Source organism: Carica papaya, chromosome 8, assembly GCF_054855325.1.
Source record: "Carica papaya isolate Zhongbai chromosome 8, ASM5485532v1, whole genome shotgun sequence".
NCBI classification, from domain to species: domain Eukaryota; kingdom Viridiplantae; phylum Streptophyta; class Magnoliopsida; order Brassicales; family Caricaceae; genus Carica; species Carica papaya.
This window is the reverse complement of record NC_142316.1, coordinates 11,578,769-11,644,765: the sequence shown is the minus strand read 5'-3', so window position 1 is coordinate 11,644,765 and position 65,997 is coordinate 11,578,769. Positions and strand designations below refer to the sequence as shown.

The following is a 65,997-nucleotide window of genomic DNA, read 5'->3' as shown; positions in this document are numbered from 1 at the left end:
GCTTGTCCGGTTGTTTGCGGGTGGTAGGCAGTGGATATGCATTGGCAACATGATATTTTCTAAAAAGAGTTTCCACCACACGATTGCAGAAGTGGGTTCCCCAGTCACTGATCACAACTTGAGGGACTCCAAACCTCACGAAGATTCATGATTTAAGGAAGTTTATGATAGTTTTGGCATCATCAAAACTACCAACAGGATGTAAGAATTTTCAAAAGAAGATGGGAATGGCCCCATGAAGTCTATGTCCCACACATTAAAGATTTCACAAACTAGGATAACTGTTAGTGGCATTTGATCTTTACAGTTTATGTTCCCGGTGCATTGACAGTTCTCACATGCTTTATAGTAAATGTATGTGTTGTGGAATAAAAAGGGCCAGGACAGGTCGCACTCCAGTACCTTCTGAGCTATCTGCTTAAGTCCGAAATGTCCTCCACAAGCATGCGAGTGACAGAAGTTAAAGACGGATGGTACTTCGGTTTTGGGGATACATTACTGAATTATTTGGTCTGTATAATATTTCTAAGAGTACGGGTCATCCGACACGTACTGTGCTTCTTTTTTCTTGATTTTTTTCTTCTTTGCTTTGCACAACTTAGTTGGTAGTACATGGGTGACCAAATAGTTGACGATGTCGTATACCAAAGTGCTACTTTTTGAACCGAGAATAGATGCTCATCTGGGAATTTGTTATTTAATGGGGAAGGTTCCCCACTCAATGGCAACCAGCTAAGGTGATCTGCCACCAAGTTCTCCATTCCCTTTTTATCTTTTATTTGGATATCAAACTCTTGCAAAAGGAGTATCCTTTTTATTAATATTGGTTTTGCCTTTTTTTTCTTGAGTAAATACTTCAATGTCGCATGATCTGAGAACACAATCACTTTCGTTCCCAGCAAGTAGGAGCAAAATTTTTCTAAGACAAAAACAACCACCAATAACTCCTCCTTGGTGGTCGAATAATTTACTTGGGCATTATCAAGGGTCTTCGAAGCATAGTAAATTGTGTGCAGATCTCTCCCTGTCCTCTGTTCGAGAACGACTCCCACTACCTGGTTACTCGCATCGCACATAATTTTAAATGGTAGCTCCCAGTTTGGTGGCTACATGATGGGTGCTGATACTAGTTTTTCCTTAAGTAGGTCAAATGTTTCTCTACAAGATTCATCAAACGCGAACTCCATTTCCTTTTGCAGCAGTCAGCATAAAGGTTGGGTGATTTTAGAGAAATTTTTGATGAACCTTCTGTAAAAACTGGTGTGCCCAAGGAATGAGAGTATCTCCCATATGTTCTTGGGGTATGGCAAAGATTTGATGACATCCACTTTTACCTTGTCGACCTCTATACATGTCTTAAGATCAGCCCTCGATCCACCATAAAATGACACTTTTCGTAGTTTAGCACAAGGTTGGATTCAAGACATTGTTTCAGCCCCTTTGTGAGGTTGTCGAGACACTCATCAAAAGAATCACCATAAACTATTAAATGGTCCATGAAGACTTTTATACTTCGCTCCACAAAATTAGAAAAGATACTTATCATGCATCTTTGGAAGGTGACTTGGACATTGCAAAGCCCTAAAAGGGCCGGTGAATATGGTTTTTTTTGGATATTTGGGTTCAACTTGGATTTGGTAGAACCTTGAATATCCATCTAGACAATAGTAATGTATTCTTCTTACTAACCTTTCTAACATTTGATCAATGAATGGCAAGGGAAGTGATCATTTCTCGTGGAAACATTCAATTTGTGATAGTCAATGTAGATCTTCCACCCATTTTACACTATGTTGGAAACTTTTTCCCAATCCTAGATTTTCTATCACTATTATCTTAATTTTCTTCGGTACCACCTGAACTATGCTCACCTATTTATAGTTTGAAATTGGGTAAATGACTCCAGCATCCAGTAATTTTAGAACTTCTTTTTTACCACTTCCATCATAAGTGGATTTAAACACCTCTCTGTTTGTCTATTTGGTTTGCTATCCTTCTCCAGCAGGATACTGTGCATGCAAGTGGAGGATGAAATCCCTTTAATATCAACAATTATCCACTCGACTGCCTCTTTGTGTTCATAGAGCACCATGACCAATTTTTCTTCTTCAGTTTGATTTAGTTTATTGGAGGTTATCATTAGGATAGTCTCTCCTTTGCACAAAAAAACGTACTTTAAGTGTTTAGGCAACAACTTCAACTCTAATTTAGGGGTCTACAAAATATATGGTGGAAGTTTTATGTGAGAAATAGGAAGATCAAGATATGGGATCGTACTTTTTGTGTGTTTAAGTGATTCTAACTCAAACATGGCTTCTTACAAATATTGGTCAGCGACATAGTCTTCCTCCAGGGTCCTTAAGCTTTCAACATTCAAAGTATTGCAAAGTGCAATGTTCACCTCATCACCATAGCTTAGATCGAAGTATTTTTGGTTCAAAGAATTTATGATGGCTATGTTGTATGTGTAAGATAAATCAGTGTGGTACTTCGTGGTATCATAGATATTAAATTTTACCACATCGCTGTCAAACTCCATGGTGAGTGTCATCTTGTACATCTATTTTCATTTTAACAGTGTTGAGAAACGGTTTACCCTACAGGAGATCAGACGAGTTTGGGAATTTATCATCCTCCATATCTAGTACATAAAAGTTGGCTGAAAAAATGAGGTTGTCCATTTGTACCAATACATCTTATAAGACTCTTTCCAAGTAGACAATGGATATATCTGCCAGTTGGATGATGAATCCAATTTCTTTTAACTATCCAACACTTAGTTTATAGTAGATGGACATAGGTATCACATTTATGGAAGCTCTAAAATCGCATATGGCTTTTCTTATGTCCAAGGTACCTATTTTGCATGAAATGACAAATATACCTTGGTTTTTGCATTTGAGAGGTAATTTTTTTGTATGATGGTTGAAACATTTTCTCCCACATTCATTCTTTCATTGCAGCTCAGCTTTCTTTTGTTAGTGCATAGTTCTTTTAAGAACTTAGCGTACTTGGGTATTTGTTTGATGGCCTCGAGTAGGGGAAGATTCACCTCAACCTTGCAAAATGTCTCCAGAATCTCTGTCTTCTTATTTTTTGTCGTAGTAAATTGTTATGGGAAACATGATAAAATTACCAAGGGAGTGAGCTGTCAAAGTTTGTCTTTACTTGATGGGTACTGTCATCGGTTGTCATTTCGGGAACTTTTCCCAATTATGTTACCTATTATGAGCCTCAACCAAGGCTTATTAGACGAGGAGTTGCCTATAATTCTTTTCCATTCCGTAATATAATTGCACTGACATTGGGTCGTGGATTCACTTCTGTCTGTGAGGGTAGTTTACCCAAAGACTCTAGCTTGCTCATGGATGTCGCTAGTTAGCTTACTTGAGTTTCTAGATTCTGGATATTGGCTCTAGTTTTTCACTGGAACTGTTAAGTTTCCTATTGGAATTGTTGAGTGTTAGTAATTAAGAATTTAACTTTTTCTTCAAGGGAGGTACCTGGATTCGAGGATGTGACTTGCTGCTATGTTGATGGCCTCGTTGAGTATTACTGGTAGTTTTACTGTTGTGACAGATAGTTGAAATTCGAGTGGTCTCTCCACCTAGGATTATATGTGTTCAAGAAAGGGTCGTATCTCCTTTGCGACTTGTTTAGGAACCCACCTATAGTATTGACATGTTATTGGGCGTCTTCTTGAAGCATGGGGCACATGTATGTGGGGTGCCCTGAATGCACTTAGATCCCATAAACCCTTACTTGTTGGGTATTCCTAGTAGCCATAGCCATATTTTCCACCAAATGAGTTAATTCAGACATTTAAGACTGAAGAAAATAGATATTTACTTCATTCACCCTTCGTAGGGTGTCCCATATAGTACCAAATTGTTGGAAAATAATTGTCATAATTGATATCAGCTCCCTTACTTCCTGGGCATCTTATTCATAATAGCACCTTTGCTGGCAATATCTAGCATCCTTCTTTTAGAGATGAGTAATGCCTTATAAAAATAATGTATGAGAGATTGCTTTGATATGTCGTGCTGTGGACAACTTGCACATAAGCTTTTGAACCTCTTCCAAGTGGGAAAGAAATGGTTTAAGAAGCATTTCACTACCTCTGGTCAAGTCGTGATTGAACTGGGATGTAGGTAAAACAATCATTCTTTGGTCGCTTCATTTAAGGAGAATGAGAATGCTTGCAACTTGATTTATTCTTTAGACACCTCTTGCAGTTTCATACTTGAGTAAACCACATGGAATTCCTTCAAGTGTTTGTGTGGATTCTCGTTTCCCAAACCTCTGAACTTGGGTAACAAATAGTTAAACAGATTTCAACTCAAAAGGGACATCCAAATTTGGGTTAGTGATTTAGAAGGGATGCTGGTTGCTAGGTGGAGTTGCCAACTCCCTCAATGTGCATTTTTATTCCATTCATTTGGTTTCGGCTATAATAGATGTGGTGTGATTTTGATGCGAGTGCCTTCTTTGTTGAGTTTGTTTTCTCAAGCTTTTGGCAGTCTTTTCAATCTCATGATTATAAAGAAGTGGTTTTCCACTATTAGTTCTAGTCATAAAAAAAGAAAATAATCAGTTAATCTCAATCTCCCCAACAACAACATCAAAATTTGATGGTTACTGAATCCACCAAAAATAAAAGTCTCATTCTAACAATAATTTAACTTGTAGTAGCTGAGAATAGGGTCGAACCCACATGAAACTGAGGATTGATTCTTTTCCTTGACCGACAATTGAAAAGTAAATAAAGGAGTTTTTTGAGAATCCAACATTTAATGAAAAATAACGTAACATACAAAATAAGAACAGATTAAATAATTAAAGGCAAACACTTAGCACTAAGTTAAAATTATAATAAATGTGAGAGAGATTCCTAAGTAATAAAATAACTAAATTCTAGTTATGAAGTTGATCATGGATGCAATGATTAGCTTTATTAGAAACGCAGCAAACCAGTTATAGTTGTCAGAAACATTCCGAAAATCAATCCTCCCTTAATTCTGAACTAGTCAAGAAACATTCATCAGCTAATTCTTCATTGATCAAATAGTCCTGGGAACGTTCTTAGGATTTTATTTGTCAACAAACTTAAGAGCTAGAAGGACTTGACTCAGATTGCCAAATTCATATGCATTAACCAGTAAACCAGATTACTTATCTTCTCAGTGCAATACTGATCACCACTGGTTGCTAGAACCACTAAAATAATTACGGATTTGAGTAGCCTAGCTAGCTGTATGTTGTTTTGCCACGTGTCTAACGGGCCTTGTCCAAATTATTTCAACAGGAGCAATAATATATTTGCAGAAAGTAAATAAATACTGACATTCAAATAAAACTTAAATTAAAATAAATTAAATCTCACAACATCACATTAAAGATTGCTAAATATGTTAACCATGAAAGAGAAAGTAAATCAGCCACTCATGGTGGACTCAATACAAAATAAGTTTCTCAAATGTTGAAGAAAAGAAGAAGAAGAAGAAAAATGCAGAAACTGCAAGTGCTGCTGCTTGCAGCGTCGAGGGGGAGCGAGATGCCTTTCTACTTTTTTAGTTCACCTTTTATAATCCAAAACGAGTAAGGGTTTCCTCTTTTCTCCGATTGTGATATTTTCCAATGATTTGGCATTCTTTTTTGCTTTTCAAAATAATCTTCTCTTGATTTTTGGCTATCAATCTTGATTCGAACGGGATTTCCTTCATAATTTTAAAAAGTGTGCCTTCTTTGAATTGGCTACAACATGCGACACAAGCCTTGGCCAAGGCTTGGTTGGATGTTATTCTGGCTCCCTCCGTTCTGTCTAGGTGATAGTTGTGCGCAAGGGTTGATTGCACTCTTTAGTTGTCACTAATATATAAGCCTTGGTCGTGATTTACTTGATCATGCACTAGGTCTTATGAGTGTATATGCTTGCCTTAGCCGTGCTCTAGGCTTGAACGTTAGGGAACATGACCTACTGCTGTCTGTTGGACCCAAAACTTGCCCGAGACTTGTCTCTGGTTTGATGACTCGTCCACAAATTCTGCCTCTTTTCATGTTATTTTCCTTATCTTGTCTTTACCTTATGTTCTTCAATAAAATGTAGGAAAATAGTTTAAACTAAGTGGCAATTGGTCCAATTAATATATCAAAAGCAAACAATGAAGATGTTGTTTTTATGCACTGTAGGCAAGTTCAATAAATTTAATCTATTTTCAACTAGTCTATATTTTTAATAAACTTTGATCAGATCCAACTTGGTATTTGAAATTTAAGATTTAAAATTTTATTGATTCTAGTTAAAAATAAGTCTATTTTATATAGAATATGATGTGAGAGGGTATGAGACGATCGAATCAATTCCTATAACCCCCACAATGTATGCAATATTGAAACTTAACTGCCTGTAGAATCCCTCCATCTAATTGAATCTACAATCCTAAAAGTAATGTAAAAACAAAAACTATAGAATTAAAACAAGAAAACGAGAAACACCATGGACTTACCGATAAATTTATCTTCGTTCCTTGACCAAACAAGACTTCTGAAGACTCCTGCTTCTTGAAATACTTGAAGAAGCTAAAAAGAATTAGCAAAATGCTAATTCTTGAAGAAAAAACAAAGCTTTTAATATTATTTTTCTCAAATGAATTGTGTTTACAACCTATGGGTAAAAGCCTTTATATATACTTTTCTAGAATAATTTTAAATTGTTACAAACACTTGAGAAATTAATAAAATAATATTTTATCCTAATCTAGAATTCAAATTAAATAATTAAATAACCTAAGGGATAGAAATAATATTAAAAAATATTAAAATAAGGTCGAAATTATTCCATGTGTTTTTCATGTAAAACATATGAGGAAATTAATTAAAACATGTGGAAAAGGTGGAGGTGGAGTTCAAGATGATTTTTAAAAAAAGGTGGATGAGGGATGGACGGGTCGAATAACCAGTGCGGGTTGTGCCAGCCAGTCCATGCAGGTCATGTGAAACAGGCCCATAGGTTGGGCCAGCGCAATGGGCGCAGGCCTATTGAGCATGCGCTTAGCCCCACTACAGGCTTGGCATATATCTGGGGGGATGGGCCTGGTGGGCCATGCAAGTTCTCCTTCTAGGACATGGGTCGCGCATGCACAGGATATTGGGTGTGAGATTGTGGCCTACGCGCATGCACGGTGCCGTGCGTATGCTGCGTGTGTCATGTGTGCATGCCACGTGCATTAGGCGTGCAGGCTACACTTGTTGCACACTTCACATGCTGCCTCACGTGGGTGAGCTTCTTGCATGTGCGAGTGGACTCCTATGTCCATTGCACATAAGTCAAAGGTAATTCATGTGTGCCGCATGTGTCTTCAAAAGTTACATCGTGTCTTGGGCCCTTTTTTGAGCTTCATTGGTGATCTTGTCGCTCACCCACTCCTACACTAATAGGTTGAAAACACCTTGGAGTTTCTAAGCCTAGCTTCATGTGATTGGACCCATTGGTAACTGGCCTTGTTTCCCCATTAGTCTTAGTTTATCATGGGCATCGTCAGTTTTTCATGTATGAAATCTTTCATCAGAGTATTCTTTGGGACTAATTTTATGTTATCTTCCCCTCTTTCAGAAGGATTTATTCTTGAATCTTCACCTATATCAAAAGGTGAGAGATTAGATACATTAAAAATAGCGGACACTTCGTACTCACCTAGCATATCGATCTTATATGCCAATTCATTGACATGTTTCAAGACTTGGAATGGTCCATCTCCTCAAGGATCTAGCTTAGATTTTCATTGTTTTAGAAACCTTTCATTTCTCAGGTGAACCCATACCCAATCTCTTGGTTTGAAAATTATGTGTTTCCTTCCTTTATTAACATTGCGGACATAGGATTCATTCTGCTTCTATATGTGTTGACGAGTTCTTTCATGCATGACTTTAATGAGTTCGGCTCGCTGTTGTCCATCTGCACTCTTTGTTTCTGCACAGGAATAGGGGTTAAATAAAATGGAGTTAAAGGATTAAAAGCATATACTCCCTTAAAAGGTGATACCCAAGTAGAAGTATGAATACTTCGATTGTAGGCAAACTCGACCATAGGTAAACAATCTTCCCAGGTTCTGAAGTTACGACCAACCACGACCGTTACAAGGGATTTAGGATCCTATTTATCACCTTGGGTTGTCCATCAGTTTTGGGGGTGACATATAGTAGAGAACAATAACTTTGTCCCTATCTTTCCCACAACACCCTCAAAAAGTGGCTGAGGAACTTAACGTCTCTGTCACTAACAATTATCTTAGGTATACCGTGAAGTTTCATAAAGTTTTTAAAAAACAAGTTTATAATGTTTCTGGCATCATCTGTTTTGTGGCATGTAATGAAATGAGTCATTTTACTAAAGTGATGTACTACAATAAATATATTGTCATGACTCTTCCTTGTCTTAAGCAACCTTGGTACAAAGTCTATACAGATGTCTACCCACGAAGTTATGGGTATTGGTAAAGGGGTGTACAAGCCATGAAGCATCACTCGAGATTGGGCCTGCCTATAAACAATACACTGATAACAGATGCGCTCGATATCTCTATTCATGTTGGACTAATAGAAGTGTTCTTGTAGTAGATCTAGGATCTTGGCTACTCCAAAATGTCTCATGAGTCCCCCACTATGCATTTCTCGTATTAATAATTCCCTAATGGAACCACTTGGTGCATATAATCTACTTTCCCTTAGTAGGAACCCATCGCTCCAGTGATATTTTTGGAATGCATAATGCTCACAAGCTTGGTAAATAGAGGAAAAATATTTATCATCAGCGTACATATCCTTTATGTGTTTAAATCCTAGAAATTTAGAACATAAAATGGAGAGTAATGCGTACCTTCGAGATGGTGCATCAGTAACAATGTTATTTTTTCCTTGCTTACACTTGATCACATACGAGAATTTTTTTATGAACTATACCCATTTACTGTATCTATGGTTGAACTTACCTTGCCCTTTAAGTGCTTAAGGGATTCATAGTTGGTGTGAATCATAAATTCCTTTGGCAGCAGGTAATGTTGTCATACCTCCAAGGACCTTACTAAGGCATACAACTCTTTATCGTAGGTCGAGTAGTTAAGCAGTGCGCCACTAAGCTTTTCACTAAAGTAGGCCATTAGATGCCCTTTTTGCATCAACACAACTTCTATACCTATCCTTGAAGTATCGCATTTAAGTTCAAATATTTTGTTAAAGTTAGGTAAAGCAAATATAGGGGCATAACATTTAATAAGAAAAAGGTAGATTCTTGTTTTTTAGTCCACACAAATTTGATATCCTTTTTAACCAACTCATTTAAGGGTGGCGTGATGGAGCTGAAATCCTTGATAAACCTACGGTAAAAGCTAACTAACCCATGAAAGCTTCTTACCTCAACTACAGTTGTCGGTATAGGCCATTCCCTAATGACTTTACTCTTTTCTACATCAACCTATATACCATGACTACTTACTACAAATCCTAAGAAGATCAATTTATCACTATAAAAGGTGCATTTCTTTGCAGTAGCATATAATTGCTCCTTTGAAGAATATCGAAAATTAAACGAATATGCTAGATGTGGTCGTCTAAGTTCTTACTGTAAATTAGGATGTCGCCAAAGTACACAACTATAAACTTCCTAAGAATAGTCATAGGACATGGTTCATAAGCCTCATTAAGGTATTGGGGATATTCAAAAGACCGAAAGGCATCACAAGTTATTTGTAGAGGCCATACTTAGTTTTGAAAGCCGTTTTCCACTCATCTCCAGGGTTCATCCTAATTTGGTGGTACCCACTTTTGAGATCAATTTTGGTGAAAATGGTCGCCCCACTAAGTCCATCGAGCATCTTATTTAACTGAGGAATGGGATGCCTATATTTTATCGTTATTTTATTGACGACTTGGCAGTCAACACACATTCTCCAAGATTTATTCTTTTTAGGTACTAGTAGGACGGGTACAACACAATGGCTCAAACTTTCTCTAACATGTCTCTTGGCCAACAACTCTTCTACTTGGTGCTGGAGCTCTCGGGTTTCCTTCATATCACTCTTATAACTAGGTCGGTTAGGAATGGTGGCTTCAGGGATAAAATTAATTTAATGTTCAATTCCTCGTAGTGGTGGGAGTCTGTCTGAGATTTCCTCCAGTAGGACATCCTCGATTTCTTGTAGGAGGAAAACAATACCACGAGGTAGGGCTAGGTTAAGGTTGGATTGGTTTAAATATACCTCCTTATATCGCAATACTACAAGGCATTTTTTCTTATAAACTGCTTGTCTCACTTGTCATCCCCTCACATAAAGACTATCTTTCCTTTTCTTTTTCTCTCCCTGGCTTTTACTAGGCCCAATTTATTCCTTTTCGGGGACTTTTAACGTTTTTGCTCTCTCTTTAGGTATTTCTCAAAGGTCCTTTTGACCTTTACTTGATCCTCATGCACCTCTCAGGGTGAAAAGGGTGTGATGATATGGGTAAGGTTGTCCTTTCATAAAAAATAGTCATTGGTCTGACCATGGTGTTGGACTTGCCTATCAAATTGCCAAGGCCTGCCAAGTATCACATGGCTGAAGTGTATAGGAACAACATCACAACATACTTCATCTTTGTACTTACTGATGGAGAAAGGTACCATGACCTACTGAGTTATCTTTACTTTGTCGCTTTCATTCAGCCATTGCAACCTGTAAGGGCTGGGGTACGCAATATATGTAAGTCCCAATCTCTCCACGATCAAGGTACTGGCTACTTTAGTACTACTTCTTCCATCGATGATCATACTCTCCACGATCAGGGTACTGGCTATTTTAGTACTACTTCTTCCATCGATGATCATACTACACACCTTGTTGTTGATAAGGCAGCAGGTGTGAAATATGTTCTCCCCTTGTTCTGGGTCCTTACTTTTGATTTGCAAGTTGAGGGCTCTTCACAGAACAATGGTACTGCTCCAGCTGGGAGTTCTTGCAATGATATGAAATATATCGAAGTACCTGCAAAAAGAAGTTAGTGAAAGTAAAAACTCTCCTTCACCTTCGCTCGTGTTTACTTCCCAATCTCTTAGTTGACAACTTCTTCTGTTGAGTTGAGCGTTCGAAATCAGAATCACTTGGTCGGGTCTACACGTTAGCTCTTATGACACAACAAAACCTTAAAAGCTTGTTTGGATGACTTTCAGGATGGTTAATTAATGTATGGTGTTGTATGGTAACGACAGAGTATTGTAATGACAAAGTTATACTATATTTGAGAAGATTGTGTATTAATGTATAGTAATGTTAGTTGTTTTTGTTTGAATTGATAGGATGACATGGTTGTGTATTCAATCAAATTACCTATTTTGTCACTATTTATTGTATGTAATAATAAATGAAAAAAAGACAAAACAAATGGGACTCTCAGTGCAGAAGAAGATCTAGAGGCGGCAAAAATATATAAATGTGTATATATTTATATAATTAAATAAATAAATGAAATAAAAAAAGAAGATCAAGTGGCAATATTGCAAGAAAAAGAAGATTATTTTTGTATATTCCTATTATTCTAATTATTTTTGTATATTCCTATTATTTCTATTAATTTTTTGGTTAATCTATGATAAATATAGAATTAAGAAAAGATGGTGAGGGTATAAATGGAAGCAAAATTTTTTACCATTCAAAAATCACTGATTCGGTAGTTTGCAAAAGTAGAAAAAATGGTGGTTTGGAGAACCATACAAGAACAATAAAAAAATCATACTATGTATTTTGAAGTTGATTCAAATAAGGCAAAACTATCTCAGTATCATATTATACATTAATAAACCACAATTCAAATAAACCCTAAAAGGATTTGATTTCTATAGAGGCTCAGAATCAAGCACATAGAAGAAAGAACAATGTGCTTCTTGTGTGTTACGTAACTAGTATTAATTAGTCACTTAATTTTATAATGGAATAAAAGTAAAATAAACAAAAAAAACATAGATCACAAAGAATGACACTTTGAATCGATGCGTAGGGATCCGATCAATCTTGATGAATATAATCGGAATGTGTATCTATTTGTACTACTTCCAATTTATTGGTTGTGCTTTACGACCAGTCAAGTTTCTTCATGTAACGTTGATGTAAGCTTATAGAAATACAATTTGAAAATTTTGAACATGAACGATGTATGGAATGAAAACAAAAGTTTTCACTCGCACTCGTTAGGTGAGGTACTATGCTTTTGATTTCTCAAAAGTTTTCCAATCACTAATTAGGCAACTATTCTACTTTTTTTTTATATAAAATGCAAACAATGTGTCAATTGCCTTAATGGGTGCAATTTAGATTTTTTTTGTATATAGATATATTTTTTTAATTATGGAACAAATACAGAATTACTTAAAACAAACAGATAGAATACATTCAAGTAATATGCAAACAAATTAAGAATTAAAATAAATTTTGAATTTTAATTTAATAACAAGAATGCTAAAGAACAATAAAGATAGTTTTGAATTTTAGGAGTCTAAACTCTGATCGCTTAGCCCCGTTCATCTTCGGCGCAAGAGCGCTCGATCAATGAGCTATTACGCACTCTTTCAAGGGTGGCTGCTTCTAGGCAAACCTCCTGGCTGTCTCTGGACCACTACCTCCTTTATTACTGAGCGGTCATTTAGGGGCCTTAGCTGGTGATCCGGGCTGTTTCCCTCTCGACGATGAAGCTTATCCCCCGTCGTTTCACTGGCCGACCTATACTAGATGACACGGGAGAGTATGGGGAGGATCGAATCAACTTCTATAACCCACACAATATATACATATCAAAACTTAATCACCTAGAAAACTTCTTCCTTTAATTGAATTTATAATCCTAAAAGGAATGAAAAAACAAAAACTAAAAAATTAAAATAAGGAAAGGAAAAATATCAGAAACTTGCCGATAAGTTAATCTCCGCTCATCGACTCAACAAAACTTCTGAAGACTCCTACTTTTTAAAGAACTTGAAGAAGTTAAAGAAAAAATTAGCAAAACACTAATTCTTGAAGAAAAACAAAAGCTTTCAATATTATTTCTCTCAAATAAATTGTGTTTATAACTTATGGGAAAGGGCCTTTATATAGACTTTACTAGGGTAGTTCTAAATGGTTACAAACACTTGAGAAATTAATAAAATAATTTCTATCCTCATCTAGAATTCAAATTAAATAATTAAATAACCTAAGAGATAGAAAAAAATATTAAAACAAGGCTAAAATTATCTTATGTGTTTTTCATATAAAACACATGGGGAAATTAATTAAAACATATGGAAAAAGGTTGAGATGGGGTCCAAGATGATTTTAAAAAAAAGGTGGAGGAGGGACGGCCAGGTTGCGGGTCGAATAACCCATGCGGGTTGGGTCGGCTGATCCGCGCAGATCACACAAAACAAGCCCGCGGGTTGGGCTTGTGCGTCAGGCGCGGGCTTACTTGGCGTGCGCCTGGCCCGATTGTAGGTTGGGCGCGCGTCTTGCTGAATGGGCCTGGTGGGCAGTGCGGGTTCTCCTTCTGGGGCGTGGATCGCACGCGTGCAGGTTGCTTGGCGTAAGCTTGTGGTGTACGCGCATGTGTGGTGCTGCATGCATGCTGCGGGTGTGCTATGTGCATGTTGCGTGCACTAGGCATGTGGGCTGCCCTTGCTGCACGCTTCGTGTGTTACTTCACGCGGGTGAGGTTCCTGCATGTGCGGGTGGACTCCCATGTTTGTTGCACACGTGTGCCGCACATGTCTTCCACGGTTGCCTTGGATCTTGGGCCTTTTTTGAGCTTCATTGGTGATCTTGTTGCTCACCCACTTATGCACTAACAGGTTGAAAACACCTTAGAGTTTTTGGACCCAACTTTAGGTGATTGGGCCCATGGGTAACTTGGGCTTGTTTCCCCATTGGTCCTAGTTCCTTGTAGGCATCGCCAGTTTCTTGTGTATCTTCCTGTTTCATTAAAGTGTCTTTTGGGACTGCTCTTGCATCATAATATATTTTAATTAAAATTTTAATGAATTCGTCTTTATTAATATCATATTCAATTTCTGCCTTGGAAGTTTAGTAATTTGAAATAAATGTATAAATTGTATAATTTACATTCAAAAGTATATGGAGTTATATTATTATATAAATAAATTTCTTACATGACAATTCACATTTAAACTAAAAACTAAAAACTCCAAAGTATTAGTTATCACCACATTCTAAATCAAGTTTTATCTATTTTTATTTCTAACTAAAATTACACACACACACACACACACACACATATATTATATAATTAGATTGAGTTCAGACAAATTTGTTTATGAATAAAAACCTAACACGATTCTAATTATATTAACAAATAAACGAACCTGTTTTGCTCGAAATTTTTAAATTTGAAATAGGTCATCATAGATAACTAAGATCTATTGACTTAAGATTTCTTTTGATATCTTTGATTTAAACACATTAAATTTTTATATAAATTTTTTGAGGGAATGACATGTAAACATTACTAGTCTCTTGCACAAGGATCTTCTCTCTATCTTTAACATCCTATACAAATAAAATAACATCAACATAATTTATTTAAATAATTTCTGAAGAAAGCAATTTATTCAAATAACGAACATATTTTCATTCCATTAACTTCTATTCTCTTTAGTCTGTCACTTCAATGTGTTTTTTCAAATAAAGAAATTTAAGAAAACACTTCATATATGCGCCAATAACATTAATTTTTAAAAAAATTTGTACTTCAAAAAAAAAAAAAAGGGAAAAAAAAACACAATCAGATCCAAATCACGGTCTAACTAATAAGCATATAAACTCCAATAATATAATACTCTAGTTCATCATGCATGCACCGGGAGCATGTGATGCATATAAATAATAGAAAACTAACATCACCTATATTAGTTTCTTGAATATCCTTGAATAGTTCAAGCCGTCCATGCTCACATCACCATGAAAGTAAAATCCCTGGTTCATGCTTTTCTGAGGTTTTAACACTTTTTACCTGGAACTGCATATAAATAAACATCAATGGTAAACTTTATTTCTCTTTTTTACTGTCTCAACAAAAAATGCCATTACACTACTACTGGATAAACATATTGGCACAACATGAGATGCAAAAAGTTCCATGACCAATCTTGACATATCAAGATCTTAAATATTTGAAATAAGAGAATACAAAGATCCATCCAATTGCCGCACACAACAAAATAAGGTTCTGCTGAAATGAATCATGCCATAGAAGATTTAACATTCCCCGTGTTTGCATCATGATCACTTCATTCCCCCAGAAATGAAAATGCTCAATTCTTCACAGTTGTGACGTGCTTCAGGAGCATGTCAACTACATCTTTTGATATCCTCGAGGCCTCCGTCTTCAGGTGATGAATCTTTGACTCTGTCTCTTGTTCAAGTCGCTTCACGTTGGCACCTGAATCTCCACTGCTCTGTGATTGAGATCATGAAAAGCAAAAGTTAGCATGTCCAGTCCAGAAAAGATTCAACAGTTATAATATCAAAAGGGCGAAGGAAATGATTTATCCCCAGGGTTCAAGGTAGAATACGGAATATTTACATGTCTCACGATCAACAGACATTCATGAACTGATTTGAGTATGCAAGGCGTATACTACCAGTTAAGAACAGGTTTCCCAATGAATATTTACCTCAGCCACCTTCCTTTGGAACTCACGCTCCACTTGTGCTCGGTATTCAGCAATCTCCTTTTCAGCCTCTTCTTTGGCTTGTTTCAATCTTGTCATTTTCGCTAAAAACAGAAAAAATAAAGCATCAAAATCAATGATCATATCATTAAATGTTTAAATCAATTTTTAAAACTTTATAAATTTTAACATAATTCTCAAAAACAATGCATGAACAAGTACACATAAGGATATATACTAAACAATCTTAAGCTATGTTAGTAACAAATCAAGAAATTTTTACAGAATTCATTTGGAGTTCTACACCAGATTTACCAAGATGATGGTGAAAATTTAATTTAAAATTTTAAACATTAAACTCATAGATAATTCAAAGTGGAAGTGAAACCATGTATTTAAAATTCTATCAAAATTTGCGGAACCTGAAATACTATTCTTATTTCACTTGGAATTTCTAACGAGATCATTTTTATAATCTTCTAATAACATTTTTATCCCTCCTAATTAAGCAAATTCTAAATTTCCAAAGAAACTCCATAAAAATTGTTGATGTGTTCCAAACATATTACTAATTCATCTCTACACATATTAAAAGAAGCTTCATATGTATAAATTAATACAACCAAGACTTCTTCTCACGCCCTCGAAAAAACCTTCTCTTATACAGGATACAAAAGAAACTACACATTCCAACATAAATTTAACAGCTAGACACTTTGGAATGGTTTAAATACATATGATCAACAACACTTCGTTTTTTACAATATCAACATAATTGTAAATGAAGCTACTTTCAAAATTCAGCATGTAAAGATTAAGGAAGGGCACAATTACCATTTCTAGCAGAATTGACAATGTGTTGAGCTTCTTGTTCTGCAGCTAGCAGCTGCTGAATTCCACCCTGACTCCTGTTGGCATCCATGCTTCTTCAAAATAAAAAAGTTATCTTTTAGAGGAACAATTGTTATCTCAATACAAGCATATATGTTGGTAGAAAGGAAATTTTGAGCATAAACCTGACAAATAAGCTTTTACTTTTAGCGATATCAATCAACAAGTCAACTTGATGGATTAACAAGGTTTTCCTGTGTTTCTATGCCTCACGATGTACCCTCAAGTATAACCAAGCATTAGAAAGAAGGGCACAACTCTGAAACTATTGTCTTTTACTTCCAGCATTTGTAGCATCCAATTAAGGGGATTTTCAAGGAAGCAAATGATTTAGAATGTAAAGCCTCAAGCTCCAATCTAGTTGCAAACCACTTATTCTCTGAAATCCTAGATAGATGATTCACATTTTCTAGGAAATTTAAAAAAGAAAAAAGACTTCATTGCAAATCCAAACAAGGCTACTAAAGAAGTAAATGCTTGGAATGCAAAGTAATTAACATTTTGTGACATGAACGAGGAATTGGCCACTTTACACCTATGAAAACAGAAGGATAAAGTAATTCTGTTACTAACAGTTGCCAAGTGAAGTAGAGTTACAAATTTGTCAGAATTACCGGACAAATATGATAGATAAACAAAATAATTACGCATGTTTATATGAACTGATCTTGCGATTTTGTAGGTTTCCAGTCCTTGAACATACAAGCTTGGCCTCTGGTTCGTGACGAAAGTACGACTCTAGCGGCCTATACAGGATCCGTCGAAAAATATAACAAACCCACAACTAATGCCTAAGTAGTAAGCCGTTTGGATCCCACATAATAACATGGAAAGTAACTTGACGTTAAAGAAAATCTACCATAACTTATCAATTTTTGGATCTTGCACCTCTTCTTAAGCAGAGGTTTCAAGAGAAATCCAAACTTAAATCCGTGATTCTAATTCAACTTTACAACAATGGAGCCTACGAATTGCCTACACGCTTCTACGCAACATAAACACAAAAAAACCAATCTAAGATCATTCAGAAATTATAGACTACGACATTAAAATCATCATGCAATTTGCTTTTTTATCGTCGATTTCTCATAAAGCAAACACAGTGCAAGGGTTTTTAAAGAAACTAAAGAGTACAAACAGGAAATCAAGCCAGCAAAGATGATTCGACTAATCCCCGTGTCAGGCAAAGCAAAAACCACTGAAGTAGAAGATCAGATCTATGGAACTAAGAGGATAGCATGATTCAGAGAGAGAGAGAGAGAGAGAGAGAGAGAAACGCATAATCAAATCACAGAAACCGAGAAACCGATGCGCCTTCGAGCGTACCTTTCGAGCCTGAGCTTCTACGAAGATTCAGAGTACACAAAAGTTTGACAGAACACGGATTTACGGTTACTCGGCCAAAACCTGTATATATGAGTGGAGCCGAGATACGTCGTGCTGTCAGGCATCGATCTAACATCGGGAGGACAAATACGGCGTCGTTTCAAGTGTGGGTTTCTAATAATTGACATTATAAGTATTTTTAAAGTTTATATTATATCAAATATAATATTGAAATAAACACCACCTAAGATTTTCCTTTATTAGGCCATGTTTTTATTAGGCCATGTTTGAGAGACAATTGAATAAAAAAAATGTATCTATCTCCAAATAAACTAGAGTTAAATTTTGTAGATGACTTTAATGTTTGGATAAATTATTATTATATTGTTTAAGTTGTTTTCCAAAAATTTAATTGAGAAATTAAATGCAAAAGACCATTAACAAGTGTAAAAAACACATTTCAAGTTGAACTTCAAATTCCATAAAATTAATTTAATCAATATATTTGTTCAATCTTATAAACAGTTAATTTCAAAATGGATATAATTTTACACTTAAATCAATTTGTAAACAAATTTAAATTTTTTTAAAATTCATTTTTTTTCGAACATAGAATTAGGGAAAAAAATGGTACCATAATATTTTTAATTTTTATTTTCTATATGTAAGCATGTGCGTACTGTAAATGTGTGCATATGAATGTGTTTGTATATTACTTGTTCTTCTGAATATTATATGTCTATTAGTTTTTTCTTTATATAGTGTTAACTATATACTATACATACATACATACATACATATATATATAAGAAGTATAATCATAGGTGTAAAAATGACCTGTAGTGAGCTGTTCAAACTGGAATAAAACTTCAGAAAATTTGAAGAATTCTAGCCCATGCAACCCATAAGCCTAGCTCATGGCAACTCAAATTCGTGTTAGGTTTGACAGGCTATTTGGATCAGGCTCAGCTGGCCTTAGGAGATGTTAATTAATTTTGTTAAAATTTTGATTTTTTTATTTTTTATAATTATTTAATATTTTTAATATAATACACACACGCGCGCGTATATAACAAATATAGCTATAAGTGTTAAAATAAGAGGTCTCTTTCAGTCTATAACAAGTAGTAAGTTCACTAAACATAAACAAAACTTGAAGCAATAATGTATCATAACCTAAATGTATTGTAAACCTAACACATGACAAGCTGGGAGGCATTTAAGGATTTATAAATCCTTCTTTTGCAAGCTCATGTCTAAGGTTTTAATAATTTGCTCGTTTAGGTTTAAGGCTTCTTCTTTGACATGGATTTGTGATTTTAGATGAGAAGTAATGAAAAGAATAAAGAGGTTCAATAAATAGTAGAGACTAAAAATGATGAAGATTAAATTTTTTAGGTCTCACCTGTTGTAACATCCCGAGCTCAGAATTTAAGCTCGGGATGACATAAACTAATTTTAAAAATAATAATAAAATATTTAATTTTAATTTTTTAGAATTTTTCTTTATATATATGCATTTTGGATTGTTTGAAAGCAATTTCAAAAGGAATGAATGAAACTAGAAATAAGGAAAGACCCATTTGAAAAGAAAAATTAAAAGCAGGTGCCAAATCGCAAAGATGAAAAAAGTTGCCATGTAAGCAGCACGACCAGTCGACGTGCGCTGCGTGCCGAACACACCAGCATGCATCCCACGCAGGAAGCCACATGGGCAATCTATGTGTCAAACGATCCAACGGCCTGTGTTTACTCTCGCATGCATGAACAATCTAGATCTATTTCCTCATTAGGCGTGATCGGACAGTCCACATGCCTTCGATTGAACGGTTTAGATCCATTCTCCTATTAAGCGCGATCGAACGGCTGAGGAGACACCATGCAGACTCAGACGGACAGGCCAGATCAAGAGAAGGGGAGTATTTAAACTCCTCTTCTACCAAAACCCTAACCTTAGTCGCACACCTGCTCATCAGAGAAGAAGAAGAAGGGCGGCCGGAGGAGAAGCCAACCACCGTTACCATTGCACCAGAGACCCAAATTGATGCCGGCAAGTACAATTTTTTATTGTTCGTCCTATTTTTCCATTCTAAGCTACCTAAAACACTTTTTGATGCAGGAAAACTCAAAGAAAAATCGTAATCGGAGGGCAGAGCTCGGCTGAGCCGCCGCATCCAAAATTGAAAAATACTCCGGTGAATCCGAAGTCCCTTCCCATTCCTTCTGTTTCTTGACCTTAGGCCATCTAACATGTTTTTCAGTGCAGGGTGGCCGAAGGGAAGCCATGACCGCGACGAAGAAACGGCGGAGCTTAGCAAAGCCACCACACTGGAGAGCAAGAACGATCGGTAAGCTTCGATTTTCTTCATTTTTCCATCGACAGACACCGCCTAATCTCGAAATGAATAGGTTTTCACCTATAACCGGCCAAAATTGGCTTCACCGAGAGGATGAGTTGTCAAAAAGGAGGAATCGGCGGTAGAGCATGACAGTGCCACCGTGCTGTAACCCTAAACCGACCTCAGTGAGATTTTTTGCCCTTTTGGCATTTTTTTGTGTATTTTCATGTTATTTTAACGTAAGTTTTAATTTTAGTAGAAAAATTCAAAAAATTCAAGAACCGAAAATCACCAGGAAGTATAGTGAAAAAGATGGTGTTCCGAACACCGACTTAGGGTAAGAATCCCTCACCCCTTTTTTCTGTTATGACTAAATTGAAGCTAACCTGATAATAAACAAAAATCTTAGTTGATCTGTGGTCCTTTTATTAATTAAATACAGGTGGCCAATGGAGCAAGTAACCAATCAGTCTATACTTGTTTTGAGTTTTAATTGTAGCATTTATTTCTTCAGTCGTTTATTTTGCTTATCTATTTACTATTCTATTTACTGTAATTTATTCGCTTTAAATCTATGGCTAACATGGTCAGATTCCTCAATCTATGTTGTTTAATCACTCTATTGTGTGTCTAACATGTTTATATCAGTTTAATGCATCCTTAATTCATGTACCTATCTTAAAAATGTGCACTCGTATGTTTGTGATATAGATGTACAGGCCCCTTAGGGCTAAATATTAGATAATAGAGAGCATACACATAAATAAATTATGTCAAATAAACAGAGTTTACTGGGTACTTAGGGAAAGGGTGTACGGATTTTGTGCATAGGGTAAACCCTATCGTGGATGTTACCATCAGTCGAACGGGGCTGAGAAGTCTCATACCGAAAGGGGTTAGGAATTGTTTTGATTACGCTCCTACTGGACGGGGTATTGAGGCAGTTGTATATTTGGCACCCATTATCAGACGGGGTATGGGGACGACCGTTTGATTTATAGAATGAATGTTTGGTCTACGTATAATGGGGACCCCTATGAATCCCCAACAGCACCAGTAGGTAAGTGGGAATGATAAAAGTTAATTATTGTTTATCTTTTAAAATGCATAATTTAGATTACTATTCTGATTCTTATCTTCATAAGTGGCATTTAAGAACTTATAGGTGAGTTAAGAAAATTAATATTTTCAATTAAATGAGTTTGTTTAAAAATGAGCGCCATTGGTTGTTTTACAATTTCTACAAACCTTTAATTTTTCGTATCAATGGTAAGGTGTTGATATTCTTATTGAGTTAATATAGCTCCCCCCTTTATTATTAACCATTTCAGATCATGACGACCAAGATTTGGATCTTGAACAGTAAGAAAACTAGATAGAATGTTGTCTCTCTGTTTCCCCAGTTTCAAGCAAAGATTGATTACATTAGTTTTCCTTATTACACTTTTTTATTTATGTTCTTTAAGGGCATTCTTGTAGCTCTATTGGGCGTTTTAATCAAGTTGTACAAGGAATGTAACTCTAAACTCTAAACTGCTTCTGCTAATTAATAAATTTTAGTATTATTTTATTTTCTTAATTTTAGGATTTTACAGTTGATATAAGAGCTGCGTTCCTCGGAATCATTCTTTGCGCATAGGGTTAGAGTAATTCAATGCAACTCGAATCTCAAACCTTTGTTATAAAATGTAGGTATAAAAACATGAAAAGAGGAATGCTCCCGCTAAATAGAACAGCCCGAGAGGGATCACTTCGGGAGGATGTTGATCGGTTCTTTAAGATGCTTCAGATACTCATCTCTACCTAGCAGGCCAAGGAGGAGAGAAGGGAGTTGCCTGATCCCCCTCCACCTCTGCCACAGTATGAGCCATCTCCACATCGAGAGGATCTAGTACCACCACGATATAACTTTGCTCATCCAAAGTATCATCTGACACCACCACAGTATAATCTGGTGCTTCCACCGTACAACTAAGTGCTGCCATAGCACCACTCGGTTCCTTACCCATCATAATCCAGTTCCCCTTCAGCAGGACCCAAATCTGCCCATGATGGACCTAGGCTATATCAAGAGGTATAAAAGACTCAATCCATCCACTTTTCCAGAGACATCCACTTTTGAAGAGACTAAATACTGGTTAGCAGAGACAGAGAAGGCCTTCACAACCCTTGAAGTAGTTCCCGAACAAAAGGTTATTCTTGCCACTTACATGCTCGTAGGTGAGGCAGGGTGTTGGTAGTAACTAAAGCAAGCTACTCTACCCACTCCAACCACCTAGGAATAGTTTCTGACAGCCTTTAATACTGAGTACCTTCCAGAACACCTCCAATATCTGAAGGAGATGGAGTTTGCACAACCTGGTTCAAGGAGATTTGTCAGTATCAGAATATGCTCAGAAATTCTTGGAGTTAGGCTAGTACTCTCCTGAGAGCATGACAGACAAAGGCAAGAGATAAAAAGGTTTGAGTGGGGTCTTCATCCTGAGATCAGACAACAGTTGTATATCTTCGAGCTTAGCACTTATTCAACAGTCTTGGCCAAGGTACAGTTGATAGAGATGAACTTCCGCATTTTTTTCCCAGTAGTGGGCAACTTCAGGCCCCCAGTTTTGGATCATAAGCCAGTTGCTACTGTACTGAACCAGCAGAACAAGAGACCAAGGCTCACAACTCAAGCTCCTTCCTAGGCCCCGATAATAGGATGCGGTAAGGTTTACCAGCACTATGGCAAGAATCATGGAGACCGACCTTCCTATCACCTCAACAACACTAGCCACATATGCAGGAGTGCCTAACTCTACACGAGAGAGTGTCCGTAGAATCATAATCAGGCCAGACCAGCAGTCCAGAGCAGAGTCTATACACTCACCCAGCAGGATACTAAAGCCAACCTGGATGTGATACAAGATACGTATATTATCTACAACCACATTGCACATGTTTTAATTGAGATTGGTGCTTCACATTCTTTTGTTTCATATACTTTTACTCAAAATTTAAATATATTACCTAAAAGCCTTGATTTTGTACTGTTTGTGTCCATACTTAGGAACGGGACATTACTGGGGAATGTTATATACAAAGCTTTCATCATAGAAATAGTAAGTAGGGAATTGAGCGTAGATCTGATAGCATTTGATACAGGAGATTTTGATATAATTCTGGGAATGAACTAGTTAGCGACATATCACACTACTGTGAACTATTTTCATAAGAAGCGTATATTCAACATTCCTAATGAATAGTCTTTCATGAATTAATAAAAATTTTACATATTGTTTACATATAGTAACTGCATTGTTTATCAAATGTCTTTAACTCAACTATTCTTTCCATGCTAGACAAATCTAAGCAAGTGATATACATTCAAGATATTCTCATTGTCTAAGATTTTTCAGATGTATTCCCTAATGAACTACCAGAACTGCCAGTAGATCGAGAAGTTGAATTTGTCATAGAGTTTTAGCCTGACACTTAACCCATCTCGGTTGTCCTATACCGAATGAGTCGTGTTGAGATGGAAGAACTGAGAAAATAGATCAAGGAGTTACATGATAATGGGTTCATCCGACATAGTATATCCCTTTGAGATGCTAGAGTCGCGTTCGTAAGGAAACGTGATGAGTTTTTGAGGTTGTGTATTAACTATAGAGAACTGAATAGGGTCACAACTAAGAACAAGTATCCCTTCCTCATGATTGATAATCTTTTCGACCAATTACAGGATGCCCACATTTTCTCTAAGATCGACTACGTTCGGGATACCATCAGGTAAAGATCAAGACAGAAGACATTCCTAGGATGACTTTCAAGGCCCGATATGGGTACTATGAGTTCCTAATCATGTCGTTTAGATTGACTAATGCACTTATAATTTTTATGGATGTAATGAGTAGGGTCTTCAGACTGTTCTTGGATCAGTTTGTCATAGTATTCATTGATGATATCCTGGTATACTCTAAGAGCAGAGAGAAACACGCTCAGTATCTGACTAAGGTCTTATAGGTTCTTAGGGAAAAGAAAATATATGTAAAATTAAGTAAGTGTCAGTTTTACTCAAGCAGACTTCCTTCCTAGGGCATATAATATCAAAAGATGGAGTATCAGTAAATCCTGACAAGATTGATGCAGTGATAGATTGGAAATAGTTGACTTCGATTAAGGAAGTTCAAGTTTTTTTGGGTATGACAGATTATTACCATAAGTTTGTAGAAGGATGATCAAGTATAACCACCCTCTTGACACGACTTACGAAGAAAAATGTCAAGTTTAAGTGGAATGAAGAATATGAAAAAAGCTTTATAGAACTTAACGAACGACTGACTATTGCACCAGTCTTGGCTTTGCTGAATAGAACGGGTAGGTATACAGAATACAGTAATGTGTCCAATTAAGGACTGAATTGCGTTCTGATGCAGTACGAGAAGGTCATAGCTTATGAGTTTAGGCAGTTAAAAACTCATAAAAAGAATTATTCCACTGACGACTTGGAGCTTGCCGCCATTATTCACGCCTTGAAGACCTGGCGCCATTACTTATATGGGGAAACATTTAAAATGTATACGGACCATAAGAGCTTAAAACATATATTCACCCAAAAGAACTTCAACATGCGTCAAAGGTGTTGGAATAAACTCCTCAACGATTACGATTGTAAGATCCTATACCACCTGCGCAAGGGTAATATAGTAGCCGACGTTTTTAGCAGGAAGAATGCAGGTATGTTAGCTCACATAATGGTCTTTGAGCACAAGATGATAAAGGCCACACAACATATACTGCTCTAAGACTTAAAAAGGGCCACATGTCTAGCCCATTTAGCATTTCAACCTGAGTTAATCCAGAAAATAAGAGAGACTCAACTGGCTGATCCCACTCTAGCAATTCTTAGAAAGGACAGAACATGGTTTAAATTCAGAATTCCGAGTCTCTATTGATGAGTTACTCAGGTTCCAAGATAGATTGTGTGTTCCAAGTGATAGCGAGTTGAAGAAAGATATCATGAAAGAGACTCACAGTTCAAAGTTCACCATGCATTCAAAAAGTACTAAGATGTACCAAAGCATGCGATCCCGATTTTGGTGGAGTAAAATAAAAAAAAAATTGTTGATTTCATCTCTAAGTGCCTTGTATGCCAACAAGTCAAAGTAGAGCACTAATTCCCAGGTGGGCTACTCCAACCAATACTAATCCGAAGTAGAAATAAGAATATATCTTAATGGACTTTATAATTGCCTAAGGCATACTCGAAACACGATGCGATCTGAGTGATTGTTGACCGACACACCAAGTTCTCCCATTTTCTAGCCATTAGAATAACAGATCCCCTGGACAAGCTAGCTAGAATCTAAATTCGGAAGATAGTCAGACTACATGAAGTTCTAGTGACAATGGTATCTAACAGGGACCCTAGATTCATCTATCAGTTTTGGACAAGTCTTCGACAAGTAATTGGGCCAAAATTGTCTCTTAGCACAACATTCCACCCCTAGACAGATGAACAATTAGAACAAACTATTTGCATAATGAAGAATATGCTAAGGGCTTGTGTTTTAGATTTCGAAGCATTGAGATGACCACCTACCCCTGGTAGAGTTCGCCTACAATAATAGTTATCAAGTAAGTATTGGTATGACTCCATATGAGACATTGTATGCCCAACCTTATAGGTGGTGTATTTATTGGGAAGAGGTAGGTGATAGGAAATTGACTGACCCAGATCTTGTAGATAAGACCACAGTGAAGATTGCCAAGATCAGTAAAAACATTCATATGACCCAGAGTAGACAGAAAAATTATACAGACACCCGAATGAGAGATTTAGAATTTGAGAAAGATAATCAAGTATTCTTTAAGGTCACCCTTTTTAAGGGCATCACCAGCTTTGGAAAAAAGGAAAAGTTGAACCCCTGATTCATCAGACCATTGGAAATTTTGGACAGAATTGGGATATCCGCCTACAGACTAGTACTACAGACTAGTACTACCTCTTAAAGTATTCAGAGTCCATAACATCTTCCACATGTCGATGCTACATAAGTATAACTCTGACCCCTCATATGTTTTGTCCTACAAGCCACTTCCACTTCAAGATGATTTATTTTATGAGGAGGTACCATTTAGTATTTTAGACCGGAAGAACAGAGTACTTTGCAACAGAGAAATCCCTTTATCAGAGTACTATGACAAAATCACTCGCAGGATGAGGTCATCTACGAGTTGAAATCAGACTTCAGGGGCCGATATCCTCAATTGTTTGACTAGGGGGTAGTAATTTGAGAGTCCAAATTTTTTAACGGAGGAAAGTTGTAACATCCCGAGCCTAGAATTTAAGCTCGATATGACATAAATTAGTTTTAAAAATAATAATAAAAATATTTAATTTTAATTTTTTAGAATTTTTCTTTAGATATATGCATTTTGGATGTTTTTGAAAACAATTTCAAAAGGAAAAGGCCAAACTAGAAATAAAGGAGGACCAATTTGAAAAGAAAAATTAAAGTAGGGGCCAAATCGCAAAAAGGAGAAAAATGACCACGTAGGACAACCACGTCATTAGCACGGCTAGCTCTTGTGCGTCGGGTGTCGGACACGCCAACACACATTCCATGCGGGAAGCCACAGGGTAATCTGTGTGTCAAGCGATCTAACAACCCGTGTTCACTCCCGTGCACATGAACAACCTAGATCCATTCCCTCATTATGCACAACTAAAAGGTCCCCATGGCTTCGATCGAACAGTCCAGATCCATTTTCCTATTAGTCGCGATCAGACAGCTGAAGAGGCACCACGCAGACTTAGACGAACGGCCCAGATCAAGAGAAGGGGAGTATTTAAACTCTTATTCCACTGAAACCCTAACCCTAGCCGCACACTTGCTCACTAGAGAATAAGAAGAAGGGCGATTGGAGGAGAAACCGACCATTATCGCTGCCACACTAGAGACCCAAATCGACGCAGTAAATGTGATTTTCTCATGTTCGTCCTGTTTTTCCATTCTAAGCTACCCAAAACACTTTTTGATATAGGAAAACTCGAGGAAAAATTGTAAATAGAGAGCAAAGCTCAGCTGAGCCACCGCGCTTGAAACTGAAAAATGCTCCAGTGAACCCATAGTCCTTTTTTGTTCTTTCCATTTCTCGACCCTAGGCCATCTAACATGTTTTTCGGTGTAGGGTAGCAAAAAAAAAGCAACAACCGTGAGGGAAAAGCAGCGGAGCTCGGCAGAGCCACCGTACCAGAAAGCCAGAACCACCGATAAGCTTTGGTTTTCTTCATTTTTCCATCGACAGAAACAACTTAACCCTGAAATGAACAGGTTTTCACCAAGAACCGGCCAAAATCAGCCTAACCGAGCGGAACCGCCATAGAAGGAGGAACCAGTGGCAGAGCACGGCGGCGCCACCGTGCCGGAACCCTAAACCAACCCCAAGTGAGAGTTTTTGCCATTTTGGCTGTTTTTGCGTATTTTCACGTTATTTTGACATAAGTTTTGATTTTAGCAGAAAAATCCAAGAAATTTAAGAATCGAAAATCACTGGAAAGCGTAGTGAAAAAAAGAAATGTTCTAGACACTAACCTAGGGTAAGAATCCATCACCATTTTTTCTTGTTACGGCTAAATTGAAGCTAAATTGATAATAAATGAAAATCTTAATTGATATGCGATCCTTTAATAATTAAGTACATGTGGCCAATGTAGTAAGTAACCGGTCAGTTTATACCTGTTTTGAGTTTTAATTGCAGTATTTATTTCTTCAGTCATTTATTTTGCTTATCTGTTCACTATTCTACTTACTATAATTTATTTATTTTAAATCTATGGCTAATGTGGAAAGGTTCCTCAATCTTTGTTGCCTGGTCACTCTATTGTGTGTATAACATGTCAATATTAGTTTGATGCATCCTTAATCCATGTACCTATCTTAAAAATGTGCACTCGTATGTTTGTGATATAGATGTACGGGCCCCTTAAGGCTAAATAGTAGATAATAGAGAGCATACAAATGAATAAATTATGTCAAATAAATAGGATTTATCAGGTGCCTAGGGAAAGAGTGATGGACTTGGTGCATAGGATAAATTGTACCGTGGAGGTTACCCTCAGACAAACGGAGTTGAGAAGTCTCATACTGGAAGGGGTTGAGAATTGTTTTGATTACGTTCATACTGAATAGGGTATTGAGGCGGTTGTATGTTTGATGTCCATTATCGGACATAGTATGGGAACAAATGTTTGATTTATAGAATGAATGTTTGGTCCACGTGTAATAGGGACCTCTATGGATCCCCAACAGCACCGATAGGTAAGTAGAAATGATAAAGGTTAATTTTTGTTGGTTTTTTATAATGTCCAGTGTGGATTACTATTCTGATTCTTATCTTCATAAATTGCATTTAGGAACTTATAGGTGAGTTAAGAAAATTAATGTTTTTAGTTAAACGAGTTTATTTAAAAATGAGCTCCATTTGTTGTTTTATAATTTTTACAGACTTTTGATTTTTCGTATCAATGGTAAGGCGTTAATATTCTTACTGAGCTAGTGTAGCTTACCATTTTATTATTAACCATTTCAGATCAGAACAACCAAGATTCGGATCATGAACAGTAAAAAAACTAGCTAGAAGGTTGTCTCTCCTTTTTCTCCAATTTCGAGCAGAAGTTGATCACATTAGTTTTTCTTATTACACCTTTTCATTTATGTTCTTTAAGCGTATTCTCGTAGCCCTATTGGGCATTTTAATCAAATTGTGTAAGGAATATAACCCTAAACTCTAAACTGCTTCTGCTAATTAATAAATTTTAGTATTATTTTATTTTTCTAATTTTGGGCTTTTACAACTATGTTGTTATCAGACATTTAGGATACCACCAATCAAGAATTCTTATAGCTTTTAATGGTTGTCATGTACTATAGAAAAAAAGCAAGCTTAAAAAGGTCATGTTCCAATTTTTATTGACAAAGAAGGCAAGAGAATTAAAGTTTTAGTGAAGGTTTTGTAGGTCTCTATGTTTTAGAAACTTTTAAAAAAAATCATGGATGATGATGATTATCTAGATCTTTAGGTCAAAAGACGTCTAGGTCTCATCGACAAAGAGTTTTTTGAGATATTTTCGAAATTTAGCGAAGAGTTTTCTTTTTTCTTTTCTCTCTTTAATTTTTTTGTTAAAGAGAAATTTGATTAGTAGATATAATTTGATATTTAGTTTAATTTATGAAATTTTTATAGAAATTGTTTTAATTTCTTTCCTCAACAACAAATTTCCCTTTTTATTATCTTCATTTTTGCCCATTGATGTATTCTATTTGCAAACTATTACCCATTTAGAGATTAAACTTGCTTGACAATTTGTTTCTTGGATAACTTTTCATTATCTGCATTATAATTGATTTTATTGAAAAGATTCAACCTTTCTCATTAGAGCTTTTTTTCCTTCCTAAATCTCAATAGATCTTTAATAATTTTTTTTAGATTTTCAAAGATACAAAGTAGTTGGGATAATTTGTACTTTTGAAATAAGTTCAAAAGTTTTGAGTAAAATACAAGAGAAAATGATGTGGAACTAATGATCAACTAACGGATAAAAAGCCGTATATATACTTTAGTGTTCAAAATTTTTAAACTCTCAATAAACCTTTCATACTTGACATACATTCAACACATGAATGTCAACCAAAGTAATTAGGATGATGATTTAAATTAATTAAATGTCACAAGATGGAACCTTGATAAGTGAAATCAATTCAAAAGAGATTGATATGACGCCACAAGAACTTGTCTTGATAAGTTGAATCAATTCTCACTCAACAAGAAGGTTGATGAAAATCTCACGAGTAAAAAACTTAAATGTTATAATTTTTATTATTCTCATATTTGAATTATTACAATTAAGAATTGAAGATCTATTTATAGAGTAGGCTATGTGCATTTTAAGAAACTAAATCTTGTAAATTAATTGTAAAAATTACAAAAGAAGTTAAATTTTATCTTGAATGATAAAATAATAAAAATTAAAAAGATTTTGACTAAAATAACTAGATAAGATTTTTCTTTGTGAATCTCTTTTTAGATGGGGAAGATTTTTATTAAATGTAGAGAAATAAGGAAACGTAAATAAGGTAAATTATAGCTGGACATTAAAAGAGCAAAGATGTCACTCATATCTCTCCTAAACTGTGGGATTTGGTTCTTTAAGGAATGAGATTTGAAGAAGTCTTTCCTCTTATCTGATTCTCCTTTTAAAAAGAAATTCTTTTCCCTTTCCTTACTCATCAATTTTTTTTTTAAATTTATATTATATTATATTTTAAAGTTCAAGGATGAAAATGATTATTGGCTAAGCTTAATTTAAAATGAGAATTATAACAATATATAGACAATTAAACAACCCAACTAAGTAGTGAATGCTTGAGAAAAATAACATTGGTGATATTTAAACTCTTAAATTAAATGCTCTTAAATATATGACGAAATTAACAATTATCAAATATTTTTCAACAAATATTTAATCACCTAAACAAGTATACTCAAAGGAAAATTAAAATCAAGACACAAGATCAATCTAATCACCTAAACAAAAAATTAATTCATAACTTATAAATTAAATCCAATATGTAATTAAGAGGTAAGAATAGAAAAATTACAAAATCGATTATCATGGAGGTTCAACCATCCACATGTGCTTACGTCATCTCTTCGAGTCAACCGCTTAAGTACTTCAACTATCTTCTTATATTCTGATAAGTGTTTATTTTTTAGGTGTATAGTTTCATCATTTACAAATTACTTATTTATCTTGGTATCAAGCTTTACCAATTAAGTGCTACTCTCAAATACTTAACCCTCAAGAGGTTCACACAACTCTTTATACAAACGCTCAAGAATATATAATGAAATATTTAAACTTTCTTATCACAAAGATAAAAATTATAAGATCACATTAAGAAATTATAGAAATGATTTTTGAAGATTAATCTCAAGATAATTTGATTATTTTAAGTATTTAGCTCAAGAAAATTTTCTCAAAATAAATCTTTGTTTTCAAACTTCAAGTATTTGAAAGAATAAAAGCAATAAGCTTTCTATAAAAAGTAGATTTTTAAGTTAAAACTAGACAAGAAAATATATATTTTTTTTTTCAAATGATTAAATCAAATTTTAACCCTAATACATCTTCCAAAATTTTATTCAATAAAAAGATATATGAATAATATCTAAAATCATAAAAAAGTATTAAATATTATTTCGAGAATCCCTTATTTAAGAATAGATAATAACATGAAGAAAAAGAAGATTTAAAATTTTGAAGTTAAAAGAAAGTGGAAAGATTTCTTTTTAAGATTTAAATTTGACTCTTAAAAATCATGAAGCATTAATAGATAAAATCTTCTTATAGTTAGCATTAAATGCACGTAGAAGAAGTAGAAACACACGTCTACAAAGTCCAAGTCATGCAAATATAATCCTCCCATCGTTACATACATTCTCATAATGAGCCTCACATGCATCACATAACTTTTACCTTCATTATCTTAAGTAGTTTTTAATCCAAATTTTCTTCCAACTTTTCTATCCTGAGGAAAAGACTATTCAAAATATTTTTTTAGAAAGAAGATCACAAGGAAATTAACTTTAAAATACTTTATAATATAAGTCAATTTTCACATAAATTCATTAATAATTTTATCAAACTTTAAAAAAGCTAAGAAATTATACAAATAATTTTTCACGTAAACAATATCAAAAATAAAATTTAAAGATACTAAACTTGATTATTCAATATTCTCCAAAATGAATCTTAAGCAAAAAAAATGGAACACCTACTTCCATTAGATGGCATTATATCTAGAGACTTATATTTCTAATTTCATCTCTTTCAAATATATCAATGTAATCTCCAAGAACTACATCTTCTTTTTCCTCCTCTTTTTGCCTATGTCCAAGAGATCTTTAATCTCTACTTCCACTACTTTAGTATTGTTATAAATATTGTTTTAAAATCTCACTTAAAACAATAATAATACAAATTAAGTAATTGTCATTTTATCAAAATCAATGCATGTACTCCAACAATATCCTCTTTTTAATAGATAAGAAAACCTAATGTATTCTTTTAACTAATCATTAAATAATAAAAGAGGAGGATGCTATGGCTTACTCAATAAGTTAATCATGATTCCCTACCTCAACAAAGCTTATGAAGCTTCTTAACTTGAAGACGCTTAAAGAACACTCACAAAATTAGTAAAGCTAATTTTAAGAAGCAAGTAAAAGCTTGAAACTCTATTAATTTTCTGAATTCTTGAATTATGTTTACAATCTAACGATTGAAGCATTTATATGGGTTTTTATTTACTAATCCGATGTGAAATAGGATTGCATATTCCTATTTGAACTCTTAAAACTAATTTAACTAGGACTCTTATTGAAACTTAATTAATTAATAGAATTCTAATCTACAAAAATTAAAAAAAATTAATAAAATAAACTATTTAATTAAAGAAGACTTCTTTTCCTTATAGCCTCTTTTATGCTTCAATTTGCTTTGAATTTTAGTAGAAACCTGCAGGGGAATTAGATTAGAATGAGGAGAAGAAGTGAGAGTCCAAATTGGACTAAAAAGTGCACAAAAACGTTATCCTCGAACGTCTAGTGTGCGCACCTGCAGGTGGCATGTGTTTGGCGCACGCAAAAGCTTTTTGTGCACACAAAGGTTGCGTGCATGCGACTAAATCTACTTGTACATGTGCTTGTCCTCGTGCGCATCTGGCTGATGCGTGTGCTCGCGCATGCGCGCTCTTGCTGTATATGGGCACAACCCTCTTATACGTTCCTCGTGTTTTTCCGCACAAGAAGAAATCTCGCATATGCGAGTACCTTTCTCCACACATGTGCAAGCCCACATGTGTTTACCTAATGGGTATCCACACCCACATGATGTTTTGGGCTTCCCACTATGGCGGAATTCATAAGCCAAACCTCTTCTTTGCCATGAACTTAATAACTTCATCATTTCTTGTCTTTTCTTATTTCTCCTCCTACTAGATCGAGGTTCAAACTCAATTACTTCTTTATGGGTTCTTGACTCACTTTTCTTCGAGTCTTAGACTTGGATCTAGGTGGATCATACTTAAGTATTTTCAAGAGTACTTCCTAGTGTCTCCTAGAAGCACACCATTTCCTAATCGTTTCTGCCCCTCTGTTCTCATATCCTAGTAGAAATATTCCTCCATATGGGTCTCCTGTTTATTACAAGGCTATTCCTCAATTATTACCACATCATCTCCCTCGTTTTCAGAGGATTCGTCCTCGAATTTGTGTTACATATAACTTTCTCTTTAAGGACAAAGCAGCTAAGGAGAATACCAAGCAATCTACAGAATAGCAAGGCATATCTGAATGGTTTTTTATGAGATAGCTTGAACCTTTAAGTTAATTTCTTATGTTTAATATATTTAATTTATCCTTTATATATATTTAAAAATATATAATAAGATTAAGGACATAGTTTAGAGTCAAATAGAAAAATGATAGATAAGGATGAATGAGTTAGAATAAGTATGAAGAGGCATAAAAAAAAGTGGAAACTTTTTAAATAAAGTGGTATAATGAAAAATGGTAACTATTAGATAAAATGACATAAGAAAAAGTGAAAACTTTAGATGAAGTGACATGTAAAAAGTAGTAACTTTTATATGAAGTGATATCATAAAAAGTGGCAACTTTTAGATGAAGTGGCATATTAAAAATCCTTTTAGATAAAATAACATGTGAAAAGTAGTAAACATTTATATGAAGTGACATGATGAAAGGTTGCAACTTTTAGATGAAATTGTATGACGGAATGGTGGCAGCCTTTTTTTGTGTGGCTCCTCACTCTTATAAATAGGGTATAAGAGAATGGAGGAAGAGACATTTTGAATGAGAGAAAAATAGTGAGAAACATAGAGGTGAAAGAAGAAGAGGGAGTATGAAGTGTGTAGTTTTTTAGAGTATTTTGAAGTTTTAGATAAAAACCTTGGTGAAACTCTACTAAATTTGTGAGAATAGAGGAAGAGGAAGAGAATAGGAATAAGACTCGCGATCAAAAGAAAGTTATAAATTGTTAGAAAGATAAGCCTTTTCTTAAGTTTTGAAGTTCGATTTTTCTTTAATTTTTGGGATTAGTTTTTGAGTATTATGTTTAATATTTTTGAGTCAAGAAAGTGACCAAATATCATCCTGAAAGAGAAAAAGGTTATAAATAAAACCAGAACTCTGCCAGAATTAAGATTACTATTACTAAGGACCTAATATAAGTGAATATTATGGATTCATAGTCTACGTAGTTTTGAAGTATTTTACGTACTTTTAGTATAAAAATGTGTACATGTTTAATTTGTCATTCATATTTACTAAGTAAGTATTTGTTAAAGTTTTACTTCAATGTAAGTTTTATTTTGTTTTGTTTTTTGAAATGTAATTTTGATATATGTGCATTACTCATTATAGAAAGAAGTTATTTTGAAAGCATCGGCATTATGCTAGACTTCAATTTAGTCATATAAAATTGTTCCGTATTCGGGTGTATTAGAAAAATGATAGTGTGTACCCATACATAACCATTCTGTGTTTGGGTGTATGGGGAAACAATCTGATCTGCATGCCTTAATTGTTCCGTGTTCGGGGAGTAACAGTGTTTTAAGGTGCTCATGTATGTCATTCCGTGTTTAGGTTGAGAAACTAGTGATAAGTATCTGTGCCTATATATAATGTATGGTAACTGATTGATCCTCCTTAATAGTAATTAACTGTACAACATGGATCTGCTTTCTGATTTGTGCATTCTTCTTCTTATTCGTATACGTTTTGGAAAGATAATATGATATATGTTTTGTTGTGTGTAAAGAAATTATATATTGCATGTACTATACTATGATTTTATAATATCACTTATTAGAATATTTTATCTCATCCCTTCTATCACCCTGTAGATACTGAAGATACCGCTCAGAGTGAGCGGTGATACGAAGAAAATTTCTAGAGAGACTCATGCATATAGTCGAAGATTTTTCTATGGTGGTAAGTCAAGACGTAGTCCATATCCAAAGTGCTATTAATGGTAATAATGCTAGTACTAGTAACACCCAGTCGATGGAGAGAAATAATGAAAAACTCATTGAAAGATTTAAGAGGATGAACCTATCATCATTTGCTGGAGCAACTGACCCAATATTATCTAAATCGTGGATCATGGAGTTGTAGAAGATATTTGAGGTTTTTAGCCCCAATTTAGAACAAAACGTACAATTAGCCACATTCATGTTCAATGGAGCTGTCGAAAACTGGTGGCGTCTAAAGAAGGGATCCCTAAGGACACCAATCCTTTGGAAAGCATTTAGAGCAGCATTATACGAGAAATATTTTCCTGACTTTATTCGAGAATAAAAACAAATGGAGTTTCTAGAGTTAAAGTAAGAGAATATGACAGTGACAGATTAATGACTATTAAGAAGCACTAAAACGGGCCCAATGTGGTAGCAAATGGAAGTCTAAGAGCCAGAAAGTTTAAGAGAGACTTGCGTAAGGAGATCTGGGATAAAATCTCAATTATAATGATTAATGACTATCAAGAATCATTAGAACAGGCTTAAATTGTAGAAGAGACTATAAGTCCAATCCCATAATAGATCCAACGGGCTCGACCATTTATACCAAATAATAAGAGGAGAGACTGAGAGCCATAACAACCTGATAAGAGACGGAATATGAGTTTTATAATTCCTCAAAGAGCCTTAGCACAACAGCCAAAGCAAATCTGCTCCTATTGTAGAAAAAACCATAGTAGCAGACCCTACTACAAGTTGACAAATGGATGTTTCAAACGTGGTAGTACTCAACATCGGATCAAAGAGTGTCTTAAAAAATAAAGAGCAGACCATACCAATAACTCAAGGAAGAGTATATGCCATTATAGAGTGAGATACTCAAGCCTTTCAGGATGCAATCCAAGGTATGCTCACTATTTCTAGTACCTTGGCTAAAGTTTTAATAGACCCAGGATTTACACACTTTTTTGCATCACATAAGTTTGCTCACCATCTGAATATTGAATTGTCACCTTTAGATTATGTATTAGTAGTCTCAACCCCAACCAATAAGGACTTGACTACTAGTACAGTCTACCAAGCATATATTATAGAGATTGCCAACAGAGAATTACCGGTAGATCTCAAACTCCTAGATATGCATGATTTTGACGTCATATTATCGAAATGGATTGGTTGACAGCGTACCATGCCAATATAGATTGTCATGGAAAGACGGTGACTTTTAATATTCCCAATGATAAGACCTTTAAATTCAAAGGGATTAGGGAACTCCAACATCCATGTCTCATATCTTGCATTCAAGCTCAATGATTACTTGAAAAGGGATGTGTAGGGTATTTGGCTTACGTAGTGGAGAATAAAAGTTGAGAATTTAATCTACAATAGATACCAGTTGTGAAGGAATTTTTTGATGTTTTTCTAGAAGATCTTTCAGGTCTACCTACAGACCGGGAGATCGAGTTCTTTATTGACTTAATTCTTGGTATGAGCCCTATCTCTAAGGTTATGTATCGAATGGTGAAAGCCAAATTAGAGGAACTCAAGAAACAATTACAGAAATTATTGGATAAAGATTTCATCAGACCAAGTGTATCATCATAGGCAGCTCAAGTACTATTTGTAAAGAAGAAGGATGGTACCATATGGCTCTGCATTGACTATAGGCAACTAAACCAAGTTACCACAAAGAATAAGTATCTTTTGCCTCGTATCAATGATCTGTTTGACCAATTTCAAGGAGCCCAAGTATTTTTAAAGATTGATCTACATTTTGGATACCATCAACTAAAAATTAAAAAATAAGATGTTTTTAAGACTGCCTTTAGGACTAGGTATGACCATTATGAATTGTTAGTCATGCCTTTTGGTTGGATAAGTTTGTCATCGTCTTCATTGATGATATACTGATCTATTCACGGAGTGAGACTGAACATACAGAACATCTGGCAATAATGCTTGGGATACTTAGAAAAAAGTTGTGTGCTAAGTTTAAGAAGTGTGAGTTTTGATTAAAGGATATTGCCTTCCCCAGACATATAGTTTTAAAGGATGAAATATCAGTAGATCTAGTTAAAGTAGAAGCAGTAGTAAACTGAAAAAGACCTACAATAGTAACTGAAGTCCAAACTTTCCTCGGTCTAGTTGGATATTACAGGAAGTTTATTGAAATTTTTTCAAAGACTGCTACTCCACTAACTCAGCTCACTAGAAAAAAACACATAGTTCGAGTGGAATGATAAGTATGAATAAAGTTTCTAGGAATTGAAGAAGCGGTTGACAACAGCTCCAGTATTAACTATTCCTAACGGTACTGATAGATTCTCTATCTACAGTTAAGCTTCAAAATAAAGAATGGGTTACGTGTTAATGCAATACAGAAAAGTGATAGCTTATAGTTCTAGAAAATTAAAGAATCATGAGCAGAACTATCCTACACATGACTTAGAACTAGCCACCATAGGTTTTACCTTAAAGATCTAGCGCGATTATTTATATGGTGAAAGTTTTGAGATTCACACAGACCATAAGAGTTTGAAGTACTTGTTCTCACATAAAGAACTTAATATGCACCAAAGGAGATGGATGGATTTACTTAAGGATTATGATTGTAAGATCTTATATCATCTGAGAAAAGGTAATATGGTTGTAGATGTACTTAGTAGGAAGAGTACTTGCACTCTTGCTTACATGATGGCCTCAGAGTAGAGACTCGTAGAGGAGTTCCAGAAGTTGAACCTGAATGTCTGACATAAGAGATTAGGAGGCTGAATGTCAAAGGTTAGAAGGACTACTTCAACCCTTGTTGGTAGCAAAGTGGAAACATGAACATATTACCATGGATTTCGTGGTAGGTCTACCTAAAACAAGATCCCATCATGATGTCATTTGAGGTATCGTTGATAGACTAATTAAGTCTATTCATTTCTTGGCTATCAGAGTAAATGACCCACTAGACAAGTTAGTCAGGCTCTATATCGAGGAGATTATGAGATTGCATGGAATTTTAGTCACAATCGTCTCTGATTGAGATCCCCACTTTACTTTAAGATTTTGGACTAGTCTATATACTATGATAATTAAGCTATCCTTTAATATGACTTTTCATCCTCAGATAGATGGTCAATCAGAACAGACAATCTAAACTCTAGAAGATATGCTACGAGCCTATGTCATGAGGTAATTAGGATGATCAATTGCCTCTGATTGAGTTCGCGTATAACAATAACTATCACTCCAGCATTCAAATGGCACCTTATGAGGCTTTGTACGGAAGACCTTATAGATCACCTATTTGTTGGGAAGAAGCTGATGAATGAAAACTAGTTAGACCTGAATTGGCGGAAGAAACTAAAGAGAATGTGAAATTGATCAGGAAACATCATGAGAAGAGATTTAAAATTCGAAGTAGGCGACCATGTATTTTTGAAAATCTCACCAATTAGACATATCATGAGATTTGGGAAGAAATGAAAACTCAGTCCTAGATTTATCGAACCTTTTGAGATGTTGGATAGAGTGCGAGCTGTCACCTACCACTTAGCATTGCCACCTGAGTTAGCCAACATACACAATGTCTTTCATGTATCAATGTTAAAGAAATATCACCCAAATCCATTTCATGTACTTCGATATGAACCCTTTGAACTTCAAGATAACCTATCATACATTGAGAGAAAAATAGTGAGAAACATAGAGGTGAATGAAAAAGAGGGAGTATAGAGTGTATAGATTTTTAGATTATTTTGAGGTTTTAGATGAAAGCCTTGGTGAAACTCTATAAATTTGTGATAGTAGAGGAAGAGGAAGATAAGAGAAATAAGGCTCACAATCAAAAGGAAGTTATAAACCGTTAGAAATATAAGATTTTTCTTAAGTTTTGAAGTTCAGTTTCTCTTTGATTTTTGGCATTAATTTTTGAGTATTGTGTTAGATATTTTTGAGTCAAGAAAGTGACAAAAAATTATCCTGAAACTCTGCCGTATTTTTGAGAGAAAAAAGTCATAAATAAAGCCAAAATTCTGCTGGAATTAAGATTACTACTGCTAAGGACCTAAGGTAAATGGATATTATGGATTCATAACCTATGTAGTTTTGAAGTATTTTATGTATTTTCAAAACAAAAATGTGCAAGTGTTTTAATTTATCTTTTATATTTGCTAAGTAAATATTTGTTAAAGTTTTATTTCAATATAAGTCTTATTTCGTTTTGTGTTTTCAAAATGTGATTTAGATATGTGTGTATCACTCATTATGGAAAGAAGTTATTTTGAAAGCACTTGCATTATTTTAGGCTTTAGTTTGGCTGTACATAACCATTCCGTATTTTGGTGTATTGGCGAAGTGATAAGTATGTACCCATACATGACTGTTCCGTGTTTGGGTATATGGGAAAATAGTCTGATCTATGTGCCTTAACTGTGTTATGTTTGGAGGGTAATAGTGTTTTAAGGTACTCATATATGTCGTTCTGCGTATGGTACATGGGGAACTAGTGATAAGTATCTGTACCTATGCATAATGTATCGTAATTGATTGATCTTCTTTAATAGTGATGAAGTATACAACATTGATCTACTTTCTGATTTATGCATTAATATTTTGATTCGTATATGTTTTGTAAAGATAATATGACATATGTTTTGTTGTGTGTAAAGCAACTATATATTGCATGTACCATACTGTGATTTCATAATTTTGCTTACTAGGATATTTTATCTCACCCCTCTTATCACCTTCCAGATACTGAAGATACCGCAGCAGAGTGAACGGTGATACAGAAAAAATTTTTAAAGCTAGGCTCTGATATTAAGGTTACTGTCCCGTACTTTCGTTTAGTAATATAAGTAAGGAAATTTAGAGTATTGTACATATGTTTATGTTTTATATTTAAGGGGTGTAATGCTTCTGTGATTCTTTTATGATTAATAAAGTTAAGTTATTTTACTTAACTCAATTCTATGTGATTTAAGTAAGTATGTTTCGGTCATTATTCTATAAGACGTGGTGTGGTATGTGATACTTTAAAAGAAAACAATTCTTAGTACTTGCTGGGGCATTGCTGTTTTTTACTTCTCGTCCTACAAACTAATCATAGAACTTTTTAATCTTGAGCTAGTCTTTATATGTTTCACTCCTTAATAGGAGAGTTAAAACATGGGTGAGTCCTCCCATATGTACAAAATAGTGGCTCTTTCCACCAGCATGATTAGCATTTTTGTCATACTGCCATGGTCTTCCTAATAATAGATGTCTTTCTTGCATAGAAAGAACATCACACAATACATTATCTTCATATTTACCAATAGAAAACGAAACTCGAACCTATTTGGTGACACTGACCTCCTTACTGTCATCTAACTAGTGCAGTTTATAGGAATTAGGATGCGACATACAAGTTAACCTTGCCTTATCTATTAGTAGAGTGTTGACAATAATAGTGCAGATGCCTCCATCAATAATCACACTACAAACTTTCCCTTTAACGAGGCATTTAAAGTGGAAGATGGTCTCTCTCTAATCATTGTCATCTAACTTGATCTGCATGTTCAGAGTTTGTTGAGTCACAAACACATTACCCTGAACTAGCTGGACAATACTTTCTTCACTAGCCCCAAATAATCGTACGTCTTCTTATTCACTCTCACTTTCATGATCAGTGATGACATCCCCATTATCTCATATGACCATTACCCGTTGATTAGGACATTGAGATGTAATATGTCCAACCCCTAGATACTTGGAACACTTCAAAAGGTTTTATCTCACCGCAGGTGATTTAGGGTTACCTGTTGGATTATTGGAAGTTTGCTTATCCTTTTTCTCCTCAACCTTTTTATTCTTAGCACTTCTAGGCTATCTCTGATTGAGTTGTATGGCACTGACTACTTCTCCTGCAGTCCCCCTACTTTTCAACTGCCTTTTTATTTTGATGGCCATGTGTATCATCTCTTGTAAGTCAATATAGTGCTGTAGTTCAAGAATGCTAGCGATATCCTTATTCAATCCATTCAAGAACCATAGTAGCCTCAGGTCATTCTTCAATCCTACCCAAATCATGGTAATTTTCATCTCCTTATGATATTCTTAGATTGACTTGGATCCATGAGTCAAGTGTTGTACCTTCTTACTCATGTCCCTATCAAAGTAGGATGGCATAAACCTCTTCCTCATGATGGATTTTAATTCTCTTTAGGTTGAGATATGTTCATTTCTACCTCGTACTCTAAGGCAACTAATTGATCTCACCAGACTGAGGCATAATCAATAAACTCAAGGGCCAACTTGATTTTTTTTTCTTCACTGTAGTTATGGCAACCAAAGATTTGATCGATCTTCTGTTCACATTCAAGGTAGGCCTCAACATCATTCTTCACTTGAAAAGTGGTATTTAAATTTTAAAGACACTGAGATCTCTGTTTACTCTTTCTTACCTATCTTCCTTTCAGTTATCAGCATCATCACCACAAGACCCTGTCTCATCCTGGATTACTTGATGTCGAGCCCGGTTGTAATTTTTTTCCTGCTCTAACTAATCCATTCGTGCCGTCATGTTTCTCGTATGAACACATAATTGAGTAAAAATGTCCATAATTCTTTCTTCCATAGTGACGGATCTACTGTTGGCACTTCAGTGAGACATGGTGAAGTTCCTGTAAAGACAAAAGTTAATAAAAAGAAAATCTCTCTCTCACCTTTACTCGTGTTTACCTCACAATCTCTCACATTACAGCTTTTTTTGTTAAGTTGAGTATTCATAATCAAATTCACTTAAATAAGGATCTGCACCTTAGTCTCATGACACAACAAGGAATCCTAACGAGAGTTTATCTCTAGAAGATCATAAATAAGCATTCAAAAAAAGTAATTGTGTGCTTTATTTTATGTTAATTAACTAAAAACAATTAGCTACTTATATATGTCTTGGAACAAAAACATAATTAAAATATAGAAACATGGAGCACAAAGAAATAATTATAGACTTAAAGTATAAGGGATCCGATTAATCTTTATGAGTATAACCAGAAGGTTTTTCCTAATTATTCTACCCTAATAAAGGATATGTTCTACGATTGATCAAGTTTCTTTATGCAATGTTTATGAAAAATTTCAGGATGTAAAATAAAAAATTAAACATGAAACAAATGGTTTTCACTCACACAAGTGAGTTAATCTTCTTTTGCTTCTGCAAGGTAATGAAACAAAGGTTTTCTTGCACACTTGGTGATATAATGTCACAAACCTTATCTTACCTTATAGAATAATGACCGAAGCATACTTACTTAAAGAGAAATCGAACTCAAAACTTAAGAAAAGACTTACCTTTCTAATGATATATGACATTCTTTTGACCGTGAGCCTTCCTCCTCTTCTTTTCCTCTTCCTTTACTCTCACGAAATTAATAGAGTTTTCCCAAGATTTTTATCTCACAATACGATAAAAAAATCACATACTTTGTATTCCTTCTTCTTTCCTCACCTCTATACTTCTCACTATTTTCTCTCATCCGGAATGTCTCTTCCTCCCTTATCCCATCCCTTATTTATATGAGAGTCATGAGAGAAAGGTTGATACCATTATATCATACCATTGCATCTAAAAGTTATCACCTTTCATCATGTCACTTCATCTAAGAGGTTATCATTTTTCACGTCCTGTTTTATTTAAAAGGTTACTACTTTTCACATGTTACTTCATCTAAAAGTTATCATTTTTCGTTATGTCACTTCATTTAAAAGTTACCACTTTTTACATGTCACTTCATCTAAAAATTGTCACTTTTTGTTATGTCACTTCATCTAAAAATTATCATTTTTTATTATACCACTTCATCTAAAAAGTTCTTACTTTTTTCCATGCCTCTTCATGCTTGTTATAGCTTTTTCATTCTTATCCATATTTTTTCTATTTGACTCTAAATTATGTTCTTAACCTTATTATATATTTTTAAACACATATAAAGGCTAAATTAAATATATCAGACATAAGAAATTAACTTAGAGGTATTTTTGAGCTACCATATCTTCTCTCCCTTAAAAAGAAATTTGGTCCTCCAAATTGGACTTACCAGTGGTCACAAATAGAGGTGGGTATTTGGCCTTCAATTGCTCTTCTGGCTCCCATGTGGCTTCTTCAGTCGAATGATGCTGCCATAATACCTTTACTAAGGAGATTCTTGGATCGTAATATATTTTCTTTGCGATCCACTATTTGCATAGGAAGCTCAATGTAGAGTAAGTTGTCCTAAAGTGCAAGGGATTCATATAAGAATACATATGATCGATTTAGGTAATATTTCTTTAGTATTGACACATGGAAGACATTATGCATGTAGGCTAACTCAGGTGGCAATGCTAAATGGTAGGCGATAACTCCCACTCTATCCAATATCTCAAAAGATTCGATAAATCTAGGACTGAGTTTTCCTTTCCCCCCAAATCTCGTGATCCCTTTAATTGGTGGGATTTTAAAAAATACATGGTCGCCCACTTCGAATTCTAAATCTCTTCTTCGATTGTCAGCATAACTTTTCTATTTATTTTGAATTGTTAGAAGATATTTCCTGATCACTTTCTCTATAGTTTCTTCCACTAATTCAAGTCCAACCAATTTTCGTTCCCCAACTTCTTCCCAACAAATAGGTGATCTATAGGGTCTTTTATACAAAGCCTCATAGGGTGTCATTTAAATACTAGATTGATAGCTATTGTTATACGCGAACTAAATCAGAGGCAAATGATTATCCCTTTGATTTTACAACTCAATGACATAAGCTCGTAGCATATCTTTTAGAGTTTGGATTGTCTGTTCTGATTGACCATCCATCTGAAAATGGAAAGTCGTATTAAATGATAACTTTGTCCCTATAGCATTCTGTAGACTGGTCTAAAATCTTGAAATAAAGTGGAGATCTCGATTAGAGATGATTGTGACTGAAATTCCATGCAATCTCACAGTCTCCTTGATATAGAGTCTAGCTAACTTGTCCGGTGTGTCATATATTCTGATAGCTAGGAAATGAGTAGACTTAGTTAGTCTATCAACGATAACTCAAATGGCATCATGCTGAGATATTGTTTTAGATAGACCCACAATGAAATCCATAGTAATATGCTCCTATTTCTACTCTACTACTAGTAAGGGCTGAAGTAGTCCTATTGGCCTCTAACATTCAGCGTTCACTTGTCGGTAGGTGAGACATTTAAAAATGAACTTTGCTATATCCTTCTTCATCCCACTCCATCGGTATTTAGCTCTCAAGTTCTAATACATCTTAGTATTGTTAGGGTGCATAATAAATCTAGAATAGTGCACTTCTTTTAATATCTCATTTTTTACACTATTATTATTCGACACACATGTTATATTTTCAAACCTTAATACATAATCTTCCGATAGTTTGAATTTTGGCCTAAGTACCTCACTGACATCTTCCATAATCAACTTCAAGATAAGATCAAACTGTTGGGCTTTTCTAATTTTCTGCACCAAAATAAGTTGTATATTTATATTGGCTAGGGATCCTCCTGATCTCTTATGTCGGATATTCAGGTTCAACTTCTGGAACTCCTTTACGAGTTTCCACTCTAAGGCCATCATATGGGCAAGAGTGTAAGTACTCTTCCTATTAAATGCATCTGCAACTATATTGTCTTTTTTCGGATGGTATGGAATCTTGGAATCATAATCTTTACGCAAATCCATCCATCTTATTTGGCACATATTAAGTTTTTTCTACAAGAACAAATACTTCAAACTCTTATGGTTTGTGTGAATCTCAAAACTTTTACCATATAAATAATAGCGCCAGATCTTTAAGGCAAAAACTGTGGTGCCTAGTTCTAGGTCATGGGTAAGATAGTTATGCTCATGATTCTTTAATTGTTTAGAACCATATGCGATTACTTTTTCATGTTGTATTAGCACACATCCTAATCCTTGCTTTAAAGCATCATCGCAAATAGAAAATTCATCAATACCATTAGGAATAGTCAATACTGGGGTTGTCATCAACCATTTCTTCAGTTCCTAAAAACTTTGTTTACACTTATCATTCCACTCGAACTTTGTGTCTTTTTTAGTGAGCTGAGTAAGTAGAGTAGCAATCTTTAAAAAAATTTCAATAAACTTCTTGTAGTATCTAGCTAGATCAGGGAAACTTTGGACTTCAGTTACCGTTGTAGGCATTTTCAAGTTTATTATTGCTTTTACTTTAATTGGATCTACTGATATCCCGTTCTTTGAAACTATATGTCAGAGGAAAACAATCTCCTTTAACCAAAACTCACACTTCTTAAACTCGGCATACAACTTCTTTTTCCTAACTATCCTAAGCACTATTGCAAAATGCTCTGTATGTTCAGCCTCGCTCCATGAATAGATCAGTATATCACTAGTGAAGGCAATGACAAACTTATCCAAAAAATGGCTAGAAAATTTTGTTCATCAAATTTATAAATGCGGCGGGAGCATTTGTTAGAACAAAAGGCATGACTAAAAATTCATAATGACCATACCTAGTCCTGAAGGCAGTCTTGGGACATCCTCTTTTTTAATCTTTAGTTTGTGTTATCTAAAACATAGGTTAATTTTTGAGAATACTTGGGCTCCTTGAAGTTGGTCAAACAAATCATCGATGTGAGGCAATGAATACTTATTTTTTATGGTAACTTGGTTTAGTTTCCTATAATCGATACAGAGCCACATGGTATCATCTTTCTTTTTCACAAATAGTACTGGAGCTCCCCATGGTGATACACTTGGTCTAATGAAACCCTCATCTAATAATTTTTACAATTATTTCTTGAGTTCTCTAACTCGGCTTTCGTCATTCGATACGGAGCCTTATAGAGAGGGCTCATACCAGGAATTAAGTTAATGAAGAACTCGATCTCCTAATCCGAAGGTAAACCTAAAAAATCTTTTGGGAAAATATTGAAAAATTTATTCATCACTGATATTTGTTATAGGTTGACTTCTTTACTTTTATTCTTCACTACATAAGCTAAATACTTTGTACATCCCTTCTTAAATAATCGTTGAGTTTGAATGCAAGATATGAGACATGGATGTTGGGGCTCCCTAATACCTTTGAATTTGAAGGCCTTTTCATTGGGAACATTAAAGGTCACCATCTTTTAATGACAATCTATATTAATATGGTACACTATCAATCAATCTATTTCTTGTATGACGTCAAAATCATGCATGTATTCGTATGAGATCTACTGGTAATTCTCTGTTGGCAATTTCCATAATACATGCTTAACAAACTGTACTAGTGGTTAAGTCCTTATTGGTTCGGATAGAGACTATTAATATATAATCTAAAGGTAACTGTTCAATGTTCAGATATTGAACAAACTCATGTGATGCAAAAGAATGTGTAGATCCTGGGTCTGTTAAGACCTTAGCCAAAGAACTAGAGATAGTGAACATACCTTGGATCACATCCTGAAAGACATCAGCATCTCTCTCTGTAATGAATATACTCTTCCTTGAATTCTTGGTCTGGTATGCTCTTTCTTGATAGGACACTCTTTGATCCGATGTTGAGTACATCTGAAGCATCAATTTGTCAACCTATAGTAGGGTCTGCTAGCATGGTTCTTTCCACAATGGGGGCATATCTACTATGACCCTTATGTTGGGATTATAAGACCCGTTTTCTGCCTTTTATTAGGTTGTCATGGCTCTGAGGGCCTTCCTTTTATTATTTGGTATGAATGGTTAGACTCGCTGGATTTGTTGTGGAATTAGGTTTGTAGCCTCTTCTACAATCTGAGCCCGTTCTAGTGTTTTTTGGTAGTCATTAATCTTCAGAACTGAGATTTTATCCTCAATCTCTTTACACAAGCCTTTCTAAAACTTCCTAACTCTTAGGCTTTCATCTGCTACTAAGTTAGGCGCGAACCGAACTAATTCTATGAACTTTTTTACATATTCTGCCACTCTCATTTCTCTTACTTTAACTCTAAGAACTCCATTTGCTTATGTTCTCGAACAAAGTCAGGGAAATACTTCTCATAGAATGCCGCTCTAAATGCTTCTCAAATGATCAGTGTCCTCAAAGATCCCTTCTTCAAGTGCCACCAGTGTTCTGCTACTCCTTTGAACATGAATGTGGCTAATTATACCTTTTGCTATGAAGTGGGGTTGAAAATCTCGAACATTTTCTCCAACTCTATGATCTATTGCTCGATTAATATTGGGTCAGTTGCTCCAGTAAATGGCATTGGGTTCATTTCTTGAATCTTTTAATGAGTTTTCCATTATTTTCCTCAATCGGCTGGGTATTACTGGTATTAGCATTATTACCGTTAGTTGCAATTTGGCTATGGACTACATGTTGACCTATCATCGTAGTCAAGCATTCGACTATACGCATCAGTCTATCTAGACTCTAGTCAATCTGATCTTTCAGAACCCGATGTGCCTACTCTCTCGGTATCCTTGCCATTTCCCACATTCATGAAATTCAAACTTAGAGATATTTCACAATGTTTCACAACTTTATCTAAATCTCATGTAACCCTAAATCTCGTATTCAAGGGATGTCCTAGAATCGTGCTCTAATACCACTTATCACGGGCCATACCCTGTCTTATATGGTAGTGACCAAAACATACTTACTTAAATCAGACAAACTCAAATTAAGTAAAATAACTTAACTTTATTAATCATAATAGAGTCGTAAAAGTGTTACATTCCTTAAATGTAAAATATTAACATATGTACGAGACTCTAAATTTTCTTGCTTACATTATTAAACAAAAGTATGAAACAATAACTTTAATCTCATAGTCTAGCTTTAAATTTTTTTCTGTATTACTGCTCACTCTGCAGTGTGATCTTCAATATCTAGAGGGTGATAGGAGGGTGAGATGAAATATTTCAATAAGTGATATTATAAAATTACAACATAGTATATGCAATATATAGTTTATTTACACACAATAAAATATATATCATATAATCTTTCAAAAATAGATATACAAATTAGAAGACAAATGTACAAATCAGAAAACATATTCACAATTGCTTTGTTGCATCTTTATCACTATTATGAAAGATCAATCAGTTACCATACATATGCATACGTACACATACTTATTACTGGTTTTCCATGCAGCCCAACATGGAACGACATACATGAGTACCTTGAAACACTGCTGTCCCCCGAACACATAACGATAAGGGCACGCAGATCAGACTATTTTCCCATCCACCCAAACAAAGAACCATTATGTATGGATACACACTTATTATTTCACCAACACACTCAAACACGGAACAGTTATATATGGTCACATTGAAGCCTAACATAATACAGGTATTTTCGGAACAACTTCTTTCTATAATGAGTGATGCACACATATCAAAATTACATTTTGAAAACAAAAAGTAAAATAATACTTATATCAAAGTAAAACTTTAACAAATACTTACTTAGAAACTGCGAAAGACAAATCGAATACTTTCATATTTTTTTATTAAAGATACGTAAAATACTTTAAAATTACGTAGGCTAATGAATCTATAATATCAACTTACCTTATGTTCTTAACAGTTGTAATCTTAATTTCAGGAGAGTTCTGACTTTATATATGACCTTTTTCTCTCAAAAATTTAGCAGAGTTTTGGGATAATTTTTGGTCACTTTCTTGACTCAAAAATATCCAACACTACATTAAAAAAATAATCCCTAAAATTAAAGAGAAATTGAAGTTCAAAACTTAAGAAAAAACTTACATTTCTAACGGTTTATAATTTTCTTTTGACCGTGATCCTTTCTCCTTTTCTTTTCCTCTTCTTTTACTCACATGAATTTAGCAAAGTTGTTCCAAATTTTTTATTTAAAACATCACAGTACTCTAAAAAAATCACACACTTCATACTCCTTATTCTTTCCTCACTTCTATGATTCTCACTATTTTCTCTCATCCGGAATCTCTCCTCCCTTCTTCCATTCCCTATTTATAGGAGTGGGAGGCCACGAGAGAGGTTGCCACCATTCTGTCATACCATTTTACCTAAAATTTGTCACCTTTCATCATGTCACTTTATCTAAAAGGTTACCACTTTTCACATACTATTTTATCTAAAATGTTTTTTCACATGCCACTTCATTTAAAAGTTGTCACTTTTCGTTATCTCACTTCATTTAAAAGTTACCACTTTTCGCAATCACTTCACATAAAAGTTGTCACTTTTTGTTATGTTACTTCATCTAAAAGTTACTAATTTTCATTATACCACTTCATCTAAAAGATTCCCACATTTTTCTATGCTTTTTCATGCTTATTCTAGCTCTTTCATCTTTATCCATCATTTTTTTGTTTGACTTTAAACTATATTCTTAAGCTTATTATATATTTTCAAATACATATAAATGCTAAATTAAATATATCAACATAAGGAATTAACTCGGGGTATTTTTGAGCTATCACATGTAATCTTCCTTTGAAACTTCAAAAGTTTTTGTCACACTAGTAGGCAGTTAATCTTCCTTTGTTTGGTTTGAATGCAATAACAAAATGTCAATTGCCTTATGATGTGCAACATGATATTTTTGTATTTTCTAATTTTTTTAACTAATGGAATAAACAAATGATCACTTAAATTGAATGGATATGATGAATTCAAGTGAGATGCAATAGGAACTAGAAATCAAAATTTTTGAATTACTAATTTATGCAAAATAAAGATAGTAGGTTCACTAGTAGTCTAAACTTTGATACTAAATGACGTATGGGATAGGGAACAATCGTTTTGACTGTAAGAACCTCAAACAAGATAACACCAGAAAGCTTAACCACCTAATTTGCCCTCTTTACTTGAAACTACACCTAACAATATGGAATGCAAAATCAAAAAAATTGGGAAAAAAAAGAATAAGAAAGATGCTACGACTTACCCGATAAGTCAATCCTGATTCCTTAACTCAACAAAGTTTCTAAAACTCCTAACTTGAAGACACTTGAAGAATGTCACAAAATTAGTAAAGCTAATTTTAATAAGCAAGCTAAAGCTTAAAACTTTACTAATTTTATGAATTCTTCAATTGTGTTTATAATATAAGGACTGAAGCCTTTATAGAGGCTTTTATTTATTAATCTGACACAAAATAGGATTACATATTCCTACTTGAACTCTTAAAAATAATTTAACTAAGAATCTTGCTGAAAATTAATTAATTAATAGAATCATGATCTAAAAAATTCAAAATAATTAATAAAATAAGCTATTTTAATTGAAGAAGACTTCTTTTCTTTGTAGTTGCTCCCATAAGCCTCTTTTGTGCTTGAATTTGCTTAGAATTTGAGTAAGAATCTATAGGGGAATCAGATTAGAGAGAGGAAAAAAAGTGAGAGTCCAAATCGGACTAAAAGGTGTGTGAACAGGTTGTCCGCATGCGTATGGCGCACACCCCTGCAAATGTTGTATGTTTGGTGCACACAAAAGCTTCCTGCATGCACGACGATCACGTGCAGGCAATTGAATCCACTTGCACATTCGCTTGTTCTCGTGTGAATCCAGTTGATGTGTGTGCACATGCATGCGCGCTCTTGTTGTGCGCGAGTGTAGCTCTCTCGTACGCTCTGCACGCTTTTCTACGTGGGCAAAAATCCTGCATGTATGAATACCTTTCTTCGCACATGTGCAAGCCCACACGTGTACGCGATGGGTATCCACACCTATATATTTTGGGCTTTTCCTTAAGGCTGAATTCTTGGGTCGAGCCTCTTTTTTGCTGTGAGATCCAATAACTTCCTCGTTTCCCGTCTTTGTTTATTTCTCCTCCTCTTAAACCAAGGTTCAAACTCAATTAATTATTTCTAGGTTTCTGACTCATTTTTCTTTAGGTCTTGCACTTGGATATGGGTGGATCCTACTTAAGTACTTTTAATTCAAGAATACTTTTTTATGTGTCCTAGAAGCACACCATTGCGCAATCGTTTCCGCCCCTCTATTGCCACATCCCCATGGAAATATTCCTCCACATGGGTTTCCTGCTTGTTACAAGGCTTCTCCTCATTTGTTAGTGCATCATATATATATATATATTCACAATTAAGGAATCTAACTCCCTTAACTCAATTTTCTTCCATTATTTTTCATATTTTCCTCTAATTTTCATAACTTCTCCCTTTATGCTAATAATATTTCACTCAAATAAATCATACATTTCAATTATTTCATGATATTTCACTATATTTTAGGCTCTTCAAAATTTTCTTGCTATTTTTATCATAAGTCAAAAAGCTTATAGAGTAAGGCATCACAATAATTAATAGTGAATAATATATATTTGCAATCATAAAGTAAAAATCAATACAGAACATATGAAACTAAATATCATCACCTTCTATTTTTCTTTCTTTTATTTTGTCATATACCTTGAAAACACATAAGATTAATAGCTTTTTATGATTGTGGTACTTTGTTTTTTCAAGAATTTATAAAATAGCCGTGAGATTATTCATTTAAGAATAAAAAATTCAAAAGCAAATGAGACAAAAAGATTATTTCATAAAAGAATACTCCCCATTTATACTTCCCATTTATACTTCCCTATTATTTTTTCTAATATTATTTCAATTCAATCAATCCACTAGATAAATTCACTTCACTAAAATACAATATGATAATTTCAGAAAGCATAAGCAAATATGGTGTTTCTCCAAACATTTATAACTTTTCAGAAAAGAGGAATCTATAAAATAAATAAGTCCATAAAGATTTCAAGTGACAATTTATTCTAAATATCTTTCTTAATTGATTATTTTTAAGATGACTAGAAACTCTTCATTCAAGCTTAATAAACAAGTATACAATTTTTCAAGACATCACGAATATAATTCTATAATAAAAAAATGAATAAGATATCTTTATTTTTTAATTCATAAATTCATAAAATATCAAGTAAGTACTGTCAACTTTATAAAATATCAAGTGTAAAAGTGAAGTTAGACTCCATCATTTTCAAAAGAATAAGAAATAAACATATTCATCCTCAGAATATGCATAACAAATATTCACTATCCATCTACAAATGGAAACGATGTCATCATTTAAAAGAATCAATATCTAATACGTGCAAAACTTCACAAATAGGAAATATTCTTTCGCTTATAAACTCTAATAATTCAAAGACATATTTAAAATTTTAGAAAATATATATCTAGCAAAGCCACAAATAAATAAATAAACATATGCAACTTCATTTTCCCCTAAGCATTAACAATTTTGTCATAAAAAAGGAATGGGTAAGACGATTAAAATTTAAAATAATGACTAATTCCAAATATTCAACTCAATTTTCAATATTCAACTTTAAGTAAAATATTCATTTACATCTAAGTGTACCATATATAGTTGAATATCCACTAATGTCCAAGGTAAGTAAAAGCTTCACGAAATCCAAGCATATTAACAAATTTCTAAGCCTAAATATCAAGATTCTTGCAGAAAATATAAAGGAAAGCAAGATAAAAGCTTACCTAGAAATGAAGAGACGAGAGGAAGAAAACCTTAGCCCCACTCCTTTTAATTTCGAATGAAACAGCTGGGAACAAAAGCTATTTATATCTGTTCCCAAAAAAACCTAAAACTAAACGACATCATTTAGTGTAATATATACACACACACGCATATGACTGAACTGGTTCACCCGTGCCCTCTATTTCTTTTCTGCCTTGATCGCCTGCATTCATGCTCATCCTTTAACAACCCCCGCAAGATGGAGAGCACATATTCTTCGCTCCTATCTTGGTCAGATCATGTCCTAATGAAGCTACAGATAGTGCTTTGTTCAAAGCATCAGCAACCTGCTCTGCACTCTTCACATATTCTGTTTTTAGCCAATCATCCTGTATTTTCTCTCTAATTAAGTGACAATAAAATTCAATATGTTTCGTTCTTTCGTGATAAACAGAGTTTGCTGCAATGTGCAATGCAGCCTTGTTATCACAGTATAAAGTTGCAGCTTGATCATATATTACCTTTAAGTTGGTCATCAGATATTTTATCCATGTAATCTCATAGCTAGTAGTTGCCATAGCTTGGTACTCGACTTCAGTAGAAGATCTTGTTATGGTAGACTACTTTTCAGATTTCCATGAGACTAAGGAGTGACCTAAAAATATACAATAGCCTATTATTGATCTTCTTGTATCTAAACAAGTTCCCCAATCACAGTCGCAATAAGCATTAACTTATTACCTCAATACTTTGTAAGCAGCTTGCATGTGTTTATCCCTCGGCTTCTCCATAAATTGACTAAGTTGCTGCACAGAGTACGCTAAATCTGGCCTTGTGAGTGTCAAATACATTGTTTGCCTACCAGCCTTCTGTAAATAACAGGATTAGATAACAACTCACCCTCATTCTTAGATAATCTCAAATTATGTTTTAAAGGTATTTTTGAGGGTTTTGACCTTATTATTCTAACTTTTGTTAAAAGGTCAATAGCATACCTCCTCTGACACATGGATATTCCTTCTTTGGACCTTACAACTTTCATGCCTAAGAAATATTTAAGATTCTCTAGGTCTTTGATTCTAAACCATTCATTAAGGGCTGACTTTAATCTCTCTATTGTCTCCAAATTATCTCCTATCACAATCACATCATCTACATAAAACAGTATCACTGTGAAACTGTCTTTCGTTTTTCTAACAGACAAGCTGTAATAAGCTTTTGATTGTTCAAAACCTTGCTGTAAAATGAATGATGAAAACTTGGCATACCATTGTCTAGATGCTTGCTTTAATCCCTATATACTATTTTTTAATCTGCAAACTTTGGAGTTCCCTTCAACTTTATATCCTAGGGGAAGCTCCATATACACTTCTTCATCTAAATATCCATGCAATAAAACATTATTAACATCAAATTACTTCAAATGCCATTTATGCATAGCAGCAAGTGAAAGGATCAGCCTTACCGTGTTAATTTTTGCTACTGGTGAGAAAGTCTCATGGTAATTTAATCTTTCTTTTTGCATGTATCTCTTAGCAACCAGACTGGCCTTGAACCTCTCAATTGTCCCGTCTGCATTGTATTTGATCTTATAAACCCACTTGCACTCTACAACTTTCTTGTTAGGTGGCAAATAAGTGATTGTCCAGTTCCCATTTCCTTCAATAGCCTCTATTTCATTCTTCATTGAACTCATCCATCTGGTGTCTTTGCAAGCCTCTTGATAGCTCCTGGGTTCTTTTTCAGTATCCACAGTAAAGATAAATTTTTTGTATCCTTCACTCAAATTTTCATAACTCATGTATGAACACAAGGGAATGGCTTTACCTTTCATTTTTTCTGAATTTCCTTATGTTTTCCAGTTAAATCTTCCCCAGGTATGTAATCCTTCAACCAAACTGGTGGTCTTCTCTCTCTGCTTGATCTTCTTAGCCCAACCAGTGAATCAGCCCCTTCAGCCATAAATCTTTCATCTGAACTCATCTCAACTCTTTCTGTTTCAAAACTGTTCTCACCTAATTCCTCTTGAGCTTTTTTCACTTCACTGGTGCCATTGTCATCCTATCTTACCTTACTGCCTGTCTCAACAGTTAGACTATGAGCTCCATTCCTCTCCAATCTAGGAATTACCTGATTCATTTCCCCTATAATTTTTTTTTTCTGTAAGGCATTATCCATTCATGAAATACTATATTTCTTGACACAAAACCCTTGTCATTTTCAACATCCAACAGCTTGTATCCCTTGGTTCCTATTGGGTAACCCAAGAACACGCAATTGTTTACCTCGGATGAAACTTATGACGATCCCTGGTCAAGATGGAGGCAAAGGCAAGACAGTCAAACGCCTTCATGTGTCCATATGTAGGTTTTCTTATGTATAATCTCTCAAATGGTGTCTTATTCTGTATTGCAGAAGATGTCACCCTATTCATAATATAAACAACTGTTAGTACAAAGTCACTCCAAAATTTCAAATCTTAACCACTTTGAAATTTAAGAGCCCTGACAATATTAAGAATCTATTGGTGCTTTCTTTCTACTCTCCTATTCTGATATGGGATCTCAACACAACTTCTCTGATATACTATTCCCTTCTTCAAGTACAAATCCTGCATTAGAAACTCCTTACCATTGTCACTCCTTATAATCCTGATCTTTGCTCCAAACTATGTTTCCACTCATGCATGAAAATTTTGTGATGCTGGCCCTGCCTTAAATTTATTCTTGAGCTAGACAACCTACGTGCACCTGCTGTAATCATCAACAATAGATAAAAAAAAATACCTAAAACCATTATGTGAGACCTCATTACAAGGTTCTCAAATATCACAATGTATAAGCTCAAAACGATGTTCAACCTTGTATTTGTTAACATCAAATGGTAATATGTTCATTTTACCTAAGGGACATATATTACATACTTCATGTTTTACACATCTGAAAAATTAAAAAAAAAACTTGTTTTGGGCAGCATTGAATGCCTCAACCTATAATGCCATAATTCAAAATCAGTTATTAAATCACCCTATAAGGTTCCACTGGATGCAAAAGCATATTATTCCTCACAAAATTTGTTCCTCTTATGTTGTAAAAGATACAATCCACCTTCAAGTCTACCCAATCCAATCGTCTTCCATGTCTGAAGACCCTGTATTATACACATCTCTTATGAGAAAATCATATAGCATTAAGAGTCTTTGGTCAGTCTTCTGGCTGATAACAAATTAAAACTGAAGGTTGGCACACATAAAACATTGTTGAGGATCAATTCCTCAGTGATCTTGATTGTTCCTACTGATACAACTGGATTTTTTCTCCATTTGGCATTCCCATTGTAACATCCTGCTCATCATTGTGCTAAAATGATTTGGAAACTCTATTTATTTGGGTCTTTGACTATCCTAAATTTAAATTAATTTACGCAATTCTCAATATCCGTAATTTTAATATATATATATTTTTTATTTTATTAATTTTACTATTATTTTTATTTTAACATTATTTCGTTTTATTTCAAAAAAAAAATTAGAAAAAAAATCGAAAAATAGCTAAACGAGAGAAAATCAGCTCGCGGGGAAAAATCTCGCGGGAAAATAGGTTTGCCCTTGCGAGTGTTGGGCACTGTGCGCATGCGTATGTGTGCATAGTGGCCATGGCGTGTGCGTACAGCGCACATGTCCCATCTTCATGCCAGCACGCACGGGACATGTGCACAGCACGCACGTCCCTTCCCTGCGCAAGGCGCGCGGTCAGGACATGCACGAGCGTCCTGTCGCACGCAGACGGGCTGTCCACGCGTCACTTCACACACGGACTGGTTTCGTACACTGTGCGTGTGTTGTCCACACTGCAAGCCTGCACAAACAGGCCCTGCGCGCCTGGGACCTGCACGTAGTAGGCCTGCGCGGACAGGCCCTGTGCGCCTGGGGCCTACGCGCAGTACCTGCGCATGCAGTGCCCAGTACGCATAGGCCCTGCGTGCATGCAAGCCAACCCCTATGTGCACAGCAGCATGCCTCTTCGCCTACAGCACGTCGGCCGGTCTTTGTCACCTCAGGCAGAGCTTTGTTGTTGCTTTGGGCGGGGCACCACCGCTACTGGTGAAGGAAATTTTCCTCCCTCGTTTTTTATACCAAGAATTTTTTTCTCCTCTCTCTTCACCGGATTTTGCTACTTGGCAAAAATTCAATAGTTCTGAATTTCTATAAATTGCCTTCCCCTTCCCTTCCTCTCCACACTTCCATTTCTTTCATTTTTTAAAGATTTAGAGAGAGATATATATATATAATAAAATAATGAGAGAAAAAGAAAAAAAAAGAAAACAGTGAAGGAGAAAGCATCAAAGTTTTGGTAAGAAATCTAGTATTACTTTTTATGTCTTAAGAATTATTTTTAAATAAACAAATTTAATATGATAATTATTTTGTCTGTTTTGCATACCTCTGCATTCGAATAAGTCAAGTTGTTCTGATTTTCAAGAATGTTGTGTGATTTACTAATACTTGATGAATTTACATGTAATAAATGTAATATGTAGTTCATGATGATAAAAGTAAAATAAAAGAAAAAGAAAAAGAGAAAAGTGGAATGAAGTCTGTGTGGTCCGAAGTGGATCAATATTGATATGCATATTGCATCAAGTGTCTCGTTAGACTTTTTATCTCTAAGGGGTATCTATTCTCCTTACCCTTCGGGATATTTGTTTTCTCTTCCCCTATTTGGTCTGAAAAGACATAAGAGGAGCACTCCTAATGGATGAAGGTGTGCCCTCTGATGAGAGTGATATCACACTATCTATAGGAGTCACCTATGGCTAAATAATATCGTGACTATATATTATTTGTTAGGACCACTATAATTGGTACCGTCGTAATCATAGATCGTACCATGATTTGACCAGCCAGAAATGGGCCTGAGTAAATTACCGGATATATATCTGATCTAGTCATTCCACTTGAGCAGTTGAAAATCTGTATCTGTATCTGCCCTCAAAGATGGAAGTTTGTAACGATTTTGCGAAGCACGACAAGAAATATCTGAGTATTTCATGATTTATTTGATGTTCTCTATTATTTGGCATGATATATGTATATTTGATTTTTTGTGCTAATGTACTATTTTGATATTCAGGTAAATATTTTTCCTAATGATGAGTTAGGTAAACGAGAAAAATAAACGGTAAGATAAAAAACAAACTTTTTCAATTTTACGATGTTAATTTGATACTACTTTTCTTATTGAGCGTATAGAACTCACTCTTTTCATTCTCCCCTTCCCCCCCCCCCCCCCCCCCCCCCCGATAAGGAAGAAAATGAGAAACCACAAGTAGACCTACCATTGGAAGTTTATGAGGATTCTGTAGATCCATAAGTCTGAATATATGTCTGTTCCCACACTCTGATGAATTCCTGTAGGATAGTAAAAGAAATGGCCCTTATGTTTTGTATTTTATAGGCACTTCTGATCTCAGTGATGTATGTATTTAGAATAATATATATGTATCTGTGACGGATTTGTTAAGGTCTTGATTCCACTGCATAAATATTTTCATGCACTCGTTATTCTGAATCTGTATCTGACATCCAATTATCTTAACTAGTACCTAGGATGTCACACCCACTGTGGAGGTAACATTCACTATGTCTTCTGTATACAGATTAGGCATTAGACCATATGGTCTAATGCCCCTGTGTCAATAACCCAAGGGACTATTTTTAATCCCTTTGATTCAACTGTACATGCACTAGGATATAAAAATTTACCATAAAATCCACACAGTTTACCATTTGTGCTAATTGAGGCTCGAGTTTGAACCATGTTGGCAGTGGCAGTGTTTTGCTGCAGTAAAGACATGGACTGGGCATATTGCTCTTGTGTTATCATATTTCTAGCTCCTACTTCATTGCTTTCATTATCTTTTTCTGTGGTCACTTCATTTGTCACTACTCATTTCCCTTTCCCACATGTTTTATTATCTTTTGGTTATCCATGCACCTTATAGCAAGTGTTTACACCATGCCCAGAGTTTCCACAATGTGCGCAGATGGGCTTAGCTCTAGTGACCTTCTAGCATTTTTTTAGTTAGTGACATGTGGTCTTTTAGTGGGTACAAAACAATTTTTCTTTCTCAACCACCTTAGTCTTAATGTTCTTGTTAGAATCTTTAATACCAAATGCCATTACCCTATTGAGGTTCAAGTCAGAAGAGATTTCCCTTCCCTTTTCTTCCTATTGTATTATTGAGTATACCTCATTCAAAGTTGGAAAGGGTTTCATCATCAGGACTTGAGCTTTAATGTTTATATAGCTTTCATCCAACCACATTAGGAACTTCATTGACCACTCCCTCTCTTGGTGTTTAATCAAGGATTTTAGGCCACCACATGTATATTTGGGAACTGACACATAATTAAGTAATTCATCAAACAATTCCTTCAGCTTGGAGAAATAGACAATAACACTATTATTCTCCTTAACCAAGCTAGCTATGGATTTTTTAACTTCATAAATCCTAGAAGCATTATGCTGAGCTAACCTCTGTTCAAGCTCATTCAATAATTGATATATTGTCTCAGCATACAAGGTATTCCTTTTAGTATCAACAAAGACTACATTTTGTATCCATGTTATTATTATATCATTACACTATAGCCAATATTCCATTAAAGGATTGCTAGAGTCTGTCAGCTCCCTAATCATTCCATCAATAAAGCGTAACTAGTTTTTTATTCCAAGTGCCCTTTTCATTGACTTAACCCACTGATGGTAGTTACTGGAATCTGACATTTGAGTAACCAGTAAAGCTCCCAAGTTTTTATTAGCTCCTATGAAGAAAGGGTTGTTAGGGTTCGAAGGGTCCAAGACCCTGTTCACATATTTGGGTAATCGAGTTGCATTCAAGCCTAAGTTTTTGGTTTCCATGTATTGCTTTAATACCATAACAAATTTCTAAGCCTAAATATCAATGTTCTTATAGAGAATCTAAAGGAAAGCAAGATAAAAGCTTACTTGGAAATGAAGAGACGAGAGGAAGAAAACCCTAGTCGCACTCTTTTTGATTTCGAATGAGAAAAGAAAATACACAATTGGGAATAAAAGCTATTTATACTATTCAATAAAAAAATCTAAAACTAAATGGCGTCGTTTAGTGTAATATATATATATAGACACACACACATAGACACGTGATTAAACTGGTTCAGCCATGCCTTCCATTTCTTTTCTGACTTGATCCCCTGCATTCCTGCTCATCCTTTAACACATATTTATATACAAGTTTCCAAAATCTAACTTTATATAGTTAAAAAATATATCCATAAAAAATTTATAAATATAAAAATGTCGTCCCTGAAACATGAAACTAAAAATGCAATATAATATTGATCAAAGACATAAAATAGCCACATGGTGATCACATAAAGACACATAAAATATTCAAACCCTATAAATTCAATGTTTGAAAGTAATTTCCTAATCAAAGCATTTTTTAAGAGATGGGCAATGACTTACAGCTAGACAACTTAAAATGGATCAATAGGATCTTGCTCCACTTTATGCATGTTCTATGGATTTTGAGGAAGAAAAAGTATGGAAGATAACTAAAAAGAGAAAAAAAGATACCTTTTTAAGGACAATGAAATGCTTTAATGAAGACTGATGAGAGAATGCAAGTTTTTAGAAAATATGAAAAATTAATGGCGTGTGAGAGTAGTAAGAGAGGGAGACGTAGGATCTTGGAAGAAGATGAAAAGAGAGGGAAGAAAAAAGAGGATAGAGGTATAGTATATGTGTGTGAGGTGAATGGAAGAAAGTGAGAGGATGGAGAAAGTGAAAAGACTTAAAGATGATAGAAATAAAAAAAAAAAAAGTGGGTGCTTTTTTAGCTTAAGAAAAAATAGAGAGTTTTTTTTCTTGTAAGATTTAAATTTGGATTTCAAAATCATTAAGAATGAGGTAGATGAAGTCTTTTTATAGAAACAAATTCAAACTAGTGGTTAAACACATAAAAAGACTTTTTTGAGCATTAAATGCACATAAAATGCATAAAAATAAGTGTATGCAAAGTGTAAGTTATGTAGATTGTTAAGGTTAAAATACCAGCCAATATATGATCTTTATTTGACGGAGTTTATTGTCTATTCTCGTTTAATTATTAAAATAGATGATAAAGTTTACTTTTGTAAGTGGAGAAGTTAGTGGCAAGATAGTGAAGAAGTTAGTGGCAAGATAATGAAGAAGTTAATGGCACGTTAGTAGAAGTTAGTGGCATGTTAGTGGAGAAGTTAGTGGCAGGTTAGCAGAGAAGTGGTTTATATTAATTGTTACATTAAATGAATTCATTCATTTGTAACTTCATTTCTTATTTTTTGATATATTTTTTATTGAGTTTATTTAATCTATGTAATTCTTAACATAGATATGATTCTCATATTACCACATGGATCCTCACAATGGGCTTACATGTTTCATCATGTAACTTGCTATCTTAGTTATTTTAAAATAGTTTTTAATCCAAAGTTTCTTCCAACTTTTCTTTTTAAAACAGTCTTTCTTAAAACATTTTTTCACAAGAATAATGACTTAAAAAGATGTATTTTATATCTTTTTTATAATATAAATTAATTTTCACAAAAAATTTATTTAAAATTTTTTTTAACCCTAAGAAAGCTTTAGAATCATATTAAAGTATTTTCTATAGAGAGAACCTTAAAAATAAAATTTAAAAACAATCAATGTTTATTTTAAAATATTCTTCAAAGAGAATCTTGAATCAGAAAATGAAACACCTACTTAAAATAGAGGACATTATACTAGAGGTCTAAATTTTTAGTTTTCTTCTCTTCTAAATGTATTCATGCAATCTCCAAGTATTTCATCTTCTATTTCTTTTTTTTCTCGTCTATATTCAAGAGATCTTCAATTTCTACTTCTACTGTTTTTGCTTTGCCATAAATATTTTTTTAAAAGCTCACTTAAATAAATGTTAATACAAATTAAGCATTTGTGATTTCATCAAAATTAATGCATGTATTTCAACAACTATAATTTGCTAGTTTTATTAACAAAAAAATAAAATTTTAAATTATTTTCTACTTCATCTCATGTCCAGGCTTGGGCTTAGGCCATGAACAAGTATGTTTAGTTTAGTGTAGACCTAACTGGTGAACTAGGTATTCTGACACCAACTTGTGCATATTACAAGCAAGGCTTAGCCCAATTCATTAATTATCTTAAATAGATGGGGCAATCTCGAGCTGATAGCAACACACTTGATTAAAAATCTATAATATTATTAGTTATTCTATTCATAATATAATAGGATAGAACCTTTTAAACTCATTCTTAGCCTAAATGTTTTTATGATGACTTAATAATATAAATATTTTCAATTTTAAATAACTTTAAGCTCATAAATCTGATACTGAAATGATAATAAAATAATATTATAATAGACCTAACAAAATCATATATTAGTTCTAACAAATCAATGTATTCAAGTATAAAATTAATAATTCTAAAAAAAGTATGAGATTAATAATCATAAGAATTATGAACATTTAATTTACAAGCTAATTTCTCAATATTCAAATTAAGTACAATAACAAATGTAAAGAGAGTTAGGGATGCAAACTCAAATTTATTGAGGTTTAGTCACCAATTTTCTACCCACATTCTCTATTCAAATTACTCACATGAGATTTTATTCACTATTTTTAAATAATGTAAAATCGCTAATTTACTATAATGGTAGTTCACAAATATGAGTATTTTTTTTTTCTCACAAAAAGAATAAAAGATTGTTTAAAATAATATTTTCACCCATTACTTAAGAAATAATAGAGATTATAATGATTTACTCTTTTTGAGTAGAATGATACATAAAAGAACAAAAAATTTTCCCAAATCTTTAATATATAGATGTTGATTCTTTGTTTAAAATATCTTACTATGTTTTATTTATAATGTCCAAAGATTTATTAGTTGTTATTTATAATGTATGAGTAGATTTGAACACTAAATCACCACCAATGGTTAAAAAACTAAAAAAAAAGTACGTGAAAATTTATCTATTTGGTATGTTAGGCAACAATATATTTTTCCAAAACATTCTTAAAAAGTCAAGGAATCACATATCTTTGTTTGGCATTTGTGTGTCACTACTATTAATTCCAGTAATTAAGTAGATAACTTACTAACTTGATATTTTATTTTTTCTCATCTACTCATAACGATTGAACTCAAATGAAAGATATTCCAGTTATGAAGGAAAATATATTTCGATGGAGTTGGTAATCTTAAAATAAATTATAAAATTATTGTATTTTATGAGTATTAAACTACAATAATAGAAATGGTTATCAACACATTCAATTACCATAAATGTGCTTTGATCTCTTCTCTCATCTATAAGAGGAGCACATGTTCCCTTTTCATTTTAGTCTTCCATCAACTAAAGTTTTTCATTCTTGTGCATAATAGTTAGATAGAGAGAAGAAGTAAATCAGATAATTAAAGATTTTATCAATAGATCTTTCAATTTCGCTATCGCTTCATTATCTTTAAATAGTATGTAGTTCTAACTTTCTGTTGCATTTTTTTTTAAATGTATTAAATTCAATAAAAAAAACTTCTGCGTAAAATATTCTTACAACTGCAACACATTCATATGATACAAATTTTCTTGTAATGTCTTTTATTTTTATTTTCAAAACTTTTTTACAATCTTCAATGCAATTTTAAAGATCATTTTCAATAATTTTTAGAACTTAAATTTAATATAATAAAGAAGTACTTTAAAAACTACAATCAATAAAAAAAATTATTTGAGATATTTTTAGAAATTTTAAATGCATAATTTTTAGATTCTTCTCAAATTTGCTTGTGAGCAAATTAATTAAAAATTACAATATAAATGTAACAGTCCCGAAAATTTAAAATGAAATATGTGTTTTAAAAATGTCAAATGCGAAAGCGTAATAAAAATAAATTGATCAACATCCCTTACACAAAACCAAAAACGTGCTCGAAATATAAAAGAACAAACTAACTAAAAGAGATACTCGAAAATGAGAACTATAAATATAAGTACGGAGTCCTTAGGCGTCCCATTCGCCGTCTTCCTGCGGAACGGGCTTGGAAACAATGTCTTCCTGATCTGAAATGGTTAAATAAGGAATAAGCTACACCAGCCCAGTAAAGACATCACACTATCTCGCTGCCACGGAGGTAAAGGTGGGTAAAAAATACAAAAAGACCAATGGAGTATAATTTATAATAAATTCTTTTATCAGTAATAAAATCCTTTACTGTCCACTTACCTCGGTGAGATCCATAAAACAACATATGAAAGCAATAACATTATCATCATCATGAAATCGTATGAACTGTATAACATAATACTTATCACGCCTTTTCATTTCAATCATTAAACAACATATTTTCCTCATTTACCAGCCTACTAGTATCCATGGGGATCCATAGGGGTCCCGCTACCCGTGAACCCTTAACATTTATAACCTGATTCCAGAGCCGTCCCCATACCCCGTCCTGTATGGGCACCAAAACCATGAACCTCAATACCTCGTTCGGTATGAGGGTGAAACGGGCCGTCCCCATACCCCGTCCGGTATGGGCACCAAAATACATAAGATCTCCATACCCCGTCCGGTATGAGAGACCACGTTCCCGGTAGGGTTCCCTACGGACCTAGTCCGTCCAATATCTCCCAGGATATCTAGTCAGGCTGTCCACATTATTCACTATCAATTCACATAACCTTTTTGACTTTTTTCTTGGTTTCAATCAACCAAACACACACAAACATGTAAACCAGTAATGGACACCAACAGACAATACAGTATCAGGTTAAGCATAATACCGACCATAATAAAGAAACCATGATTTATGCATACGAAACCATAATATAATTACATCAAATATCATACTGCATTTAATACTGGAAATTAAATCAAACAATAACAGACCAACCTAGTATCAGACTCGGGCTCCATTGGCAACCTTAATCAATTATACATCTATAGAGTCACACAGTACAGTTTAATTATTTAGTTAGCTTTAATACCGTGATAGGAAATAGGGTGAGGGGTCCTTACTTGTTTCGGGGTCTGAATACGGCTCTACAGTGCGCCTACAGGCTATCCTTAATTTTCCCTGAATTTTTCCCGGGGAACTGAAACGCACTACTGGTACCTGCACGTGTCCCAAAAAATTCCAAATTAGACCTAGGGCCCCCTTTCGGCCAATATTGCAATTACGGCACGGCGGCTCCGCCGAATTCAGCCACGCTTGCATCAGTCCCTGCGATAGAACAACCCTAGGGCCCTCGGTGGGCTAAAAAATCACGAAAAACCGAAACTTACCGGCGGCAGTGCTCTCGGGTGCGGAAGCTCCTCCGACGTGAGTCGCATTTTGATGTTTGGCTCCGATCAACCTGTAGAGAAAAGAACGGTGATCACAGTGGTATAAATTTGCATCAAACGGAGGCCGGGAAGGGTCTCATCAGAGGCAAAAATCGAGGAGGGACACGGCGGCACCGCTGGATTTCGGCTGGGTTTTTCGGCCGTTTGGCCGATGGTTTGGCTCCGGTTTGGCCATAGGCGGACTCAGCGTCAAAAAATGAGCAAGGGAGAGAAAAATTACCTCGATCGGTGGTCGGAAACTTCCCCGGTGCGGCGGCGGGTAGCGGCGGCCGGCTCCTCCGGCGTCTGGTTCTTCTTCTCCAGCGAGCACTAGCGGCTAGGGTTTCTTTGGTCAGGTGTGAGTGGGGGTATTTATACCCTTTGCCTTTTAATCTTGACCGTCCATCAAGATTGAATCTGGACCGTCCAATCGCGATTTAATTGGGATTAAATCTGGACCGTTCATCGCAATGCAATCTGGGCCATCCGTGCCTGATTGAATCTGGACCGTCCGTGCGCGTGGATCTGGGCCGTCCGTGCGCACATTTGATCTGGGCCGTTCGTGTGCGCGGGAACGGATCTGGGCCGTTCGATCGTGCGCACGCGGATCGCCCACGTGGCCCGTTCCCTGGTCAGCGTTGCCTTGCCACGTGCCGCGTTCTGGTTGGCCGGGACTGCTGACCGGGCCGCTGACGTGGCTGCTAACGTGGTGCTGACGTGGCTGCTAACGTGGTGCTGACGTGGCACAACTTTTCAAAATT

The 65,997-nt window shown here is 34.7% G+C and overlaps 1 protein-coding gene across 13 annotated transcripts; it reads right to left on the bottom strand.

The window, feature by feature from the left end:
- Positions 1–15,037: 15,037 nt before the first annotated feature.
- Positions 15,038–59,948, bottom strand: VMA10 (vacuolar membrane ATPase 10). 13 transcript variants are annotated; one of them, XR_015813914.1, is made up of 5 exons: positions 59,826–59,918; positions 54,281–55,568; positions 53,557–53,684; positions 53,337–53,470; positions 52,641–53,217 (listed from the first exon to the last, which is right to left on the bottom strand). XR_015813914.1 is itself a non-coding variant. In XM_088209343.1 (5 exons), the coding sequence occupies exons 2-5, from the start codon at positions 54,647–54,649 to the stop codon at positions 53,443–53,445; spliced, it is 435 nt and encodes a 144-aa protein (XP_088065469.1). In that variant the 5' UTR covers positions 54,650–55,568; positions 59,826–59,925; the 3' UTR covers positions 52,641–53,442. The 13 variants fall into 13 exon arrangements, 9 of the variants coding, with proteins under 9 accessions (XP_088065470.1, XP_021903193.1, XP_021903201.1 ...); XR_015813916.1 differs by having other exon boundaries at positions 52,641–53,174; XR_015813915.1 differs by having other exon boundaries at positions 52,641–53,167.
- Positions 59,949–65,997: the final 6,049 nt, after the last annotated feature.

Coding starts and splice junctions, on each gene's coding strand:
- VMA10 (XM_088209340.1), bottom strand. CDS start 54,649: ATGAAAGGTAAAGCCATTCCCTTGTGTTCATACATGAGTTATGAAAAT. Junction 53,685..54,280: donor CAGTAGCAAAAATTAACACG/GTAAGGCTGATC, acceptor TGTTATTTACAG/AAGGCTGGTAGGCAAACAAT. Junction 53,471..53,556: donor GCTGCTTACAAAGTATTGAG/GTAATAAGTTAA, acceptor GTATATTTTTAG/GTCACTCCTTAGTCTCATGG.